At 45.9% G+C, this 72,089-nt stretch overlaps 1 protein-coding gene across 1 annotated transcript; it reads right to left on the reverse strand.

Annotated features, from left to right (window-relative positions):
- Positions 1 to 7,648: 7,648 nt before the first annotated feature.
- LOC146183765 (uncharacterized) lies at positions 7,649 to 58,327 on the reverse strand. The gene is made up of 5 exons (XM_084609190.1): positions 57,762 to 58,327; positions 44,594 to 45,769; positions 43,520 to 43,862; positions 23,489 to 23,638; positions 7,649 to 8,231 (listed from the first exon to the last, which is right to left on the reverse strand). Exons 1-5 carry the CDS (start codon positions 58,085 to 58,087, stop codon positions 8,088 to 8,090), a joined length of 2,139 nt encoding a protein of 712 aa, XP_084465316.1. The 5' UTR covers positions 58,088 to 58,327; the 3' UTR covers positions 7,649 to 8,087.
- Between the last annotated feature and the right edge of the window lie 13,762 nt (positions 58,328 to 72,089).

Below are 72,089 nucleotides of genomic sequence, written 5' to 3' on the forward strand. Positions count from 1 at the left end.
ATTGCGTACAATTGCCACATACCATCCGGCCCGGACGTCTTTCAGTTCCTAGGTCATCCGTCATTTGTCTTTTTGTGCAGACAGTTGTTCACCGGCATTTTTAGAATTCAAACCTTTTAATTATTAATACTCCTAAACGGAAGTTCAGGAAAACAATTCATTATTATGTATCACGGAGATTAACTAGATATGGGAAAGCTAGGTGCTGTGCTTATGTACCTGAAACCTTTAATGAGTTACAGGATTAAATTTTTGCTGTAACTTCTATGCGTGACCTGAAGACGCATCTGAAAGCCCTCTATTAATCTTTGTATTTTTGGTTAGAGTGAAGTTATGCTTAAATATATATGGGCAATTTATTTTTATTTTGACGTTTACTCTTGGTTTAGAGTAGAATTTCTCACTACTCATGCTGTTAACCTGAGTTGTCCACTTATTTTTCTTTCGCTCTCGCGTGTGTGTAACGAAAAGCGTTGCTATATCTATTGCATTTTTGGAGTCTTGGCCGTAAGTGCCGGGCCCAATCCCTCCAGCCTCTTGTTGGCGTTGACGGGCCTGAACCATATTGTATCATCTAAAAAGTGGCAATAAAGATTATTATCAATACTATTATTAGTAGTATCAATAACATTATCATTATTATGCGGCTTTATCAGACATTGAAGGACGATTCGGCCCCTCTTCGGAAGCCGTTATGTCATGCATAGCAAGTACTGGAACTCATGCTTTACGAAAAGGAGCCATCGAAAGCCGACAAACGCGTGATCGACCTCTACGGCGAAGTCTATCTTTGCAAAGTAATTGCTCTAGTGCACTCACTACACGAAGACCACCGCAGTCTGTGAAAGACTTATAGGGGAAGAAATTGGAGAGATGCTTAAGCTCCGCCTCCAAAGGTATGATGCGATAGCTTTAATGGCTCCTTTTGCAAGATCCCATTGCGGATTCTGTTTCGCGTACATTCACTTTGCTATAAATGCTTTTAATGCAATGGAGTTACAAGCACCGTTCTGCAGAACTCGGTAGCTAGCACTGTGAGTGAAAAACCGCGGGCACAGCTCTGGCATATGACATGGCCGGGCACTGATGCACCAGCGGATGACCTGCTGATCCTATGCTTGAGCCTGACGGTGGTGGCGGCGAGGGTCTCGTTGGAGGGTGCTGCAGACCCCCTACCACACTCTGCACAGGGGAGGGCTCCGTGCTCCTGTGTTGAGCAGAGTGCTTAAAGCATACCTTTCAGTTTTTCTCGACGTGCCCGTGACTGCAGTCACTCTTGCCTACAGAGCCAAGTCCGCATGGGCAGCATGCATACTGCTACGAAATGAGTGGTTATTTTTCATATTCTTCTGTGATATGATACATTTTTGCCTTTTCTGCGACGGTTGTCACACGAGTCCGGTATAGGCGGGCAGCAGTTTTTTTTATATATTTTTCTCCATCCTTTCTCTTACCCGTGCATTTTGCGGTTAATATAACCTGGTTTAGTGACGGTTGTCTTTTCGCATCAGACTAGATTTAATAGCTTCTTTTCTCCTAATATTTTGTATACGTTTTACAATTCTTTCTCATCCCCTCCCTCTAGTCTGGTTTGATTCTTCTGCTCCTTAATTTAGTATTTTTTCTCTCTGTGAATTCGTGGACCAACGATTACAATGCCGGAGGAGACTGCAATTCCCTATTGTCCACCCGATTTTTATTTCTTTGTTTGGGACTGTCCTGTTTACTATTCTACCTCAGTCTCTCTTTTTTTTCTTATGTTTTCGGTTTCGTACGTCTGCCTCTCTCCGTACGTTACCTGTCATTTTGTATGACTTGTTTTGCTGCTGTCCTCTTCTTTTCTGGTTCTGGTTCCTGTTTTTGTTTCATTTGCAGGTCTAGATGCTACCTTCTGGTTTTTTTAATTTTTATTCTTCTTAAGCCAGTGTGGACCACCTTGCGACATGGACCTCGTTTTTTTTAATACATTCTTTCGCTTTTTAAATTTTTTTTAACTCGAGCTACTGCTCCCTTTTATTTATTTTTAAGCTTTTGCTGGTCCGCGCTCCCTCTTTTTTTTTCTCAGTTCCAGAGGACGAATAAAATGGTAAAAATGGACCTTTTGGAGGGAACGCGGCACCGCTTCGACGGCCGCGCTCGAGCCGGGCCGAGAGGGAGACCCCTCCGCGGCATCGCAAGGTACGCACGCTACTTGTCTGCCGACCTTTGTCCGCGCAAACCGGGGTGTACTCGAGTCGGCCCGCTACAGGTCATACCTGAGAGCGCAGCTCGAGCCTGTCGCTCGTGATCCAGCAATCCGCAGCAGGCGTACCTTGCGATTATTAATCACTATTACTCAAGGAACCCCTTGATCACCGCGAGAGGAATCCCAGCACACCCCAGCATGCTTGCGGCGGGCATTCCTCGTCACTTCGTTCGCGCAGCGGAGCCTTGCACTCGCGCGCGCCCGGGACGCGGCGGCTGAGTGTTTGCGTGTATCACTGGAGGATGGCGTTCAATAAACGTCTCCTTTGTGAGCTTGGAACCTTGTGTCATTGCAGCTGAGCGCTCTCCTTCCTTCGGAGGTTGGATACGCGCTGCGGTGCTTCAGTGTGCGCGTCGTGATAGCTGATTGCGACTTAGGTTCACTCGAAGCTCGAACCCGCGCTGGTTGGTGGCCGATGCCCACTTCGTAGCCAAATGCTTTATATTTCTGTCGGGTGGTCGCTTACGACCGGCACCCGGATTACTATTCTAAAAAGAACTGTAAGATATTAGAGCCAAAATTAAGGGATTGGTATTTAATCGAGCAGATATGAACTACATTGACGCGAAAGAGGAACTGCAAATAAGCCTCAGACGGGTGCCATTAACGCTATCGCGTTATTCCCTTCGAGACGCGGCTTAAGGGTCCCAAAAATTACTGTGTGATGTTGCAACTTCGCACGACCCCAGAACACGTCAGTGCTCCGCCATGTCACCTGGCAACTGCCACCTGCCTGAGCTATGGCAAAGATTTTCTGCCTCAAAACGGTGAGGAGACCGTCGCCAGATTTACTGGAAAGAGGGGCATTTATTGGTATTAGGTTGATGCTCTAAAAACGCATCGATATGCGTTTGTTATAAGGAAATTGAGACCATCATTCGGGTTATAATAATGATGCCTTCTTTCCTCGTATGAAGCAGAATGATCGTTCAGTACACTGTGAAAACTGGCCTCAGAATACGGTAGAAAGGTAATTCACGTGTAGTAGCCGTATTGAAAAATAACCTATTTGCGATTTTGATAGGTCCTGTATGGAATAATATGGGAGTATGAAGGAGCCGAAACGGGGAATAAAGGACCCATAAAGAAGCATGCAGGTCTGGTAGGACAACGCTCAGAATATGCTCACAAGTACTGTTTCTCGTTTACAGGCTCCATTAACTCCTGTATATCGCATGTGGATATATATTAGGAGTTATCGGAGTTACGAATAGGTCCTGTGTACCATGATACAGGAGTTGGATGTGCTCCTTAATCAGGATTTGTTTATGTAAGGTTGCAAAGGTAAAGTTTCTTATACGCATGTGGTGTCCCGCTAAATTGTATCAAGATTTAAAAACAACCAAGCCTTTTTTCAGATTTTAATGAAATGAACATTATTGAAAGTTTATTTTGCATTATCAATCTGCATATCTCTAGCTGTGAGCGCATGCGGTAAATACAATCTACAATTGCTGCACATCTTCTGATCTTATGTCGCACGTTCATATCTGCAACTGATGAAGAGTCTGCACTGCGAATGTGCAGGGAATAAATTCGTCTTTCCACATCAACATAAGTTTTCTCGAGCATAACTCAAAACACGTCGCACCGCCCACCGAATTATTCACTGATAGCTGCATACCAACAGCGATGCTTATTTAAGGATTTGCATATGCAAAAGACGTAATGAGAAGTGAAATACTGCTGCCGCTTGTCCATCGTAATCATTGAAGCTAAGAAGTGATCTATGACAAGCCGCAATGCAGGAGATATCACTAGTAGAAAGAGAAATCTAACACGAAAAACTACCCAGAACATAACATATTCGCATATTCAGGTCGTGTACGTGCAAATAACTGATACTTTTGAATGATTAATGACATTGGCTATCCCTGGTTATATAAAAAAAGTTCAGCGCGTTTACAGGGCAATCGTCGAAGGACGATCGCACTTAAGAAAAAAATGCAAAGTTCGAAACTGCAAAGTAGCGCAACAAAAGGACAAATATAAGCACAGCCAGCATCGGTCACCGTAGTGTAGTGTAATATTTCTTCATCAGTACTCCGGAATTACGCTCAGTGGAAGGCTATAGACCAATCACACTTACAAATGTGGATTACAAGATTTTTGCCAAAATTTTATCAAATCGCCTACAGTTGGCAATGTCGGTTCTCATTGGCCCTCATCAAACGTGCGGCTTAAGGGGCCGTGCCATTCAAAGTAACGCAGATTGCGCGCACAATCCTCGAATCGTGTTCCTGCTCTCATGATCCGGTTGTTTTACTTCAGGTCGACCTCGCAAAAGCATTTGATAGAGTTCGTCATACCTGTTTTCTCTTCTGGAGCGAGCGAATGTTGGTTCTGTAGTACTGAACGGGGTGCAACTTTGCTATAGGAATTGTTCGACTCACCTGATTGTAAATGGCCACCTATCAAGCCCCGTATCAATCAACTCGTCTGGGAAGCGAGGCTGTCTGATGTCTCGGCTGCTTTTTGCTCTTTACTTGGAGTCACTTTGTCTCAGCGCTTTACATAATAGTAGTATCTATGGAGTCTCTCTCCTTGGAAATGAGGTAAAAGTGCTTGCATATGCGAGTGATCTCGTGTTTTTCTGCATTGACAAACCAAGCATAGAAAAAGTTATATCAAGCAGAGAACAATTTGGCATTGCTTCTGGTGCTCAGATCAATCACTCTAAGAGTAATGGCTTTTGGTTTGGTTCGTGGGGCTCAACACCGGTCTATATGCAGAGTGTAATGGTCATGCGTGCCCCCTAAATATCTAGGCGTTCCATTGCATGCAATTAGGTCAAGTGCAAATTACTAGAAAAAGCAGTTTCAATCGTCCAGCGTTATGCTAATACATTTTTTCCCTATCGGCTTTCAATCTTTGGTCGGGCTGAAGCCTGCAACATGTTTCTGGCGACAAAATTTTATTACGTGCTTCAGGTCCTCCACTGTGCTAGACATTACATCTAGCGTTTTCATCGAACATTTGCGACGTTTATTTGGTCACCACATTTTGAACCGATTCGTCGTGATAACAAATTCAGACCTGTTTGGGCAGGGGGGCGCGGTGAGGCAGTTAATTGCCTGTTTCTTCTTTTTCGTGATTGTTCGCATCCGACTATTAGATCACTCCTGCAAGTTAATTTCATAATTTTATTCCCAACGTAGTGATTTCTTCAGATTTTACTGACTGCCCACAGTTACTAAGATTCATAAAGGAAGTTTAGGCTTCAGTGCGGTTTTTGACAGTATGGTTTTCGAATGAGTACTTATATTCATTCTGTTTTGCGCAAGAGTCTATACAAGGAATTGATAGCAATGCTTTTTCCACCACCACTGTATCGTTCTTTAAATTTTGGTCTTAAGGGTCATGATGTGCTAAAGAGGATGCGTAAAATGTAGATTTTTCCTCGCACGAAAACATTATTCTTTAATTTACACACTGAAGCTCTACCTGTTAACACATGGCTCCATAGGAAAAATATTTTTGTATCTTCTGTAAACAGCAGTCTGATGTGCCTGAAACAATTGAGCACTGTTTCATTAGTTGCAAAGACTCAATTCTCTTTTGGGACGTGCTGCAAAAACCTCTAAAGAAACACTTTGTTCTAAATTCGTAGTGTGCGGTATATTGCTGTTACACAATCTAATTACGAACCATATGACATGTTTTTCCTTACAGGACTTATAGCTTGTGGAAGACACGCATGTTCGATCGCAACACTGATCCTGTTATTACACCTATTTCAACAGACTGATACTACAACTGAAGGACATTTATGAAGGAAATGCCTTTCAACCTAACTGATTTCCGCTGTTGACACGGTGTACATCTTTGCCTGCCTTTTAGGTGTTTACTGTTGTGCAGCTAAGCAACGGCTGAGTGCCTGTGGAAGAGCCACATAACCGATCGCCACGCACAGCCACCACGTTTATCGAAGTCTCTGTTCAGAGAACAATGTGCTCTGGTGCGGGGGGGGGGGGGGGGTATATGCTGCGCAGGATCGACCTCCTGCCTGGTTACATTTACTTGACGCATGTATATGTCTCCCGGAATTTTGATGTGTGATCAAAGTGAGAGAGCTCGATGCTGGTGTAACGGTGTATTGGCAGGTTGTGGAATGCGACCTGGTTAAAGTGCTCGAAGTACTTCTATCATCATCATCATCATCATCATCATCAGCCTGACTATATCCACTGCAGGGTGAAGGCCTCTCCCATATTTCTCCACTTAACCCGGTTCTATGCTAGCTGTATCCACTTGACCCCTGCGAACTTCTTAACCTCATCCGCCCACCTAACTCCAGATTGTTACCCTAAGCGACCATCGGTTACCCTCTCTTCGCACTACATGTCCTGCCCATGCCCATTTCTTCTTATTTCCACTAGAATGTCGGTAACTTGAGTTATTTCTCTGACCCACTCATCACGCTTCCTATCTCTTAATGTTACCCCTACCATTTTTCGTTCCATAGCCCTCAGGGTTGTCCTTAAATTAAGTAGAACTTCTAAGCAATAACGAATTTTTTGTTTTACCTACATCATTTTGTTTATCTGAACGTCCTTTCATCCTCGATCCGCATTTTCCCCAGAACGAGGACCACTGAACACATTCTACAACCCCTATAACCCGCCACTCCCATATCCAATAACCCGGTATGAATAAGTCCCATATATATTTTTCAATAGAGATGGTAGTGGCACAGGTTCACCAAGAAGTTAGAGGCACTATTCACCTGGCTGAATTCATTAAAATGTTTGTCCTTGCATTAGTGATGATTTGGTTTTTGGGCATCGTGAAAAGTTAATTACCGAGCAGTTACGCAAAGCCTCACGCAATGTGTGTGTAAGCGTTGGAAAGCCTGCTGGGTCAGGAGTTTATTTAGTCACTTTGTTTGAACGAGAGAGCCACCTTACAAAGTCATCAGCCTGACTATACCCACTGCAGGGCGAAGGCCTCTCCCATATTTCTCCACTTAACCCGGTTCTGTGCTAGCTGCATCACTTGACCCTTGCGAACTTCTTAACATATCCGCCCACCTAACTTTCTGTCGCCCTCTGTTGCGTTTTACTTCCCTTGGAATCTGGTTTGTTAACCTAAGCGACCATCGGCTAGCCATACGGCATTCAACGAAAACTACTCGGTAAGGTTAACCTTACCTTACTGAGTACTTTTCGTTAAATGCTTGAGCGACACTTTCTTGAATTTTATAAATGACAGGCTAGCAAAACTTCGTTAAAACCATCGCAATCCTAAAAATCATTATCTCGTAACTTAACGTATCTCATCTGCAACACTATATCATAAAATGATATATCCAAATTGACGCCACGGCAAGCAACGTGTACCCCTCCCCCTCACCCCTGAAATTAAATCTACATGGATTTACGCCGCTGGTAGTTGGGTGTTGACGGCCTGCAGTAGATTTCACAGCAGACAAAACTTCATGACTAGGGATTTATTATTTGCACTACACACAGCTTCCGCGTCTACAACCTGTTCGAGCCTCTGAGCGTACACAATAGCCATTTATGTACTACATGTTAAGAGAGGCTCTCATGTTCTTTCACCTGGGACGGTTATTTTGCAAGTCGCCGTGGACGTTTTTCGTTATACATTCTTGTGCTGTTGTGTAATTTGACGCACACATAAGTACAATATATTCCTCCTCTCAAGGAATCTGACTAAACGCATCCACGAGGAAATTATATTTGAGGGTGTTTAACAGAGTCAGGCAGTGAACGACGCTTCGCTGCAGTTCAAGCGGTAAAATGCCTAAAAGCGATAAAAATTATTTGGTTTGAATTCGATGTGCTTAATAACCATCGCAATATTACATTAAAATGTGCCGTTACAGCGAACGCACAGTGACTGTGGTGGGCGCAGATATTATGGCTCGCCGGGAGGAGGACTCCTTGCTGCGGCCTGCTTGAAACCAGGAGGCAAGCCGGTGCCGGAGGGCGAGCCGCGTGAACGCGAAGAACACGAAGGCACCCTGCAAAGATTTCATATCTGGGCTCCCGGTCCGGAACAAGGCGGTGCACGTACATGTACGACCATAAGTAAACAGAACACGCTTTTTCGTTCAAATTAAAATCACATTTCCTGCACTACACCTAAAAAAATATTTTTTTCTATGTGAAAGGGCACAGGCGACTACCACCGGTCTGCACATACCACGACTGCCGGTTTCAATTACGTTATGCGTCAAACATTTTAAAAATAGCATGCTCCATTTACTTTATTCCGCACCGGTACATGGCGCCCTCTGCCGTCAGTCGAGAATGCATGCACTTCTCCCGGTACGAAAGGCAGCTGCTAAAGAAACCACTGCTTGCATTGAGCGAATGATCTCACACGTCCACGACACATTTCAGACCAAAATTGCTTCGAAGCTCCTAAAACGAGCCTCTCGGGGATTTCTTACACCAGTAGCTTGAAAAAGTGATGCGACGGAAAATAAACTTCATACCATGGCGTTAGGCGATAGGGAAGCCATGAAGACTCTCAACGTGGTTCTCTCTGCCAAATAAGGTCTTCGAGATTTGAAATGTTTATTGTTACAGCAAACTGGCGTGAAGAGCAATGCCAACAAGCAATAGTGTTAGTCCTGATGACTTGATGGCTTCCACCACTGTCTGCAGTCGTTTTAGGTGGTCTTCAAAGTTTGACGAGAAGACAACAGCAGGGCACCTCGGTTTGCGCGCACGTTGCATCTAATCCGGGAGAAGTACAGTCGAGCGCGATTTGAAGGTTATCGCGCGAGCGTCGACCGGGAACATGAACAGCGCCATGGCCAAGAATTCTCTGCCGAGGCGAGGGAGGTATTAGACCAGCTTCCCTCACTCTTTTTGCTGTTCCTTCAGCAGCCGTCACTCCCTGCAGGGACGTCACTTTCTTTTTTTCTTCTTTTGGTTCTGCGAACAGGCAGTGACCGTTGTGCGCAAGACGTATTCTTCGGTATTATCTGAAATTGGACTCTTTATCGCAACAATTAGAAAGCTTAAAATAGAGAGAAAGGGCGGTGAGTTTGTCGCGGGGGTGATGGTTGTATGGAACAGCGAACGAGGGAGAGAAGAGTGCGAAATGATAATTTTTCTTGTTCCAAACCCGGCCGTCAGGTGCCTGGAGTGCTAGGCTGGTCGACGCTCGCGCGATAACATTCAAATCACGCTCGACTGTACTACTGGCCGCGACTGCCTGCCGACGTTGTCCATTACGTAAAAACGTGCCGTGAGTGCCAGCGACGCAAGACGCCGCCGATCAGGCCAGCTGGGCTACTGAATCCGATACCGCCCCCAACCCTGCCCTTTCGACAAATTGGGATGGATCTTCTCGACCCCTTTCCACTTTCATCTGCGGGTAATAAGTTGATCATCGTGGCCACCGACTACCTTACCCGATACGCCGAAGCAAAAGCACTGCCTAATGGTACTGAGGCAGAAGTCGCAGTTTTTTGTCGAATAACTTCTCTTGCGACACGGCGCCCCAGAAGTCCTCATCACGGGCAGTGGAACGGCACTTACGGCTGAGCTGACGCAAGCCATCCTAGAATACAGTCCAAGTCATCGACGAACTACTGCGTACCATCCTCAGACAAATGGACTTACGGAGCGTCTCAACAAAACTATTGCGGATATAATCGCAATGTACGTCGACGCTGAGCACAAGACATGGGACGCCATTCTACCCTACGTCATCTTCGCTTATAATACCGCCGTCCAGGAGACGACCAGAGCGACTCCGTTCACGCTTGTGTACGGCAGGGAGCCCACGACGACGCTCGACGCAATGCTGCCGCACGTAACCAACGAGGACAACCTTGACGTCGCCGCCTACCTGCAGCGTGCAGAGGAAGCCCGACGACTCGCACGGCTGCGTATTAAAGACCGACAGCGCACCGACAGCCGACGATACAACTTACGACGACGCCACGCAGAGTACAATCCAGGAGACCAAGTGTGGGTTTGGACACCAATTCGCCGTCGCGGACTAAGCGAAAAGTTGCGTCGATACTTTGGGCCGTACAAAATCATTCGCCGCGTCGGGCCACTGGACTATGAAGTCATTCCCGACGGAACGTCAGCATCACAACGGCAACGCGCACGCTCAGAAATTGTACATGTTGTTCGTCTGAAGCCTTATTACGCGCGTTAATAAATCCGTGGTGTTTAAACTGTGTAATGTTCCTATTTAAGTTACTTTGTTTATTTTGGAGCATGGAGGCGATGTTGTTTTAAGGGGGGAGTAATGCCGCGAAACCTTCAAAACTATTTGCTATTCTGGCGCGCTTATCAATTCTGTATCCCGTGTTTGTTCATGCTCGTTGTCGCGATACAACGCGTTATCATTTTCTTTGTCGCAAAAGATGCGCCGAGATCTGTCTCGAAGATTCCAGTCACTCGCGTATGTTTCTAAAATGTTCCAGGTTGTGCTACTAGCAGTTCGCGACGTTATCTAGATTGTTCTGAGCAGCCTCTAAATTGAGCGTTGACGAGTGCGACGTGCATTCTTTGTTCGATGATCGACGAGCACGTTTGTTACTATCGCCGCCGCCAAGTTGCTTAGTTATTTTGCGGGCGCAAGTCAGCCCAATAGAGTTTTTTTCAGTGCAATCACCGACTCTTCGTTTGTGTCATCGACCTTGTCACCACCACGTGACACTATAAATAACATTAAAAACGGCCTCAAATTTCTTCTACGCAGCGGCGCACAGACAGACAAGGGCATACTTAGGAGACCAGGGTGCCACATGCGCGCACTTTTTGAATTAAAAAGTAAGCGACCTAACAAAGCATCCCAATTGCAAAAATTCGATTCTAACTTGATTTCGCTATTTATAGTGAACATACGATGTCAAGTCTGAAAAGGGGCGTCAAATGTCATTTGATTTGGTGAGACCGGAGATAGATGAAGTCCTAACGAGAAGCGCGGTATCATATGCTGCGACTTTCGACAACGCCACTGGCCACGGCTAAGGGCTTTTGCGGCCCATGTCGCAACAATTAGCTCCCTGGCACTTCAGACAAGTAGTTTTCCTCTTTCGCTTTTGGACTAAGAAATCCACCCATCTGGCAGCGTGACCTCGCGGCTAGCTGATACGAATGCGCAGCAGTGACGATAGCAGGTAAATGTTTAGTGAGTGCGGTGGGCAGCTCTAGATGCCTGTGAGGACTCGTTGGCAGTACGCACACGAACAACTCACACCTACCCGCTGTCTGTGCTCCAGGAACTGACAACAGAACGTGCCAATGTACGGCTCAAATGACAAGAAGGTCGCCTGACGCAGGACGCACTGTCACCAGAAGCGGAATGGCACCGTCTAACCGAAATGGTTGCCCTCGGTATAGCTTATCCTCCCGTAGCCATCCCTAGAGAGTCGGCGACCTGCGTAACAGCCTGGCTTTCTGGGAATCAGACGGTCACCCGCGGTAGATTGCTGGCGCAGCGACGGCTAATGTTTGAGCTCCATCTTTACGTGTGTGACATGACCACGTTAACGACTCCCGGCTTCCTTAGTGGATTCTCGCTCGCGTACATGCACATCGCAGCTGGCTTAAACAGTAATACCGTAATTTCTATCTATACCATTTACCACGTAATTTTTAGCATATAGTCGTGAGCTACTATATTGTGCAAAAGACCACATCTCATATCGAACTCCGCTTAACGAATCCGTTTTTACGCCCCTACGTAGTCAAGGGACAGCATGTCCAACTCTGAACGCAGTGGTTTACAAGGCTCGATTTCCTTCACCTTCCAGCCGTGGTGGTTCAGTAGTTGCGGCGCTCGACTACTGAACCCAAGGATGCGGGAACGAATCCCGGCCGCTGCGGCCGCTTTTCGATGGAGGCGAAAAGAAAGGCGCCCGTGTGCTGTGCGATGTCAGTGTACGTTAAAGAACCCCAGGTGGCGAAGTTTCCGGAGCCCTCCACTGCGACGTCTCTCATAACCTCAGTCGCTTTGTAACGTTAAACCACATAAACCATAAACCATCTCCCCTCACCTTTATATTCAGAAGCCAGAGTTGGCAGCTCCTGCCTATTCGCTCATGTACTGTGGTTGTACACAACTAGACTACCAGTAAATGCCCGGCGACTTCAGCCGCCAGCTACAACCTACCCAAGCCCAAGCCATGACCGTAGTTTTTCGGTCTCAACGCAGACACCTGATATTCTGGAAAACATTGAGGAGATAGTCATGTCACTCCGCAAAGTCATCTTATGTGCGATTGGCGCTCGGCCGGCGGAGCCATTGCCATAGCAACTAGGATGTAAATCTCCTCCCTTGTTACTATAGTAACAGACCCCAGGCGCCTCGCTGATATTTATAGTAACGGAAATTTCAGCCGCTGCCGAGCCATCTTAGCGGCCCCCTTGCGTTCTATTTGCTGCTCGTGAAACATCAGTAGCTGACAGCATCCTGACGTACTAGACAGATGGTACGAGCTCCTTTAACACCAGAAAAACAGGCAGCAAGGCTAAAGGCAGTCATAAAAAGCGTGTTAAACGGAGCGCTGTAACGATTTCGCGCAACACTGGTTCAATCATGCTTAAACCTGCTAACTTTTTCCCCCATATTTCCGAACTGTATACGTGTCTGAGATGTCCTGGGATATTTAAAGAAATGGCAAACTTAGAAACCGGTGTACAGCGTCTCTTCGAAGCACTTACAATGTTTGTTTCTTTTATTTAAGGTGGAAGCCATTGTGCATTTTCTCAGGAGGCCAGGTACCGACTTGTGCATTGCTTCATTCGCCGTCAGGCATAACTCACTGAGTGTGAACTGCGCGATCGACGAATTAGTGCACCGCGCGTCTTTGAATGTGAAGGTCCGGAACTTTCAAAGAGGGCATGTTTGTACGCGCCTGTCCTTGTAAAAAGATTCGTATTTATACAACGAGGTACAAGAAGCGTACGTCGTGCTTGTCAGTTCTTAGTGGGAAAGTTCGTGCACTGTTTTCGGGATTGCCTCATATACTCGCGGCTATGAACCTGTTCGTCAGGCCACAAAAAGTGCCGCATTTTATGAGATTCCGCGGGATAGTAAGAAATTGTGACGTCATCACCTAATGATGCCTTCGGCCAGTCAATCATGAGGATGAGAGAAATAAGCCCCGTCTCCACAGAATCGAACCTCTATCAATTGGATCCCCAGCCGAGCGCTTTAACCAACTGCGACATCGTGAAATGCACATCATAATCTCCTTGTCTACAGTGAGTATAACAGTAGAGATGACAACGACGCTGCAATTAGTGATGATGACATTAGCGAAGATAATGACTGTGCATTTAGTTAATTGGGAGCAAACGTGATGCACAGCGTGCACCAGTAACGCTCAGATTTTCGCATTTCAGCCATGTGGATTCAACAGTGCTCCGAATTTTTTTGTTTTCCTTTTGAGCAGTAAGGAGGAAATCAAAATAATATTCCGAAACCCCTCTGCATCAAAATGGACCTATAGCGTCCTTTCTAGGAAATACTCCGGTTCCCCGGCCAGTGAGAGCAAAAGTACTATGCATGCGTCACGTCAGTACTGCAGGGCAGCTAGCCTGGACCCTGCTGGAAATTATTCTGACGCGGTGGCGGCTGCGATGACGACGGCGGTTGACATATCTCCGGCTAGATCGCATATCGTTGCATGCGTAAATGCTCGCGTGCTCAGAAGCTCAGAGTTCCTTCGCAGTCAGGCGTAACCCACCAGCAGTGCGTCTTACTATCGCTAAATCAGTGTTCTGTGCTCACGTGAACGTCTCAGGAGGTCAAGTACCGACTTCTGCATTGCTTGATTCGCCGTCAAGCATACCTCACTGAGTGTGGACTGTGAGATCAACGAATTAGTTCACCGCGAGTCTTTGAATGTGGTTTTGTTGATTTTAAGAGATGTACACAGCACAGTGAGCATGTGATTTGTTCTTCGCTTGTGTCCAGTCAATTTAACAGCGATAGCACGCGTTAGTGCCTAAAGCCAAGAAAAGGAGTGAAAAACCTACCCTGGTTGCGAAGCCAGCACCTTCAAAGCGGATACAAGAACGTGCAAGTCCAGAATCGCGAAATAAAATTGTAAAAAAATACAGCCTCTCAGCGTCTGCTGCATAACCTCATCTGACAAGTTTTTCATGAGTAATGTGTGAGAGCAAGTCCATCACAATCAAAGATGTCATGTTGAAATGCGCCTGTCCTTGCAAAAAGATTCGTATTTATACAACGAGGTACAAGACGCCTACGTCGGTCTTGTAAGTTCTTAGCCGGGAAGTTAGTGCACTGTTTTCGGAAGTTTCGAACGGTAATACTGCAGCTGCTTGCACAGCGCTTGACGTAATATTCATTGGTGTTTACTATTTTTTATTGTGGTCAGTGTTGCTGAGGTTTAACATTTGTTCCCGTTTTTTTTTTTTTGTCTTTCTCGGTGTGCATGTCCAAGATTTAGAATAGGGAGACTATCTGTTAAAAGGATAGCGGGATGCGAGTACCCATAAGCAAAACGTTACTCTGAAAGGTTGAGGGGTACACCTTTAATTCTGGCCATGCGCACTCACACCCAGTTATTCCCCTATATCCCCCTAACCGATAGGGTATGTTGCTGGGCGAGTTGGTTATTCATTGTCAGAGAAAGAACGCTAGCAGACGACGGACAAGGAAGAGGAGGATACACACATATGCGCTCCTCTTCCTGGTCCGTCGTCTGCTAGCGTTCTTTCTCTGACAATGAATAACCAACTCGCCCAGCAACATACCCTGTTCAAAGAGCATATATGCGTGTGTCCTCTTCCTGGTCAGTCTTCTGCTAGCGTTCTTTTTCTGAAAATGAATAACCGATAGGGCCCAGAGTCTTAAAGCTCGCTGATGACAAAAATTTTCTTTCTAGATATGAACTGCTGCTGTGCCTATAAACATGAATTGCTCGAGAAATGTAGCTGTTCGGGATTTTATGTAGCACCGGTAATAGGTTATTGTAACTCGATCCTCGTCCTGAGCCCATTTTTAGAGGCTGTGATTTTTTTTTTTTTACAAGAAACGTGTGTTAACCGTTGTTAACCGTTAAGTTACAAATTACAGAAGTAGTTGACCGCAACCTCCCATGATTAGTACTTTCAAACTCCGGCCCTCAGTCACCAGCGGCTGCGGAACAACTGACCACGGCGACGGTCAGACCTGTGACTCTGCAGGGGGTGCTAAGAATTCCTGGCTCCGCTGGACAGGCCGCCATTGAAAACTGACCCTGGCAACGTTGAACGCTAGAACCCTAGCTAGTGAAGCTAGTTTTGCAGTGCTGTTAGAGGAACTAGAGAGTATGAAATGGGTGGGATAGCATAGGGTTTCGTGAGGTTAGGAGGCCGAATGAGGCATATACTGTACTGAATGATGGACATGTATTGTGCTATCGAGGTTTACCGGAGAGGCGCGAACTAGGAGTGGGTTTCCTTGTCAATAAGTATATAGCGGGTAATATAGATTAATTCTATAGTAATAATGAGAGGGTGGCAGGCATCGTAGTTAGGCTTAATAAGCGGTATAAACTGAAAGTTGTACAGGCCTATGCACGTACATGTAGTTAAGATGACCAGGCAGTTGAAAGCTTCTACGAAGATGTAGAATCGGCTATGCGAAAAGTAAAGACGCAGTATACTGTACTAATGGGCGACTTCAATGCCAATGTGGGGAAAAAGCAGGCAGGAGACCCGGCAGTAGGTGACTATGACGGTTCTAGAAATTGCAGGGGTGAGCTACTAGTTGAGTTTGCAGAGCGTAATAACTCAAGAAAATTGAATACCTTCTTCAGCAAGCGGAAGAACCGGAAATAGACATGGAAAAGTCCTAACGGGGAGGCTAAAATGAAATTGACTTCATACCGTATTCCTCATTTATAACATTATCCTCATTCATAAGAAAGGAGACGCTAAGGACCCTAAAAAATTACAGACCAATCAGCTTACTGTCTGTTACGCATAAGGTATTTACTAAGGTAATTGCTAAAAGACTCGGGACAACCTTAGACTGCAATCAAGCAATGGATCAAGCAGGATTTCGGAAACGATACTCTACTATCGATCATATCCATACCATCAACCAGGTGATCGAAAATGCTCGGAATATAACCAGCCCTTACACATAGCATTCATTGATTACGAAAAAGCATTTTACTCAGTTGAAACCTCGGCGGTGATGCAGGCATTGCGAAATCAGGGGTTAGACGAGCCGTGCGTGAAAGTACTGGAAGATATATATATATAGTGGCTGCACAGCAACCATAGTTCTGCATAAAGAAAGTAACAAAATTCCCATAAAGAAAGGTGTTAGGCAAGGAGACACAATCTCCCCAGTACTATTCACAGCTTGTTTAGAGGAAGTATTTAGAGACTTGGAATGGGAGCAGTTAGGGATAAGGGTAGGTGGAGAATACCTCAGTAATCTGCAATTTGCTGATGACACTGCCTTGCTAAATAACTCAGGAGATTAACCACAAAGAATAATTGGTGACCTAGACATGAAAAGTAGAAAGGTAGGCATGAAGATCAATATGCAGAAGACTAAGGTAATGTTCAACCGCCTCGGGAAGGAACAGCAGTTTACGTTAGGTAGCGAAGCACTGGAAGTAGTAGGCAAATATGTCTACTTAGGACAGGTAGCAACCGCAGATCCGGGCCATGAAAAGGAAATAACAAGAAGAATACGATTGGAATGGAGCGCATTTGTTAAGCACTCGCAGATTATGACTAACTGCTTACCGGTATTGCTCAAGAGGAAAGTATACAACAGTTGCATCTTACCTGTACTCACCTGTGGGATTGAACCGTGGAGGCTAATCAAGAGGGTTCTACTTAAGTTGAGGGCAACGCAGAGGGCTACGGAACGAAACATAGTAGGGGTAACATTAAGCGATAGGAAGCGTGCTGAGTGGGTCAGAGAATTGACTCAAGTTACTGGCATTCTAGCGGAAATCAAGAAGAAGAAATGGGCATGGGCAGAACATGTAGTGCGAAGAGAGGATAACCGATGGTCGCTTAGGGTAACAAACTGGATTTCAAGGGAAGGAAAGCGTAGCAGGGGGCGGCAGAAAATTTGGTGGGCGGATGAGGTAAAGTTCGCGGGGGTAAAGTGGATGCAGCTAGCACAGAACCGGGTTAATTGGAGAAATATGGGAAATGCCTTCGCCCTGCAGTGGATATAGTCAGGCTGATGATGATGATGAAGTTACAGACTGGGATAAGATGCAACCGGTTCCCCTATGACACTTGCGCATTCCCGACGGAGCAACACTGCAGGAGAAAGCGACCAAAGCCAAGGGCTAATCTTGGCCAGCAACAACAGGAACCCGCAAGAAATAGCGCCTTGAGTATTTCACTTTTTGATACATGAAGTTGGAGCTAAATTTTCTGTCTTATCAACGGTGTATTTTTAGTATCAGGGACAAATTTCCCATCAGCGATGCTAGCCTGTCAATGTAGTTATAGCCTTGCCATTGCACTTCAGTGGCCCTGTAAGGTTTATTATGTTCACGTGTTATTGATGTCGCACGCCGGTTGATCTTTTTTAAACAAGCTTTAAGTCCATCAATCACGCACTGTTTCGTTTTTTTGTGATACGACGCATAATCTCAAGCGTCACAAAGGAAAGGATACGGAGGTTGCGATAAGTTGCTAGCTATATATTAAGGCAAAAGCCCCTAATGGCTCGTACTGTCTGCGTCAGTATAGTCACACTGACACAGTCAATAAAATGACGTCATGATGACGTCATCAGAAAAGTCCTCTCCCTGGAATCGAACCGCCATCCCTCGGATCCTCAACCGAGCGCTTCAACCAACTGCGCCACGCCCGATATTTTTTTCTTTATTGCATGAAAGTACTTCAAGCCCAATTTAACCAGGTCGCATCCCGCAACCTGTCATACTCAGTCGCACAAGCATCGAGCTCTCACTTTGTCCACACGGTAAAATTACAGGAGACATACATACCCCACACACCATAGCACACTGTTCTTTGAGCAGAGGCTTCAATGAACGCGGCGGCTCTGCGTGGCGATCTGTCATGCAGCTCTACCACAGGACACTCCCATGAGCACAAAAAGATCACATGGAACCTCAGAAGCTTCCATTGTAGGCAAAAATGTCCTTTTTTGAGGGAGCATCCTATCATACATCTGCTTGTCTGCCGTGAGCATAATAATAGCGATGACAATGGCGCTACAATTAATGATATTGACAATGATGACAGCGATGATAATGACTTTATATTTAGTAGATGATAATGAGAATGTGATGCACCGTGTGCAGCGTCAACGCTTAAGTTTTCACATTTCCGCCATGTATATTAATCAGTGCTCTCGGATTTTTAGGCCTGTTTAATGGACCCGACCGCGGGGGCCGAAATGAGAGATTGAGTTAAATAGACTCACCCTATCGGGTTTACATAAACGCGACCCACCTAGCGGAGATTACGGCGGCGCCTCGAGTCGAGACGAAGAACTAGCAGACGGTGCGCCCGATGTGTGTTTGTACCCAGCGCTTTGTCCCGAGTTTCACCCCCACTGTTCTCTCCCACTGTGCCCATACTCAACTCAACAGCATTTACATGCTTCCTGCAGCGGAATCGAGCGAGCCAACTCAGTCCTTGCTGCGTAGTTTACACACCTCGACTCCTCAAGCTCGTTTACCCAAACCAAGGCGTTTATATAAAAACTAAACGGTTTTCGACCCGGTAACGACTCAATCCGTTGATGTCGTGTCTAAGTAAACGCTATTGGCGCTTACGGTTCTTTGAACGTTCGCAATTATTGCGAACTTTTTCATCGCAGAGTTCACCGGTACACGCGGCCGCGTTAGTTTATGTGGGTTATATGGCCCACGCGTGCGCCTTGTGCACTCTCGTTTTTAGGTCATGAAGACATTGCACGCCGGAAAGTTGTGCGGCAGGCACATTTCAAAACTCATTCATGCCTCCTAGCCATCGCAGTGTTCTCACGTTGGCATGTTCGAAATACATATTCAGTGAATTCAAAGAAATATTTTCTTTACAAATGGCAAGTTCTCACGATATCATTGGCAGCAAAGTATACCTAATCGTGCTGACAATGTTAATTATCTTGTTTTGTTTGTGTTCTATCGCCAATCCTCAGTTTTCTGGTCCCACTTCAGGCTTTCCTATTAACCAGCCGTGAAAGAAAAAAAAAAGACAAACACACATATGTAGTACACCAAGCATTTCACTGTGTGTTCTCGCTTGTTATTGTATAGGGAAGAGACTGGTGGCCTTAGACCACATTCTGTTTGAACTATCGCTGTCCACACGGCATCTCCTATGCCCCGGCGGACGCGTAATCAATGCTCACGCCAACCAGAGCGCGTAACTGCCGCCGTGGCTGCGGCATCATCCGCTCCATGTTTGTTTCGTTTGCTGGACCGAAAGCTCACCTACCAGGATCTCCGTCAGGGTGGACGCCAGTACGTAATCACTCGGACTAATCCAGCCGTTGGGGCAATTCACAAGGCTTTTCTTTTCACCTGCGCACAACGGCGGCAGCTAAAAGAACGAAGTAACTTTTCAACGGAGGACTGTGTTCTGAAGACATTTTATGCGACATCGCATACGTACGGGGCAAATCGGTCGAAACGGTGTCGCCGTAACCTGGAAATAGAGAGGTTTAGTACTGCGTACGTAAGCATACGCAGAACCCTTGCGTACGTAGGCGGCCTGCGTGCTGCTTACTGCGCATGCGTCATACGTATCACAATTCTTGCGTACTGCGTATACGTTGCTCGCGTACGCAGAAATCCCTACCTCTGCGTGCGTTCGCTGAACAGTCTGTGCGCGTTGCTGACGCGTATGAGAAAGCTCGACAGACACGTTTGGCTATATGGCCGCGCATGATAAGCAGCAAACACGCAGCGCGTGTTCGTTTCTTTTCTATTCATTGCAGGCGATTTGACGTTTCGCAAGAAGTAAGATCTTTTAATTCATTTTTCTGCTCCGCAGTAGAAGGCCTTATGCGACGCACAAATTGTTTTCTATGAATGCGCTGCGCGAACGCTCGAACTTCTAGCTGGTGTATTTCGACGTCAGGATCTCTGAAACTTGAAGCAGTAAGTACCAAGTTTCCCGTGGGCTTTACACCTATAGACAAACGCCGTATTCACAAACAAATGGAGCGCTCGCGACCCCGCCGCAGACTGGGGGTGAAATGTATAGGCTTACCACCTATGAGAATATGTGGAAGCGAAATATTTCAAAGCCATTTTATGTCTTCACGGGGGCACCTATGATTTTGTTTTTGGTATAGAGCAAACATCCTAGAACAGACTGTGAAAATATGAAATGCCATTTCAAAGGCGGAGTATCTATATAACGCTGCGTGACTTATAGGGGTACGAGCTGGTAGGGCCCTTAGAAAACATGTAAACACAACTTACCGCAGTATCTCTCTCGTTTAGCACAGTACCACTGAAGGCTGCTTATCATTAAATGTTGGCGAGTGCTTTGAATAAATGTGTGACAAAGTATCTATTTATAAACGCCGCTAAAATATGGGCTGTGAAGCAGTACATACCGCACACACGCTCGCTATGCGCTGGGTGCTTCTCCCAATCGCGGAAGCTTCTCGTATACAGCTGCCGTATGTACTAAAGTTTCTTAATACCTTTTATTGAAAGTAAGCAGCCCATAGAGAAAACTACATTCAAAAGGCATTTTTAAACTTCGGAAGGGAACGGTCCATTGTAGCAGACGGCGGCGCAGCGGACGCTCTATTTGATCGCAGACGACGCCGGCGACCGCGAATGACATCCGTGTTAGCAGACGGACTGTTCGTCGTCTGCTGTTGTGCACGGTTCGTTTTTCGTGCCGAGCGATGACTACTTTTAGCCTAAAAGCTTGTATCATTTGAGCGGCCGCCTTTAAGAGGGAACGTTGAAACTTTCGGAAGAGCAGACAGCTAAATTTCAGGCGTATGTAGGTTTTTACAACGCAGATTCATCGAGGCGCGTTAAATATTGTTTGGCTCCAAAAAAGCGGTAGCATATTTTGTCACACTTTTTCTTTAAAACATTCGCTAACTTAACCATCTGCCGGGTTCATTGGGGCTGGCCTAAACCGGAAAATTATTTTGGTAAGTTTTCTTTGCTTATGGGCCATGGTGTCGACTTTTACGGCATACGTTTCGTGGCATTTTAAATATACTCCGCCTCTCTAATGAGACTTCGTATAGTTTCGCAGTGTATTTTCCGAGGTTCATAGTTACTTTGCACTGAATGATGACATCATAGGCGTACTGTAAACTCGGAAAACTGCTTTGCCATGACATTGTTTCTTTCAGAAAAACGTTTTGCTTCTTCGGATTTAAAATTTGCACGGGGTTGTATTGTTAATTTTCGTTTTCTACTACGTTTGCTGGGGGTAGTGCTCCGATTCGGTTAAGGTTATTAATTATATCCTCATCCTCAGTAACAACGACGAAGCAAATCAGCACCTTTGCAGCATGGGTTTTATCTCTCGCCTGTCGGGAAAACAAAGAAGCAGGAGTTCCTGCGCTGGAAAATTCAGTTTTTGAATGGCTGCGAGATGGCACTGCACAGGCCACGGCGCTTTCCGCGTTAGCTTTCAGACCCCTGCGTACGTATGTACTTCCGCCCTACTAAAAATCTTTCTGTGGCATGTACGCGATCGTGGCATAGCGTTTCGCAAAGTACGTGGGCTGTGCGTACGTAGCGTTCACTGCGCAGTACTAAAACTCTCTATTGACGGTATGGAAAAAACATGTCGGAATAAACACACTTCGTTTCGTGCCAAAATTCTGAGAACCGTTCATTGTGCAGCGTCCTGGGTTTGTCATACCATTTCGCTTCCCATTAGCATCCCTCTTTTAGTCACGTTAGAGGCTAAAACAGTTTTTGGGCGAGTCGATAAGACACCATCTTCAAAGTACACTGCACACAAATCCAATGACATGAAGGTTAACATGGCAGCCTTCTTTTTTTCAAAAGGTTAGAGGCTACTTTGTGCAGAAGACTCGAACCGACGGCATTCGTGCAGCCGCCCACAGGTTTAGCACGAATGACTGAAAGCGTGGTATGTACTAGCACTAGCACCGCGAAGCAATAGTCATCTGGTGCGAGATCATGCACTCGGTACGTTTACGGCGGCTGGCGATAGCTGTTGAGCAACTTGCTTTGCTATTTCGACTGTGCCCGATCCGAGTGTAGGTAGCTCACTCGTAACGTAGCCACTTCTCGTTTTTATCGCGGATGCGCCCTCGCAAGCCCGGCGATTGTTTTGCCACAACAACGCTGGCAACAACACGCAACGCTTGTCAGCCCTGGTCAAAATATATGATCACTGAAGCAGTATAGAGGCAGAAAGGCGTCGATATATTTTCTGCACAAGGAAACCGACGCACAATATATATCACGAAAAATGGGGGGAACGCTACACAATTCTATGCGACAGTTTTTTGTTATCCACCCTAACCGACTGCACACGTTTTCCTTGCTGCTTGCTCATTCCTTCTTTGAGAAAACGACACAATACCTGCGACTTTTTTTGGAATTGTAAAGGTACCACATTGCCCATAAAAATTTTAAATCCGCAGCCTAGCTTCGATCGAAACTAGGGAAGCGGGCGCGACAGCTGCGGCAGCTTGGTTCCCTCGATATGACCACTGAAACGCGTTTCCTTGACGTGCGAGGCCGAGAAACGAATGAGCACACTCTCTGCACGGCAGTCGGGAGCAGTCGAAAGAGCGGTGAAAGCGAGCGGAGCACCAGGTATCGTCAGCCGCCGTAAAAGTACCGAGAGCATTATCCCGCAACCGAAGACTATCGTTTCGTAGTGCTGGTGGCAATCCAAGCCAATGTTTTCAGTCATTCGTGTTAAGCTTGTGGGTGCCTCCGACTGTATACTGCTCCTTGTATGTGTAGTGTCCGCGAAGAAGTGGTACAAATATACGCCGACTTCATTTTTCCAAAAGCCAAACCAAAGAACTCCAAACTCTGCCAGTCTCTCAGTGCGAACTCGCGCAACAAAAAGGGGGTGTTAAAGCGAAGTTTAAGCTTCTGAATTACAGTGCTGTTTATAAAGAGCAGGGGCAATCTAACTGCTTTGCTGGACAGGTCTCTTTCTTAGCTTTACCAGACAGACGCTCTGACTTCTGCCTCAGTCAGATGTGAGCTCGCCTTTTTGTGCGGAATATTTCAGTTAGCTAAGTTGATTTAGAGTGGCGCCACTCATGAAGTCAAGGCTGCGCCCCATTAACACTCACCTGCAGGCTGTTGAGGATAACGAAGGCGTGCCAGAGAGCCTGTGCCCTTGCGAACGGTGCCACGAAGCCTAGAGTCCACGTAGCGCCCATGACCAGCGCCAGCTTCACGTAGACCATGAGGCGCCATCGGGTGTGCACACCTCGCCGCATCTGGGGGGAAAACGCGCAAGAAAATCCTCTGCAGCAGCGGCTTCCAGAACGAGTATGCTCAGTCAGACTGGTCAGACTGCGATTTTTTTTCGGCCTACCCAATTTATAGTTCCCCACCCTGCCACACAACCATAACTCTGAGAGATGTATTTATTTATTAACAAATTTATACCTCAAAGATTTCCAGAGGCCGCCACAATGGAAAATGTTAGGCTATGGGATTTAAACTCCCAAAGCGATTCAGACTATGAGAGACGCCGTAGTGGAAGACTCCGGAAATGTAGACCACCTGGTGTTCTTTAGCGTGCATCGACATCGCACAGCACAAGGCTGTCTTGCTTTTGCGCTCGCCGGGGTCGAGACGAAAAGCAAAATCAAGGTTCCTACACTCATTACTGTTAATGACTCCAATAGCCAATTATTTTTAAAAGCGCCCACAGCAAGGGCTTGAAGATAGCACTATAAACGCCCCAAACTAGGGGCGGCTTCTATAAAAGCAACTGGGCGAAGCTCACTTTCTTCTATCATGCGTAAAGAGTAATTTTATAGGCTATTTTTGCACTCAGTTCATGTTGGACGAAAGCCAACCTGGCCGGGTCCTCATCCGCTGCATGCGTACTAAAATGGCAATTCATTTCCTTGCAGCCATTAGCCTCATCCATGCAATAAGGATTTCTCCGATCAAGTAGGAACCATATTCACAGTGGTTAATACCATGACCTTAGTTGTACTTTTTTTCTTTGGACTGCACTCAAAACGGTTCACGCCCATGGTGCAGTCAGCACCGACTGTGGAGACCACGTGTAGATGGACATCAATAACTGAGTAATATAACCTACGCAACCATCCACGGCTTTATGCTTTCTAGCTTCGGAATATCTCAGGCCGGCAGACTTTATAGCACAGTGCCGCCTAGTCCGGCATATTGTGTGGTCATTGTAAAACGTCTTAAATAGCTTCCTCTACCTGAAGCTCACAGCAAAGAGATTGTTTTAATAGAAGACCGCTCCATAGCGCATCCTGTACAGAGATTATACTTTGGCAAATTTATTCGTCATTGTTAGTGCGCTCAAAACGGTCACGGCGAGTTTACAATGGCCCCCATGTTACACCGAAGCAACAGGTAACGTGGCTGCGAAATCTAGCCCAGAAAGCTTGGTCATGCGTATCATAACAGTCCCGAAGGAAATACCTCGACAAATAAGTGCACGGCACAACACTTAGCTTTATTAGACCGTCTCTGCAAAGTGAAGATGAATGGGCACTGCGGAGGTCTTATTTCTTCCCATTTTCCTCGTGCTATCGGGCCTGCAACTTAAACAGCTCTCTTCGGATCGTCGGTATCAAAATGCGTGAAGTTACTGCTTTTTTCCCTGAGTTGAAAGAATTCTTGCATATGTTCTGGTGGTGCCTTCCAGAACTGCGTAAGAACTGTAGTACGAATGTGAATCTATCATTTAGGACACTTTAATGGGGTTTTGCACTACAATTGTTAGGAGTATGGGTCCGGAAATACAAGAAGAAAGCGGTTTTCTGAGTTTTAAATGTGGAATGATAATAGCTTTCTTCAATACTTTGTTTACTTTCCCGATAACCAAATGTTTACAAACCTTAAAAGCGTCTTTACAACATGCTCAGAAATGGTGGCATTTAAAAATTTATTTTATCAAGCCAGATTACAGACTGCTTACCGACGGGCACTAGTATTAAATTTCTTTAATTGTAATTAAATTACAATACAGTTCATTTGTGCTGCCACTTCTCGGCAGCATGTATCTAAGGCTATTTTCGTATTTCAGATATTAAGTGCTTGTGATGGCTTTGAGCTATAAACTTCCGAAAAATATTAATCGCAAACGTCTGCCTTTTCTGTGTACCAGCGCCTGTAAAAAGAACTCAATAGGGGATAGCTGTAATTTCGCTTCCGAAAATTACCAGCATTTTTTAATAGAATTGAGTTTTTTCTAAGCGACAAGTAATGCTGTCACGGCGTGTACAGGGCACTGCGACGGGTGCACCGAATTTTCATTGTCTTTAAAGTTGAAGTTCTGCATTGAGTAGGGAAGATTCTCCAGGGATTGTGTGTTTCTGTGCATTTTTGGCGTACCAAAATTTGCGTTTGTTTTATCAGTCCAGAAAACGGAGAAAATAACCCGGCGAGCAGGCTTCAGAATACACTTCGTTAACGCTCCATTAAGTACGTCCACACTGAATACCTGCGATTATCGCGGCAGGCTTTTCTGAGAGCAATGCTCAGCCCACTAAAAACCGCTTCCAACTTCGGGGTTTTCTTATTACTTCCGGCGGAGATGTCACGCGATTAGTAGATGCAAATAAATGACCGCTTGTATGTGGGTTGTCTAAGGTACTGTGAGAAAGCAGGATGCCCTTTTCTCTTGCCAGATCAGCCAAAGCCACAACTATCAACCAGTCACACTTCGTCTTCGGACGAGATGACAGATGATGAATATGTACACATGAAGATGACGTTCACGCACAGTGCTTCCAGCATTTCATTTAAAGAAAAACAAAGCGTGCGACAAAAAGGTTTGGTTTGGTTTGTGCGTTTTAACGTCCCAAAGCGACTCGGGCTATGAGAGACGCCGTAGTAGAAGACTCCAGAAATTTCGACCACCTGGAGTTATTTAACGTGCAGTCACATCGCATAGCACACGGGCGCCTGGCTTTTTGCCTCCATCGAAATGCAGACGCCGAGGCCGGGATTCGAACACGCATCGTTGGGAACAATAGTCGAGCGCCGTAACCACTGCGCCACCCCGGCGAGGCGCGTAAAACAAAAACGTAGCCTATAACGGTCGTTTTTCTCAGCTAAGAGAAAATGTTTATTTCTTTACGTTTAGTAGCGAAACCTTTTACTCAGTATAAGATCCTGAATAACTTTACCTCAAGTATCGGTTTTGTCACCACCCCTCTGAAATGCGCACTGAAACACATTAAATACGGCTACAAAAGCTGGTCTAGAATGCCTTTTAGTTCATCCATGTTTACACTAAAATGTGGCTCTAGATGTACGCAGCACGCTTTAAATATTTTCATCGTATTTAACAGCCACAGCTTCTGATATATTTAAAAGGCAAAGCCGGTTCGAGTGGTTTGCAACGAGGCGAACGAAAGCTCATTCAGGTCTTTAAAAGCGGCATTAGTAGGACAACCGGTGCTGAGAGCCCCTGAGTATCACCGTCCCTTTATCCTTGTATGCGATGCTAGCGACACGGGCATGGGAGCAGTTCGGAGAAGAGCATCCGGTTTTGTTCGTGAGCCGAAAGTTGACCACAAGAGGAGAGCAGGCTCACAGTGCATCCGAAAAAGAGTACACCTGCTTGGTCTGGGCCACTCAAAGACTGAGGTGCTACTTGGCAGGCTCTAGATTCACGAAAGGAACAGGTCACTCCGTTAACGTAACTTAGAAACATGTCACCTAAGAATGGGAAACTTCTGCGCTGGAATCTAGTACTTCGAAGCAAAACTTTGAAATCAGCTATTGAAAGTTGCGCGAGAACGGGAATGCTGATATAGCTTCAGCCGCAGCTTCCCTTTATAATTTTGCGTGAAATTATCACAATGCTTGAAATGTTTTTTCTTTATGTATGTACATTATGTGCCTGATTGCTTTAACGAGGAGCGGTGTCCTCAAAATTCAGAACAGCACATTTTGCTGAAACAAAAAAAAAAAGATCTGCCAGTTCCCGTTCAGCAGATTTCCAGACTTGTGCTATGACAAAGGGCTAAGTCACACCCAAAATTGTACTCATGTTACTCAACAGAAAAGTCTGGCGATTTGCTTTGGTTGGCCGTGTACTGCCTTCCGGAGATGGGAGCTAGGCTCCGACCTGATCGCTCATGCTCCACTGAGGACTCTTGCAAGCTGTGCAGGTCATCGGGGTTTGACTACGAGTCAGACTGCAACTCTGACGCCCATTCGTGGTGCACCGATCAGCTGCGACCTCTTCATGGCGTCTTTTTGGCGGCATTCGAGCTGTTACGACTGGGATCTCAGCCGAAGTTATTGAGCCTCCAACAGATAAAGGCAGAAGAGAAGCGGTTGCCGGCGAGCCGCGGCCATCGAGGACGGTGACGACGACAGACGTTCCATTCCCACGTGCTGCGACGGTAAGTTACCCTTCCATGCCGAAACGGGTGAAGCGACCCTCGTGATGCCTTTATTCTCCCATGGGTAAACGTCTCTAGCCAGGCGCTCATCTCTGCTTGACAAAGAGCGTCAATCAACCTTCTTGACGGAGGGAGCCGAGTGTGGAACCAAGCCAATTCCAGGAACAGAAGATGTACGCGCTGCTTAACCCCCAGCTGCGGAATGCCCGGTCAAGAAAGATGACTTTCCTGAGAGCACGTGGCGTGACACCTCAGCCGAAGGCCTGTTTCCTGCACAACATCGACACCAGCGGTTCTGACCCTCGCCACTGATCGGAAGAGCTGCGAGGAGGTTCCAGTGACGCATCTAGCAGTGGGTCGGGCCTCTGGTGACCACTTGTGGCCGCTGATTGAATTGGACCAATTTAACTTCATATCCCCAGCTAGGAAACTGAGGATTGCGGATGCTATAATAATGCGTGGAACTGTATCCACGAACAGCTCAGCTCTTCTCGTCTGAGTTCCTATACCTAATTCGGCCCATAAAATGTGTGTATAAAACTTTGCGAACTCTCCCTGCTGCTCTCAGTCCGATGTCTTGTCCGCCTGATCATGGTGGTGGTGGTAGTGGTTTATTATTATTTTTTAAATAATCGAAAAGAAGGAAATGAGTATTGCGGGCCGCGGCAACTGCGATCTAAAAAAACCGAAGCACATGAGCGGCGGCCAGCGGGAAAGAAAAAGGGATAGGAAGAGGATAGCGAGGGGAAATATAAAGGGGAGCGATATGAAGAAAGGACAGGGGGAGCTTTGTACATTATTTACGACGTACAAGCGGTCAACGAGTTCGCGTCACTCACGCGCAAGTGTCCGAGCACTGTCCACAATTGCCTGCGCGCGAGCGGCCACTGCAGTTGTTTACAGTGTATATATATATAGTACCATTGATGTATATACATAGTCGCGCGTGCGTAGCGTCCTGTCGCAGAAAGATCCCGCGCGCGACACAATGCACTAGCTGCCGGGGTGGGGCGCCCGGCAGCATAAGTCCAAGGTAGCACACACGGAGCGTTCAGGTCATGCACGCACTACCTGGCGAAGAGCAAGCGAGGCTTCAAGCCCGCCTGCTGGATGAACGCACAGAGGCTCACCATTGTCCTGTCTTCGGTGCGCGCACTGCCTCGCGGCCATAGGAGCATCTCGATGCTGTCCGGGATGATTTGGTGTACCCTATAAGCCGCGAGCATCTCGCGACGTGGCTCTGCGGATGCGGTACAGCGAAGCAGCATGTGCTCCAATGTCTACTGCACCGCAAGCCGCTGCTGCGCGCGATATGCGAGTGCCTCGAGCGCTTCGCAGAGCGTAGGGGCGGCATTCGCGCGCAGTGGGTGCCCGGCCACTACGGCATACACGGCAATGAGCAAGCCGACGAACTCGCCACCGCCGCCCATCAACGTCCTCCCAGCGACGAACCTCTTGTCTTGGAGGACGTGCGTGCAGTTATCTATGACCACCCCCGTCAGCAACACCCTGACGCACGTATCGCCCGAGGAGAGCGCATCCCTGTTAGCGCGCGGTCATTGTCACGCCTACAGCGTGCAATGACCATCCTAGCGCTCGTCGGCAGCGTGTGGCCCGTGGTAAGACGGGTGCGCCACGGACTTTCGTCGAGCGACGCGTGATCATGCTACCCAGAAGTCTTGGCCCCCGAACCCGATCGTATCAGTAAGAATCATGTGCTTCGCAGGAATTTTGTGTAAACTCAGTTATTCTGCACATATTGATCATGTTTAAATTATATAGGACATCCATAGGGTCTTCAGCTACATATTTGAGATCGTCGTCGACTCCGCAGACGGCGGTGAAGGAGTGATGAGCAATAATTGTTCCAGGGATTTCGCCAGAAGAACTCTCATCAGAACGTTTTTCTTCTTGGTGGTTCTAAAGTAATTTCAATTAGGACCGTCGTTTGTCAATTGTTTTCGCTTTGTATACTTCTGTGACTCCTAATGTCCTGGGCGCCCACCACGGAGCACAACATGAGGCAAGAAAGCCCGAAGCGCAGATTGCTGTTATTTATTTATTTATTTATTTATTTATTTATTTATTTATTTATTTATTTATTTATTTATATGATACTGCAGGCGAAAGGCCCAGGCAGGAGGGGCATACAAGACGTAGAGTACGATGAAATACAAGCACAAGATACATAAACTGGAGCAATGGTACGTGATCAGGGCACAAAAAAAAAGAAAAAAAACAAGTTGATGAATTGATGCGGTGCTACAAAAACAAAAGACATAAGGATAACATCAATCATTTGATCGCAGCACACTGACAATGGAGTCAAGCGAGTGAAGGCAATACTCAGGTAAATCATTCCAGTCATGAATAGTCTGGGGAAAGAGCGAAAATTTGTATAAGTTTGTCCTAGCAAAATATGATGCAAGAGAAAGGGGATGGGTATGGCGGGTTATGCGCGTTGCAAGAGGGGATAGATACGGGTTAGGATCAAGAGCAAGTTTGCGGTTTATTAATAAAAATAAAAATTTCAGACGCACAAACTTGCGTCTGGACTGCAGAGTTCTGATACCATCATCATGCATAAGTTTAGAAACAGAGTCAGTGCGACTGTACTTGAGAAGATAAAACGAACAGATCTTCGCTGAATTTTTTCAAGCGCATCTATGTTTAACTTTGTATGTGGGTCCCAGATGACGCATGCGTACTCGAGTTTGGATCTTATTAAGGCTGTATAAGCTAGTTTTTTAATCTGTGAAGGGGCATCTTTAAGCTTATGGCACAGTAAACAAAGCCTGCGAAATGCGGATGAGCAGATGTCGCTAATATGGGAATTCCACTTCCAGTGGTTCGTTAGCGTCACACCCAGATACTTAAATTTAGTGACCTCAGTTAACAGCATGCCCTCTATAGAATAAGAAAATATAAACGGTTTTTTCTTGTTGGTAACGCGAAGTAGGACAGATTTTTCGGTGTTAATTTTCATTCCCCACTCATTACACCAGGTGTCACCCGTTAATAATTATGGGGTATTATTATTAACGATGCGCCCTTAATGGTGCGCACACTCCCAGACACCCTTAGAGTGAGTGAGGGTAGCTGTTCCGGTCGCAAAGGAGATGCCCTCGACCTGCGTGGCAAGCTCAGCCGGAATTCAGCTACCTTGTAGTGACAGAAGGGGGTGGACGTTTGGTGCCCAGCGGTCGCCGGTTCAAACCAGAGAAAGGATCGGAGTCAGAAGTAACAAACAAAAACACAATTTATGCACAGCAAGAGACGATACAAAGGAACACACAAGATCACTTGAAATGCACAGACGAGAGGTTCACAGAATAACAAACGCTAAGCATGCAATTACACAGGTATTCAATAACATAGAGGCTTTACAACAGATGAAACACGAGAGAGTTACATAAACGAACACCAAATTGTTCACCGGGCACTGTTGCAGTCCGACGCCTCAAGAGTCACGATGTGGCCGCCATACGAGACGAGCTCCGCTCCCTTGTAGGTCCGTAGGCTTGCCAGCAGCGGGTGATCCCCGGGAGTCCAGCCGAAGCACAGGCGAACACGTCGAAACACTGACGAACTGTCTGACTGACTGACTGACTCACAAGCGGCGCGGTCTCTTTAAATAGGGCGCGCCGCGTCTGTCTGTTAGCACGCACCAAAACTAGCGCGCACACACACTTAGCTTCGCTGGTTATAGCGCTCCCTCTTCCTCCCGTCGAGCCGCGCGTCGTCATTGGCTAGGTCCCATAGAAGAGTCTGGAATTTTCTGGCGGATTCCAGTCCGATGAACCACCGTCCTCCCCGGGCAATGGGAAAGAGGGTGACGGCAACGCGTACAAAGCTACGCGCTCTCCCGCGCGGGGAAGGGGGCTTTTCTCTACATGCTTTCCACGCGACGCCGCGCGGGCCTCGCGCCGTGCCGGCTTGATGAAAATGTGCGCCGATTTCGTGACACCAGGCTGCAATATTGGTAAGATTAGAGCTTAGGGCATGTTGGTCAGAGATACTCTGTACCTCGTTGAAAAGGATGCAATCGTCTGCAAATAAGCGGAGTTTAGTAGGATCGTTAATGACATTTACAATATCATTACAAAAAATCAGGAAAAGTAAGGGGCCAAGCACACTACCTTGGGGTACACCGGAAGTAACTGGTAAGACGTTAGAAATGTGGCTTTTTACCTCCATATATTGATTACGGCCAGTCAGATATTCAGATACCCAAGCAATTATGAAAATAGGAAGATCAATGATTTGGAATTTATAGATTAATTTGTCATGCGGAACGCGATCAAATGCCTTACTAAAATCTAGAAAAATCATGTCACCTTGAGCACCTTTATCGAGAATCGAAGCAATATGATGAGTTACTGTAGCTAATTGAGGAACGGTAGAATACCCTTTCCGGAAGCCATGCTGGAATGGGGATAAAATGTGGTGTCTTTCCAGAAAGTCATTATTGTAATTCGTCAATATGTGCTCCAGGAGCTTGCAGGGAGATGAAACAATCGAAATTGGCCGATAGTTAAGAACAGAATACTGGTACGACTCTAGCCAATTTCCAGTCTAGGGGCAATGTTGCTGATGTTATTGATGTTTGAAAGATAACGAGGAATCTGGCTATGGGCTCAGCATAACGATGAAGGAAGGCATTCGGAATATTATCAGGCCCTGTCGAAGATTTAACCTTTAGTCGCAGAATCATATTTAGAACGCCCTGATATGAGATATGAAGATCAGAAAAATGTGATGAACTCTCACGTTGAAGATCGGATGAATCAGAAAAGACGCTACTAAAGTGAGTATTAAAGTGATGCGCGATAAGCTCGGGGTCTTCAATTATAGCACGAATGTCTAAAATCCGCTCAACCTGTTTCTTTCGGTCGCTTAAATAGTTCCAAAATTTTTGAGGGTCATTTTAAATAAAACTAGGCAGAGTTTTATTGAAGTAAAAACTTTTCGCTTGGTGAATAGCCTGCGATAAGGTACGTCGAATGTCACTGAGACCGTCACATGATGACCCTTTCTTTCTTAGGCGTTCAGAGTTTCGTATGAGATCTATTATTTCTCTTGTCATCCATGGCGTGTAAAAGCATATATCTTTGAACTTATCCCAAAGAGCATGAACATAGTTTTCGCTATCGAAGTTATCCAACTCGGTATTAAGGTTATCTAATACTGCAATATCATCAGCATACGTGTAATCTTTAACTGCTATCAGCGCAGACATATCCGAAGAATTTTTTTTACATTCAGAGGAAATAGGACCGCGACCATGTGGTGATCAGATATGCCCGGTTCTACAGACACTTCATAATCAGCAATGCAACGAGGAATAAAAACAAGGTCTAAGAGTGACGATGAGGAATCGGTGACACGCGTTGGTTCATGCACAACTTGTACAAGATCATGATAAAACAAAATGTCGAACATAGGACTAGAATTGTTAGTAGAACCGGAACCTGATTGTAAGCGGTCCCAGTCCAGATGGAAGGTTGAAATCGCCAGCTAAAATGATTTTATATTTCTGGTAATCAGCCATATGCGTTTTAGTTCGGATAAGAAGTCAGGCGCCGAATCTGGTGACCTGTATACAGCATGCAGTACAAAAAAAATGGCCAGAAATATTAATTTCAGGCACGAACATTCGCTAGATTGAACCCGTGGTAAGAGGGAGGCCTCAATATCAGATTTAATCACAACAGCAACGCCACCACCTCGGGTTTCCCTGTCCCTACGGAATATTTTATACGATGGTATAATTAAATCCTCGTCGCAGATTCAACTATGAAGCCAGGTTTCGGTAATGACAAGAATGTGAGGGCAGTAAGTTAAAAGAATTTATTCGAGTTGGTCTGTTTTGTTTGCAATACTACAAGCATTTATATTCAGGAGCCTGATATACTTTTCATGACAAAGTCATGAAACCTGCTTAGGGTGCGTCTTTGATATTTTCTGCCGAACATTGTTCACTTCATCCCAAACAAAGGTGTCGTTATCAATCCGCAATTTGTCATGAACTAGTGAAACTTTTTTTCCTTGCAATTTCTCAGATTTTGCACTATCCCACAGAAGTTTACGTTTCTTAAGTGTTTCCTGCGAGAGGTCATTCTGGACAGGAATGCCTGTATTTTTCAGCTTACTGATATTCTTAAAGATGGCTATCTTTTCGTTGAAGTCTTGAAGGAACACTATAATAGGTCTATTTCCCGGCTATCTGCCAAGCCGATGAATACGGCCCACAGATTCACATTTCACTCCCAGTTCGTTGCGGAATGTGTCGTCAATGGCTCTTTTTAAGGTCAGATTCAGTTTCATTATCTGTTTCGGAGATGCCACGGATGACCAAGTTTGATCGTCGGCTTCTATCTTCCAGGTCAGCAAGTTTATGTGCCTGAAAGAGCACAACTTTATCGTACATTTTAATGGCTGCGTCTATATTGTCGAGAACTGGTGTTTTTTGTTTAAGCTCATCTATGTACAGTTCAATCCCTCGAAAACGTAAACCTAAGTCAGCAATCATGTTTTCAGTTTTAGTTTTCAGATTAGCTATTTCAGCGCGTAGTAAGTTCTGGCCATCAATGATTGATTGCAACACTGCTGCATTTGTAGCACATAATGTTAAACCTAGCCGCCTGGAACAGGGAAAAAACCAAAAAGAAAGGAGAAGACAAAAATAATAAGAGGAACGTGAGAGGAGAGCGAAAGATGTGGGAGGTGGGGGAGGTGGATAGGAAAAGGAAGGTGGTCGGGCCAACCTTGAAGTGCCGTCTACAGGAAACGGGAGAAAGCTGCGTGTTGCCTCCCCTTAGGGACTCTATATGGACTTGCTCCGATACAGTACACATTATCATCATCATCAGCCTGACTATACCCACTACAGGGCGAAGGCCTCTCCCATATTTCTCCAATTAACCCGGTTCTGTGCTAGCTGCATCCACTTGAAGCCTGCGAACTTCTTAACCTCATCTGCCCACCTAACTTTCTGCCGCCCCCTTCTACGCTTTCCTTCCCTTGGAATCCAGTTTGTTACCCTAAGCGACCATCGGTTATCCTCTCTTCGCACTACATGTCCTATCCATGCCCATTTCTGCTTGATTTCCACAAGAATGTCAGTTACTTGAGCTATTTCTCTGATCCACTCTGCACGCTTCCTATCTTTTAATGTTACCCCTACCATTTTTCGTTCCATAGCACACTGCGTTGTCCTCACCTTAAGTAGACCCCACTTGGTTAACCTCCACGTCTCTGCCCCATACGTGAGTACAACTAAGATGCAGCTGTTGTATACTTTCCTCTTGAGCGATACCGGTACGCTGCTATGTCACAGTCCGCGAGTGCTTACCAAATGCGCTCCATTCCAATCTTATTCTTATTTCGTTTTCATGGTCCGGATCTGCGGTTACTACCTGTCCTAAGTAGACACATTCCCCCACCACCTCCAGTGCCTCGCCACCTAACGTAAACTGCTGTTCCTTCCCGAGGCTGTTGAACATTACCTTAGTCTTCTGCATTTTGATTTTCAAGCCTACTTTTCAACTTTTCGCTGCCTAGGTCATCAATCATTATTTGCAGGTCATCCTCCGAGTTACTTAGCAAGGCAATGTCATCAGCAAATCGCAGATCTCCATCTACCCTTATTCCTGACGGCTCTCATTCCAAGTCTCTGAGTACTTCCTCTAAGCAAGCTGTGAAGAGTACTGGGGATATCGTGTCTCCTTGCCTAACTCCTTTCTTTATGGGAATTTGGTTACTTTCTTTATGCAGAACTATGATTGCTGTGCAGCCACTATATATATCTTCCAGCACTTTCACGTACGGCTCGTCTACACCCTACACAGCCGAGGTTACTAATGAGTCAAATGCTTTTTCGTAATCAATGAATGCTATGCATAAGGGCTGGTTATATTCCGAGCATTTTTCTATCACCTGGTTGATGGTATGGATATGATCGATAATAGAGTACCGTTTCCGAAAACCTGCTTGATCCTTTGCTTGATTACAGTCTAAGGTTGTCCTGATTCTATTAGCGATTACCTTAGTAAATACCTTATACGTAACAGACAGTAAGCTGATTGGTCTAATTTTTAAGGTCCTTGGAGTCCCCTTTCTTATGAATGAGGATAATGTTTGCATTCTTCCATGGTTCCGGTACCGTCGATGACACCAGGCACTGCGTATACAGGGGGGCGAGTTTTTCTAGCACGATATCCACCCCGTCCTTTAACAAATCTGAAGTTATCTGATCCTCTCCAGCTGATCTCCCTTTTTCATAGTTTCTAATGCTTTCTTGACCTCGTCCTTAGTCACTGGTGGAACATCTTTTTCCCTACCGCCAATCTCATTACGGTCCTGACTACTTTGCCTACTGTAGAGATCTGTATAGAACTCCTCTGCTACTTTACGTTTTATTATTTTAATGTATTCGGCCGCAAAATAATGTCCAATTAATAAAGTAAACTTGGCAATCATGAATTTTGCTTTTTTTAGTTCAGAAAAACGCATACAGTCATTGTCATTATCGCTAGGGTGAACATCATTTTTCTTCAGTATATAGTAAGAACTCGTTTGTTTTATTCCTAATGGGAATCTTATTCATGTGGGTCGGTGAGATGAATTCTTTGTATTGCATTATGGGACCCATGCGTTGTAACGTGGTACCGATGTAGGCCTGAAATGAAACCACCCACAAAAAGGGGCGGGTGAGGAATGAGAGGAGGGCGGCGAGTATTGTTGCGACTTCAGTGTAGACATGAAGTCCCCGCAGTTTTTTACTTTTATCCCGGATATTAACTGCTGTATGAAATTAATAAAATACAACCTTCATACAACAAATATTCTGACGCCTATATATCCGGGATTATCGAGAAATATATATTTGCTTTCCGTTATGGTTTAATTTAATTATTCATTTCTTTGCTCAGGCCCCTGACATCAACATCACATTGAGCTTGAGGTGAGGTTGAGTGAGGGCGTTAATCATCGCCTACGAAGTGAGGTGAGGTCGTTCAACCTCAGTTGCTGAGGTTGAATGAGGACGCCACCTCTGGTACACAAACGCCTGCTTTAACAGAAGCACCCTGGGGGAGAATAGGGAGAAGGGTCCCGCACAGTCGCTCTGACACCTGCGTCGCAGGTTGAACAGGGGCGGCGAATGAGGAAACAATTGGCTGTGGTTTAACTCTGGTTAACATTAAAGAATGAGAAAGCACTTTGTCTTTTCTTGGTCTCATTACGTCTAGCTTGTGCAGCTTCTCTCGAAGAAGTCGACGCCTGTGTCTTCATCGGAAGGTCGAGGTCGCTTTTCAGCTCGCCTAGCTGCATCGAAAATTCTCCGTGCTTCCAACCTTTCCTTGCGTTGTTCCTAGGCTTCTTCGGCGCGTCGTTATCGCACCTTTTCATTTGAATGGTCTCGCCACGCAGGCCTAGCGCCTTCACAATTGGAACTAGAGCAGCTAGCTTCAAAGTCACACTGTGAGGTCGAAGCACTTTGAGAAGCAGCAGGCTTAGCTGCCAGTCTCATAAGCCGTTGCTGGCATCGTGCGGCACGCTCTTTGTTTCTTCAGCACGTTGCTTCTTCCTCGCCTCAGTCTATCTTCTTGCTGTCTCCTTAAGGTGTATTCACACGACGGACCACGGACTCGGCCGCGGATCGCTCACGTGGTGTCGATCGCTCACGGTCCAGCTATGTCCGTCCCGCGACAGCATCCACACGGCGGACCAAATTAGCAGCCGACAAGCCGGACCACGGGGCCGGCCGAAGGTATACACTATTTACTTCGCCGTTTCGCGATGGGCTCGTTGGACACTGCCTCCGATTTTTTTTTACATTATTTCACAATGCCGAAGTTAGCGTGCATTTGGGCAATATTCAGGTACGGCCTTTGTCTATAGTGGCTTCATATAAACATGGACGCACCTGTGCAGCCCTAAAAACGTACCTGAGTTGACAGCGTTCCACTTAATCCGTTTAATTCCAGATGCAAAGATGAAGGTGATAAGGACCACATCAACATACGCGGACGCCTTAACTGTGGACCGAACTTAGCCGCAGTTAACGCGAATAGCAGCTCAATACTGCTGCACAGCGCGCAACCATTACCATTTAGGCGATCAGCATAACGAAGCTGCGGTTACAAATATATTTATAACACCGTACGTGGAGCTGCTTCCGACTCGGGCGGCAATAGCGCGCTCATGCATTGCCCTACCGCCGCATCGAGGCGTGCTACGGCAGCGGGAGATATCTCTTGCGTCAGCATGCGTTGTGAAATAGTCTTTCCTAGAAGAACAAGCCTGACATAAAGGCGTATCCGAACCAACCACTTCGTGAGGATCACTGTGATAACAAGCAAGTTTGTGCATAACAGCTGCCGCATGTGCAGCGCCGGCTCTCCCGGCCTTCTTGTACGCTATCTCCGCTGCTAAGGGCTCGCCCATATATGGCTATATCTTTTTTTTTTTTTACAACACAGTCGGAAGACCTTTTTTTTTTTCACTGGGCAGGCCATTTACAACAGGGCTGGTCAAATCGAAAGCACCATTCGCGGTGGCTTCGATGCGAAACAATCTAGGCCTAGTGACGACTAGGGAGTATAGGTGCGGTCAGTGCGCCGTCGTCCGGGACGTGACTGGGCAGCAGTACGTAGTGCTGCACGTACCGTGGTATGCAGTACTCGAAGACTGCATAAAAACATCGTCATACTCCACTCTAGACACTGCCTATGTAACTTGGTGCTCTTCACAACGTGCTCAAAGTGCACTTTGTTGATGTGGGCTCGCTCATGCGCTTTAATCGAGCGCAAACGCGCCTCCTCCGTTCACAACGCCGTCAGATCCGTGGTCCGCGGTCCGAGAAAAATACCCAGCCATTTTCACCCGTTCCGGTGCGCGGACCTGGCGCGGACCTCCTAAACCGGTAGTGGAAAGTCAGGTGACGCTTGGTCCGCGGACCAAAACAGGTACGTGGTCTCGTGTGGATACACCTTTAGCTTTATCGCCTGTTCAGCCGATAAAAAATGGACATATAGAAAGACACGTTTCTATCTGTCCGTGTTTCTAGCGCTGTTTTAACATAATGTCAAACCAACCCAACAAGCCACTTTTCCGGTCCTCCGCCTGAGCGAGCGCAAGGGCGAGGGGGGGAGCGAACGAGCGCTGTCGCGTTGTAACGCAACGCTCACCATCTACTAAGCGCGGTTATACGCGGCGGCGGCTCAACCATAGAGTTAATACAAAGACTCTAGAGGGAAAGCTGCCCGTTCAGCCAATGCATTCGAGTGGTGACCGCGTGATTGCCGCCATCATCACACTGTTTAATGGTTGCCAGATGATTTTTACCTGCTAAATCGGGCACATGAAGATGGTTTGAAGCTGGCAACGTGGATCGTGGGAAGATGGCGGCGTGCAGTTAATTGGCGGCTACTGTGCTACTGTCGAGTAGGTGCTGTAAACAATGGCAGAATCGTCGCGTCTGGAGCATTTCTGGTGGTATGTTGCGTCGCGTACCTACTGTAACATCACATAGGTGTCCTGCCTCTTCCGAGTTGTTATCGTAAGGCGGGCTATCCCTGCGATTGTTGCGCGCTTCGCATGCATTTCGTCTGTCGAGAACACATGCATCTCCTATGCCCGATCACCTGAAAACACGTCAGAAATTTGCTTTGGCGCAAGACGGCGACCACAGTATATTAAAAAAAAAAACAGTGACGAATTCCACAGGTCTATCCGGGATGGCTAGTGCTGCATACAGTAAATGTCAAAGGGTGCTCGTGTGTGTTTACTGCTGATTTGCCTTGTGTGCGTATTTTTTATTTTGTTTCCTTTTATAAATTTCAAAGGCTTCTTAACTCATGCGGATCTTGTGCATTTTTTTACCTTGCGTCTCGCATAGATGAAGTTGACGTATCTTTTTGGCGCGGGACGATGTCGCAATGGGATTATCTCACCACAGCATCATCTCCAGCCATTTTAACAGCTGTTTGTTCTTCAGTATATGAAGTAGCAGTTGTGAGAAATCAGAAATGCGCTGAATAATATAGTCTTTATTACCGCATGTATCAGCAATGCAAAACATTGCTCTAAAAAAATTTAGATGCCACTGAAAACACTCGATCATTCACCTTTTAAAATTAGCATAACGTGTCCCCTAGTAGGCTGGGGAAATGGCGATAAGGAAGCTGAATATACTTAAAAATAAACAGCATCATAATGGTTTTTGTGCATCTCCTGGCAAGACATGCACATAGCAGTAAGGCATATCACTGAAGACCTTTTATTCGAGTTGCAGCCCGAAGTTAGGGACTGAGCATTTTAGTCATCTCATAGTGTGCTATTTCACAGCCATGTAGCATTAAACGAGATGGTGTAAGTATATCCTGTCCAGCTGTTCCTTATTCCTGTGAGGAATGCTGCAAATAAAATGTTCAGCTCGCCTGGTGTCGTTTATTTGCCTTTAAGAAACAGTTCAAAGTCAGGAAGGTTTTTGTTCACGTACACGCCTTGCAGTCCATAGTTTCGACTTTCACGCATACCTCTCCTTGTAGAAGGTATTATTATGAACACCTATTATGAAATTTGCAAATATAAAATGTGGCACGTCTACTCACACGTGAAGCGATATGCCGGATCCTTTTATAGCTGTTGCCTTGCATACAGCGCAGGAAGGCGCCATCGCGATGCATGAAAGAGCAAGCACCTGTTCGCTATAAACTTCTCGTTGTTTCAAGTGTCTGACCTCGAGGCGCTCGAAAACTGAAATTTGAAACCGAAACTCAAAGGGAGTCTGCTACGTCTGCTCGCAAAGACGGCTTTTCAATCGTTCTACATCATTCCTTTACGACTAAGAAGATGCCTGAAAGATCATATAATATGCTTGAAACTTGAAAACAGTGTATAGAAATTTCCTACAGTTGTGTTATCTGCAGCGGTTTTTAAGTCTTTTGTTCAAACCTTTATTCATTTTTGACGCAGTGAGCAGAAACTGTGCTGGCCACAATGACGAATTTGATGATGGCGACGAACCAGTGGAAAGCTCGTTTCCCTGCCCAGCTTTCCCTCTAGAGTCTTTGTATTAACTCTATGGGCTCAAGGTCGCCGTAACTCCTCTTCACGGCGCAGCTGCGGGCACCCGAGGTCTCGCTTTGGCTGTCTCAGAATCACTGGAAAAATTTCAGAGTACCACATTCGTTTTCCCCGCGCCGCCGCTCGCCTACTGGCTGATCCGCGTCACGTGACTTCGCGTCGCCATATCCCTTCCAAGCGCGTGCGCGGAATACGTGTCTTGCGCGGGAGTTCCTCTTTTTTCCGATCGTTTCTCGCAGTGTACACGTGAGAAATTCTGCTATGTCTCTGGTGCAACACCAGGCCCGAGTCTAGATATACGTTTTCTCTTTGTCTGGACGAAAACAGTGATCTGCTCCAGTGGTAGGTGTGGCTTCACAGAACCGACCAAGAAAAATCCGTGCCATCAAGGAACACCTTCCGCGAAATACGCTGGTTCATTGGTTTGAAATTTTGTTCGTTTAGCTGCGAAAGAAGCGCACCAAGTATTTAACGTGAACGTGGTTCGCCTAATGGCAACATGTGTTTATACCTTCCAACGCCGTGTGCCACACGTGCGCAGCAATATGCAGCGTCCATTTTACTTGCGGAAGTTTGCAAAAGCTACCCTCAAATTAAGGTAAATATCTAGCCAGCCGGCATCAGATGCATCTATATTCAGTTCTGCGAAATTACACACACTGCATGTTCGTGTGCGGATCGGATCGATGACCGCCGCTGCTCTTCCTTTTTTATTTTTATTATTATTGCAAATAAAGCTCCAAGCACAGATTTATTAGTTATTTATTTCTAGTTGTGCGTTAAAGAAACCCAGGTGTTGGAAATTCCCGGAGCTCTCCACTACGGTGTCTCATTGTATGAACCGCTTCGGGATGTTAAACCCCATAACTAAACCAATCAACCATAGTTGTGTGTTCGCAGCTGGAAACTTGGCAAATATGTGTCAGAGATGCCATCAATGTGCGATGTCATTTTAATTTTTAACGGCAGTTAATGAGCGATATTCTAGCAAATTGGCGGCACGAGGCGTATGCTGATGAAACAACATAAAGAGATACCATTACACAATGAAAAGTACAATATTCACAACCGCGCGGCGATAGCAATGACATAGTAGGCCATGTTTTTTTTTCAGGGTGAAACTGGGTGCGACCAGCGCGTTACTTTTCCTTCACGTAATGACGACGCCGCAAAAGAATTAAGTTCACGCAAAACAAAGCCTGCTTGGCGTCCTTGGAGCAGCGACGGCGATACTAAATTGTATCTTAGTCTGTTTACGCTGTCTACGCGAGCCTGCTGCTTCACTTTGTGTTCCTTATACAAAGCGATTCATCGTGTCAGAGCGCAATAAACTCTGCACCTTGGCCCCCGTGTCTTTACCGCGTCTGGCACAGCGGCGCCTGCGGACGGCATTCTTAACAATACATGCGCACGTTCCTGCGATCTTCGCAGACATGGTATTTCACAGTTCGTCACTTTATAATGTTGTAACACATGTAACACCACTGCACTGCCCGTAAAACGCGAGTTGATCCAATTATCCGGCGATTTACAAGAGCAGGCACTCTGAAGTGCTCGCCGGTTCACCCACACACTTCATCTTTTCCCATCGATTGCGGACTAAAGTAATAAAGTTAGTCACCATGTAATCACTGGTGGTACTGTTCTGAATAAACATGGCAAAATTTTTCAGTTTTGGTTCTTTAAAAGCATGTTAGGAGACTTAGAATGCTGTCACTCGCCGTTCAGATGGCGGCTGGGTCCGGTGGTCTGGAAGGAAAATGGCGCCCGTGGGCACCTTTGCGGTACTCTGAAAATTTTCCAGTGACTAGACTCAGTGTTTGCAAACCAGCCGCCGCGAACGTGCTCGAGACGCCGTGAAAGGAGGCGCAGGTCGTCCTCGTGGAGACTTGCGCAGAGTAATGGCTGCGCAAGTCTCCACGGAGTTGGTGCGAGATTGCTACAATGCTTTTCTGCGCTCATAACATTAACATAAAATCTGGTCTGCTACTCTGAATTCAGGAAGGGGAGAAGAAAGATGACCATGATGGGCTTGGCAACATAAAGCGCGGTTAAATTCATGTGAGGAAGATCATGATGAGATTGGCAAAATAAAGCCGGTTAAGTTCATGTGAAGAGCGTTACCGCGCCTACCTCGACTAACGTCCCAGAACTTCTTTTTCTGCAGCATTTCCCTGACAGCTGCCATTGTGAACGACGCATTCACGGAGAGGTAAACGTGCGACAAAAGCTACAAACGAATTGGGGAGCCTCGATGCCACGAAATCGTTAACTGTCGCATCTGTGGCTTCTCTTTGAGCCCACAATGATTGTGGAAGACCAGTTTTGGCAATGATATTTAAAAACGCTGCTGGGACGCATGTAAGTTTTATGTCACGTTGAAACTTATAATCGTGGCACCGCACTAAAAGTGTGCATTGCTAATTTGTGTCTCTTAATTCAGTAATAACAGGTGTATCTACCCTAAACAGCAAAGCCGGCAGTGAGCTACCTGAAGACTGTCGGAAACACCCAAGTAACAAAAAAGGGCCATGATTCTCACATCTCGCGTCGTTTCGACTGCACGTCATGAAATCATTGCATGTTTTCTCTTATTAAAGCCAACCACTTTCGTCGATCATCTCTGAAAATGTGAGTAAATGCTGCGATGGCACGCACCTTGTTAGCGTTGGTGAGGGTGCCAGAGATGCGGACGACGCAGAGGGCGAAAAGGCCCATGTTCACTGCGACAATGGCCGCAATTGGAGCTGCGAAAAAGGCAAGTAGCGCCAGGCGGTTGTAGATCCAGCAGACACCGCGACCGTAGCCTGGGGAGAGCGGATGGGATACGGGGAGGATCCACAGGTCCATCACCGCAGAGATGGCAACCACCGAACAGGGCAGAGACCAGCAGTAGGCGCTAAAGAGCCAGAAAGAGTGGCCTGCTCGCCTCCCGGTTCGGTCTGCAATGGACGCCACGCACCAGTAGAGGTCCAAAGCCAGCGCGTTCGTCCAGAAGAAGCTGTAATTCACGCAAAAAGAGACGCGCGTGACGCATGCTCTTCTCTTGCTTTTAGGCACTCAGGCTACGGGTCCCGGAAAGAAATAATCTCAGAACTTCCCTTACGTTCGAACGTTTGAACGACAGGTTCCCATTCGTCATGATGGCAACTTTCAGGAAAGTTCAACACAACACACGTACTGGTCACACGTACCCGTAACTGAGAATAGGACCATGCGTTTTTGCGCTAGATGTGAAAAATATTTTCACCTCATTTGCTTCCTACGCGATCAATTTGATCTAGCGCGGGCTGCATTAATTTTGCATTCTGATTGGGGGGAAGCGGCGAGGAAATACTGTGTGGCCTCACGACAGCAGAGCAAAGACAGAGTCTCAACTGCCTGTATATCATGTATCGTTCATAGAAAACTGCCAGTGGATGGAATACAGAACAAAAAACCTAGCTGTTCTAGCCAAATACTTTTAAAAAAGGACATTTAAACCCCTAGGCAAGTAATTGCTCAGACATCTAGGCGCCGGATTATTCAGGGCCGGAAACGCAAGAAATCAGGTGGATGTTGCTTTAGAAAAATGCAGTGTTTTTTTTTTTTGTCATTCCGAGACCTAAATTCTTAGGCCCGGTAAATTTACCGAAAGCAGTGGCGGAGCCTTCTACAAAACTATGACAGAAAATCACGTACGGGAGGAAGAGTGCTAAACCGTTACTCCAATAGCGCATGCAAAGTACTCACCTGGCCAGAAAGAAGTAGTGCACGAGCATAGCAATCAGCGTGCACAGTATCCGATACCGGGCAGCCACCATTACGAAGAGGAAGAGTAGCTGTGCCGCAAAGATGGACAGGGAGAGCATGCTGATTAGCAGGTCCGGAAGCTTCCAGGGCCCCGGCGCACGGATCTGCAGCGCCAACTTGACCAATAGGCACGCTAGGGAAACTATGCTGCCAGCAAGCGTAATGTAGCCTTCGGTGTCGCGAAACTTATACACAGCCATCCTCCGCGCGGGAAGGAGGCCGGACTCAGCGCACACGAGTATGGAGCCGTCAGCGCGCAGTTCGTACTCGCCTGGCACAAGCAGCTCACCGGTGCCGGCGTCGGCCCGGAGCGTGGCCGTATGGTTCTCCCAGAGTGTGAACTCGTCCACGTCCAGAGCCACCTTGCTGCAGTTGGATGCCAAGAGAGCGCGAGGCACAGCGGAAGACCCGTACGCGGCCCGCAGAGCGCTGGCCACGCAGAGGCCGTCCCGCAGCTCGAAGAGCTTTCCGCACACTAGGTTACGGCAGGTCTGCTTCCAAGGGTCGTAAGCCTGGTTGGGCGCACAGCGGTCCTGGAGCCCCACTTTGGCTCCTCCCCTGGCGAAGTCGACGTCTATGAGGAGCGAGTACGAAGGGAGTACATCTTTGTGGGGTATTTCCTCACTCTGGTCCCCCTCAATCCAGGGGTACTCGACCATACTGCCTTCTTCGACGCAGGCTACATCAGTCATTGAGACACCATAGCAAAGAGCGCAGTAGAAGTTCTTGTAGTTGACGCCTGTCAGTAGGTCCTGCACAGGTGCGAAATACGCGTGGCATCCGTCGCGCAGCCGTGAGTTGCGGTCATGAAAATCGACCGGGCAGTCTGACACCAGGTCCGAACGACAGACGCGGAAGTACTGTTGAGGCTTCTTGCCATGCATGAAATCAGGACATCCCAGAAACACGGGACACTGTGACGGGTCCCCGAAATGTGGGCAGGTCTGCGAGGCACTGTCACTGAGGGAGCGCAGGAAGGCCGTCCACATCTTCACGTTGAAGTCCCGATTGCACACTGCGCAGCGCACATTTTTGTACGTTACATTGGTGCTCCTGCTGGTCACGGGAATGGTCAGGAATGGATCAGACTCCACCGCCAGCTCTTCTTCGCACTCGCTGCGAGTTGGGGAACCACATGGGTTGCATTATGATATGGGCTTAAACAACGCGTTTGATCTGACAGCGCCAACTAGTCAACCAGGAAATGAGAAGCAGCTACACACTCGAGTTTTGCAAGTGCCAGAAGGGCAGGTGGACTGAATCGACGCGCCATTCGATACGGTCTCTCATATGTGACTGTCTATAAACCCTCTTTCTTTATACCGAGTGCCCCGGCTAAATGCAAAACCTTTTAAGAAGAAATGTCCTAGCCCGAAGGCCAACGGCTGCCGACAGTTTAGAAGCCAGCCAGCAGTAATTTTCTAGTTCTCCAAAGTTGAATAATTAGTTACGACCAACTGGTTAACTATTAATTTTTCAGGAACGAAGTATAGATTTAAGAGTTTTAGGTAGAAATCCAAATCAGCTGAGTGAAAAGCTTGTACCAAGCTAACGTATGCGCCAAGGGGCTTTTTTTTAACGGCAGATGGTACTTCTGTGCAAATATACTAGTCATTTGTATGCTTAGACGATATATTTCTGAAAAATACGTTGATTATGAAGGTAATGGTATTGTTTCGCGGTGTGTTTATCAAGATCGCAGCGGCCATGATCGAATTGGCCCCTTCGGGATGAGCAGTCGAGTGCCCCAATCCATTAGCCATCGCAGCGAGATCCAAAAGCTAATGAATAAAAAGTTAGCGAGAAGGAAAATAGCCGCGAACCGGAGCGCGCAGAGTCATTCTTCTTCTCTGTTATGGTGACTAGCCACCATACCTCTGTTGTGCGCAGACGCGGAGAGAGCAGCGGGGCGCCGTAACATGGTACGCACAAACCACTCGCGCTGCGCAGTATTTTGCGCAAAAAGAGTCTTAAATAGCCGAAAAGCGTCTAAGCTGCTCAGCGGATATTAGCGGTGCGCTATCTTTATTGTCTTTTATATTATTTATGGTTTTAGATACCCTACCCCTCTCCTTTTCACGCCTTTCTTTCCTTCCCCTCCTCGTTCGTTTCATTTTCACCGGCCGCAGCTTTGTTACTAACATGGTCCGCGGATACCAAAATAATTTGCTGTGCCGTTCGAATTATGAAGAGATTCACAGCCGGAAGCAGATTATTAACAGAAGATAAAAAAATTAACAGCGGCGGTATGGATGTTCGTCGCTGTACGCTCTCACTCCTTCAATCGGGCGAAAATGATCGACCATTGAATTTCAAGCACCAACCGAAAATGTTTCGCCTTGGCAGCCTTTCGCGTGAGTTCCGAACGCTGTGTTTGTAAAGAAGGGACAGGAAAAATTAAAGGGGATGATTTTCTTTGCGGCAAAAATTAAGAAAATATGCCATCTAACGACAAAAGTATTTCGGCGCAGTCCCTTCGGATTTATGAATGTATACAAAAATATGCCTATATATCCCGCGAGACAACGTTGCCTAATAAAATTGTTATCAGCGTAATATTCAGTGAAATAGCGCTACAATACATTTCTAAAAGAATGCATCTCGTAAGCTTTTGCTGTCGATAATGAATATGAATGTGACCATGGGAATGACAGCTATTCCTTAAAGTAAGCAAACTTTGCGACGACAAATGAGCTATTAATAATTGTTCATCAAATAAGCTTTCGCTGAGGTAATTACGGGACATTATTCAATAGGGCCATCTAGATCAATTGTCCTTTTTCTGTTTTGTGTGGCTATACATCAGCATGACGGCAGCATCAGACGAACGCATCCAGCAGCCTATCACAGAAATTAGAGGACAGCAGCTCCCGCAATCGACAACAGTCACCGCTGCTCGCACCGGCAAACCGGTAGGTGAGTCATGCAAGCTATGCTTAAAACATCGCCAGACATGCTAGGACGCTTAAACAACGCTTGAACGATTTGTCACCCAACAACGGTGGTCTAGGGCAGAGTAAATTGATCCGAAATGCACAACAGATCCTCATGAAAAGAACATCAGTGGAGGTGTGAGAAGTCCATGCGGTAGCCGCTGAAGCACTTAACACTACTTGCATGATCGGTTGGGCATTTAAACGTAGAGTTTTTAGCATTGCTCCAAAAAATGTAATGAAACGACTACATTCGCTTGTTCTCACTGTTTAAACTGTTACGGTACCCCGTAAACCATTAGAGGATAAAAAGCAGATCAAAAACTTCCTTTCATTACGTGCTTCACCGCCCTCTATCGCGGCCAGGGGTGCATCACTTCCTCTGTGTGCCCCATAGCAGTTACTTTACAATTTAATCAGGCTTGTGGTCTTCGGCCGAGCTGACCAGGTGCATAAATCCCGGTCATTAATGACAGAGGGCCTTCGCTGCTGCTAAAAACGTTTTTTTCTTTCCGTCAGGTACTCTCAAAACACGCACAAAAAAGAAAAACTGAATACGAAATCTCCGCAATATTGATGCGCTTCTTGTCTCCTGTTCCGCGGACGCGACCGCGCATGCCAGCATGGCGGTTTTTCTCAACTTAAACACTAGATGGCACCACCTACATAAAATGGCATAAGGACATGGCTAGGGGTAGTTTATTTAGGAACAGGACACCAATGCAGGCAAGGAAACAAGGATCTCGTTGAATGTCTCAGTGACTATATGAGCCAGTTGGAGACGGAGCCGATATTCTACTGGGGGACAAACGACCACATCGACGGTATGGATGGATACACGGATTGCAACGGGAAGCTAATGCTGGATTTCTGTGAGCGACACGATCTAGTTTTTATAAATATAGAAACAAAATGCGAGGGACAAACCACGTAGAAATTCCGCAATAGGCAGATGACCATTTACTGCTGTCTAATGTCGCAGGGAATTTATAGCCCCCAAGGTCACAAAAATGAAAATAGACGAAGGGGAGTGCAGTCTGGGAAGTGATCATAAACGTATTAGTCTGCAGATGGGGCCCTTGATGAAAAGAGAAATGGAACTTAGACAAAAAGTAAACGCAAAATTAAACGACGAATAAATGTCGCGGATAGCGGCAGACAGAGGAAGCAATAGAGAAAATCCCCATGGAAGACTGGAATTATGAACAGGTAGAACTATTCATAAGGAGAAATATTAATGAGGCTTAAGTAGCAAACGACTGGAATGGATAGAGGAAGCCACGGAGCTTGTGGAATAAAGAAATCAGGAAGCCATGGAGCAACGACGGGCAGATTCAAGGGAACACCGAGAGGCAAAGAAAGCACAGGTATCTCGGGAGGAAATAGACCAAAAATGGGAATCATATCGACAAAAGAAACTTGATGTATAGGCCTTCATCCAAAGTAAAATAAAGTAGTCCACCGATCGCTGCATAGCTGACATATACGATGCCACTAGAGGCGGACCAAGAAAATTCTGGAACCATATAAGCTGGCTAGGCAAAAAGAATCAAAGAAAGCAGGACCAGATTCAAGATAACGAGGGATATTGTTTAAAGGGGGACAACGCAGTGAACTACATTACATCAGTTACAGCAGAGTCATTTAAGAACGACGATAGGGTAATCTACACAAATCAGGAAGCAACACGAGATATAAGAATACAAAGTAGCTTACAACTGACTAATCTAAACTGGAAAAAGGCAGAAAAAAATATTCCTAAAAACACATCTAGAGGAATAGATGAAACTTGGTCCAAGAATTAAGGAAACGTTAAAAGCTTTGTAAACAGTCATAACAAATAAGCAAATTCCTGACAGCTGGCGGCAGAGTAAAATAACTTGATTTATAAAGGGAAAAGAGAAAGGATGCACATAAAATCCTACAGGCCGATTACCATAACATCTGTTATATACAGGTTTGTCATGCAGGCCGTGAAATTAAAGATGCAAGCATGGGTAGAAAGTAACAAGATACTCTGAGAACTTCAGAACGGCTTTAGAAATGGTAGGCGCTTAGATGATAGCCTGTTCGTGCTTACCCAATGCATCGCAATATCTAGAGTGGAAAATAGACCTTTGTATTTGGCCTTCCTGGACATAAACGGGGCGTAGGATAACGTAAATAGAGAACTCTTGTGGAACATTAAAAGAAGAAGGTATCGGTTATGAGGTAACAGAGTTCCTACAGAAAAAATGGGAAGGGATAAGAAGTACGGAAGCTGCCAAGGTATGCAAAGGATTAAGACAAGGTTGTCCTCTATGGGGACCCAGCAGAATGTTATGTTTTTGGGACGCTATCTGTACTATCGTGTGTGTTATGTTGCCAATAAGTGGCTCAACTTTATTTTTAGAGTTTAATGCAGTGAGGACACTTAGAGTCAGTAAAAATGACGATATTTTTAATGCTTTCATTCCTTTTTTTTTTTTTACAGCCGTACAAACAGCATAGCACTCTGCAGTGAAAACTGATGTATAAGGAGGTAGCCTTATTATTGCGCCTGCTTCATCTTGTACTACTGCTATTCCAACAGTTACTTTTGTTTCGAACCATCTGTGTAAAATGCAATGTAATTCGTATATTTTTCTTTTAGTGCCAGGAATCCCTGCAATATGTGTTCATGTGGAGTGTGCGTTTTTTGAAACTGTGTTAGCGTGAGGTCAGCAACTGCAGGGAGAGTGTACCACGGAGGGAGTGGTTCGTGTCTTGGTACAATACATTCATCTTCATTTAATACGTCTAGCTCTCGGCATTTTTCTTCGAAGCGCAAGAACAAAGGCCTAATTGCTTGAGGCTTGTTGTTGAAGAGTATTCGGAAAGAGCATTTCGTGACAATAGAGTAACATAGATGGTTAGGCATGGAACGGATTTTGAGGACGTATGTACAAGATAGTGCAGTTTTTCGATCTTATAAAGCAGGTTAATTAGTTTCCGCATAGAGGCTAGCTATTGGAGAAGTTCTATAAGCACCGGATGATAAATGTAAACCAAGATTCTGAACTGGATCTAGCCGTTTTAAATAGGATGGCCTGGCCTGGCCGAGCCGTATACTATTGAGCCATTGTCTAACTTAGAGCGTATTAGAGAACGGTAAATATGTAAACAACATGCCCTATCGGATCCCCAGCGTTTTCTTGAGAGTACTTTCATCACATTGAGGGCTTGGGATGTTTTTTTCTTTAAGTTGTTTATGTGTGGAAGAAAGGTTAGTTTTTGTCAAAGGGGACACCTAAAAATTTATGTTCTTGTTTAACGGGCAATGTATTCTCGTTGAGGTGAAGTGTGGGTTGCTTTGCAATCCTCGTCATAGCGAAAATAAAACAGCTACCGTTTTTTGTGGAGAAATTAAATCTGTTGTCTGCCCACGCGGACAGTTTGTTTATAGTGATTTGTATTTGTCTCTCGCAGACTGACCAGTTGGAGGACGTGCATGCTATTTGGACATCGTCTACATAATGAGAATACATTATGGACCTTGGGATCGCTTTTGCTAAGGAATTTATCCTAATTATGAAGAGAGTGGTGCTTAAGACACAGCCCTGGGGAACGCCGTTTTCCTGCACAAAGTTAATTGAAAACGTTGAGCCTAAGCGGACTTTGAATGTACGGTTGGTTAGGAAGTCACTCAAGTAGCTTAGCATCCTGCCACGGATACCTAGCTCGGCTAGGTCACGCAGGATGCCAAACCTCCACGTTGTATAGGCAGGTTCAACCATGGTTAACTCGCGTCTTTGCTTTTCCCCTGTATTCCCTAATCACCAGCGATTGGCCCTTTTGCGCCAAGTTTACGCATGTTAAATCACGTAGTTCTGACAGCATTCCAGCAGGCAGGAATAGTGTTGGTCAAATATTTAGGGGAAACCCCCAAGGTGGAGTAGATTCGTAGTAAGGGAGTAATTACTCACTGACATCCACCAAAGCGCAGCCATACGGCTACCTCAGAAACTTCGCAGTTAAAGAAAAATTCATCCTGATCCGGAAATCGAACCCTTATTAGAAATCTACTCCACCTTGGGGGATTCCCCTAAATATTTGGCCAACGCTATTCTCACTTCGAGTTATAGATCAATTCGCTCTCGCCCTACCATCTGATCTGCTGACCGTCCTGGTTAGCTCAGTCGGTAGAGCGACTGCCCCGGAAAGGCGGTGGTGCCGGGTTCGATCCCCGGATCAGGACGAAATCTTCTTGAACTACGAAGTTTCCGAGAAAGGTGTATAACTTTCCTTCGTAGCCGTACGGCTGCGCTTGGGTGGATGCCAAGGAGTAAATTACTCCCTTATCAAGCAGGAATATAGTGAAATTGTTCTGAAATGAAAGTGAAATACGTGAAATGAAAGACGCGGATGCTAAACCGGGCGTGTTGGAGTACAAAAAGGTTGGTTTTTGTGCGGTTCAACCTCCCAAAGAGACTCAGGCTATGAGGGACGCCGTAGTGGAGGACTCCGGATGTTTCGACCATCTGGGGTTCTTTAACGTGCATTGACATCGCACAGCATATACGGGCGCCTTGCTTTTCACCTCTACAGCCGCCGCGGCCGGGATTAGATCTCGCAACCGCCAAACCACTGCTCCACCACGGCGGGGTGAGAAGTACAAAAAGGAAAATGCACGCAAGCGCTTGTGATGATACGGTGGTCTTATGCACGCGCACATTGAAAGAACTCGGCGGGGTGATGGCGTCAAGCACGCTTGGCACTCGATCAGAACTACCGCCGCTGTCATCGGCGCTCAGTTGGAAGGCGGAGGAGAACATTCGGCAATAAACGGAGAAAGCAGCCACGACAACCTAGAACTTCGAGCAAGCAGATTGACGTGTCGACAGTCTTGCCAAATGAATCTGATTGCCTCTGCGGCATGACGAAGGGATAATTTGATGTGTCGGCGGCTACAAGAAATGAACATTATAAAGCTTCACAGATATACTTGTTGATACATTGCGCGTGACGTCTCCTACCAATGCTAGTTGAAGGCGCTAAAAGATTGGGCTCATGGGACACTTCGGGGAGTGTGTGTTCATAACGGCAGCGCTGGGAACAAGGAATCTCTGAAAAATGACTATGGAATGATCTCAAATGATCTAGCCGCCTAAATGACACTGAGTTAAATTAGTAATGTCCAAGAACACAGCACACGTCATATACAATTAATCCTAGATGCGGCCATAAATTGCTAACATTTTATGAGCTTTCACAAAGCCGCCTTAATTGTCACACTAGTAGAGAGATTGACATCACAATGCTCTTGTCAGCCAGCTATGGCAGCTTTAGATCAGGCGAAGTGCACTGTTGCACAGCTTTAACATGAAACCTCCTCCTGTTGAACGCAGAATTCGCTGCACTAGCGCCGAATACGACCGAGGATGAAGCTTGGCATTTTCACGCCGAAACGAAAAATAAATGTTTCACGGCTGCGAACCTTTGGCGTCAAGCGGCATCAAGTATAGCGAACGTGTTGGTCAGGCAGTCAGTCATATGATGACTCCTCTCTCACGATCAGCCTACACAATGTAGTGCAGCAGTTGTGTATTAGTTCGAGCATTCACTCGTATGCAGCCCGTATGGAATTCGATTCACTCCGCCGCGCGGGTAGTAGCGCTTTCCCGTGGGTACCAGTATAGGTTTCTCCTGGCCTGGTGAAATGCTTGGAAATGGTTCATAGAGGGCACGTTGCGCAAAGAAAATTCCTTGTATCATGGCGCACTTCAGCGAAAACTGCTCTTGCGCCTATAAAATTAATCATAATTAAATGTACAATGACAGCATCCCCCCCCCAAAAAAAAAAAAAAAAACAAGAGTTCGGGCGTTCAGGGCACGGCTGCAGTGCGCAGTTGGCAGATAAATGGGGTTGTTACATTGCAAGCATAAACAGCTACCAGTTTTATAAGCACCGAAAGTAGCACATTTTGCCAGTATTTTGAATGTTTTAGTTTTATGCTGACTGAATAACTTCTGATTCTACGATAGTCATGTACTCATTTTGAAGTGAAAAGCGAGAAAGTAACATCCGGAAGCCACTCTGGCTTTGAGGGACACCGTAACAGATGACTCTGGATTATTTCTGACCACCTGTATTTCTCTGACGTGCACCGACATCGCACAGTGCACGCGTGCCGCCGCCCAAGGCTCAGCAGGTGAGCGCCACAACCACTGGGTCACCCCGTCGGGACATTCACTTCACCGTGTTACATAAAAAAGTAATTAACAGCCACTGACACTAAGGAAATAATAAGAGGTTTTTTTCTAATGTTAAGAAATGTGCAATAATGTAACAGTGAATCGGGAGGTTGTCGGCCGCCGTTGACTCGCTTTGCATGCGTCTCGACGCGAGCCCCTCATTTCCATATTTTTGTTTATATTTGACTAGCTTAACGAGGAACTGGAACATGGTAGCCTTGAAGTCATAGGTAGCTAACAGAGAGCTCTTTGATCATAAAAGTTGGAAAAGTGCCTTATCACTAACCGTATATGCATTTTTCAGATGCTTCCGGATTGCAGCGCCATATAACAGCGGTAAATAAACTGCCATTGTCATTCCCTTCTGAAAAGCGCCTCTTTTTCTTCACCTCTTAGTTAATTACGTCTACAAGTGTCACGTCTACAAGTGTCACGTCTACAAGTGTCACGTCTACAAGTGTCACGTCTACAAGTGTCACGTCTACAAGTGTCACGTCTACAAGTGTCACGTCTACAAGTGTCACGTCTACAAGTGTCACGTCTACAAGTGTCACGTCTACAAGTGTCACGTCTACAAGTGTCACGTCTACAAGTGTTCGTTAGAGCCTTTTTTTCAACTGATTTTGATGGCCGGGCTAGTACATTTATCAAAATTTTCAGATTGCAATTTGGACAGTTTTAGTAATTACCGCGGGCGTCGACACTAACGGTCAACACCCGAATTTCCACGCTTCAACCGCCGAATAATGATATGTAAGGAATAAGGAAAGTTTCGCAAATAGTAATATGGGCTCTGGCTTAAGAGGGTTACCCCAGCTTCCACCTTTCCCGTGAAATCTCATTCTGCGTGGCACTCGCGGTAATACAGGATGTTCCACGTCCACCGTTATGGATGACGGTGGCGCTGGTGAACACTCTCGTGGATTGGTTAAACGCAGTACAAATAAAAGACCGAACAGCCGGTGCTGTAGCTCAACTGTTAGAGCCCCGAACGCGGAATCGGGAGGTCGTGGGTTGAGATTTCACCGGTGGCCTGTGGTTCTTTTTTAACCTACTTTCCAACCGTTTATCTCCATGATTATACTATTATTTCACCCCAATGAGCACGAAAACAAATCCCCTACGCTTTCCTTGGGGCCAGTGGCTGTTTGCCCCCTATGTATGCGCCTGAGTTTTCTTACGTTCGTTTGCTACATGCTGTGCGAGAAAGTGTGACAGGTATTACTGTAGACTTTACCGTTCCATCCCATACCTAGTATGAGCAGAGTGCTGCGTCATGCATGCGAATTGTTGAAGCACATTCTGTGCGCAAATGTGAACGTCTATTATCTATACCTATACTCGGCCGATTCTTCAACGGCATGACAACGGTGTCAAACAAACAGTCGTGTGGTCGCCTCTGACGAAGCCTTCGCGCACTGACCCCGTCGTGTGCCTCCCGCTCCACTTTGTCGCAGAGCAATTGTATAGCTGTGTGGTCGACAATGTTGGGATATCTGATAAAAAATGGTCCGGTGTATCTGCATGGTACCCTTCGCCAAGCTGCCTACGGTGATCTAAGCAAACGCAATTGCACGAACCAGAGCTGCGATAAATTTAGCATATAGTACTAAGCTAATCATTACGATTTCTCATATTAACAGCAAACAAGTCTAGACACGAATAGCAAATTTCGCTTCCTTGCAGTGTTTTTATTCTACCTTAGCCAATATGCTGTATGCAAGTTGTAAAAAACGATGTCAACAAATTAGATTTTTTTTCACATGGACTTAACTGGAAACCATAAAAAAGTTCAATAAGATATGGTTTTAATTCAACCTAAGTTATGTGATGTTAGGAAGATAGTGAGAGACCGGAAAGCGTGGCGTAATATGGTCCATAGGGTCACGAAGTGTCGGACAAGACTGAACGACTGAACTGAACTGAATATTCATCATTTCAGTACATAAGAATACGTGATCTCTTGTGCTTCACGCTGCCCGAAAAAAAAAAATGCGCCAGGCACCCCATTTATCTTCGGAGTTCCGGTAAAAATGTCCCCGAAAAAAAAAATGGCCTCGGAAGAAAAGTCCTCATTTGTGAAGTAGAAAAAAAATTCACCATAAAGGGCGCAATCAAACGTACTCTAACATCAACCTTCACCTCGCCTGGTGCCCTGCTTATCAGGGCACCGGCTTATACTAATTTTAATTTACATCTCCATTTACGGTTTCAGCTGGAACCTTATATTTTGTTTCCGCCTTTTTTATTTCCACACGCGCCCCCGCACGCGCGTCGCACGCGAGAATAGGATGCTGACTTCTCGTGTGAGGCAGCGCAAGAAGCTGAGAAAGACCTACTTTCCAACAGCGTCAGCGCGTTAGAACGAACGTTTTTACGGCCACTTTTGTGTCTTTCACAGTATACGCACACACACACACACACACATCAGCGTGTGTTGAAAAAAAAGTTGAAAACAAACCAAAGAAAGCCACTAACCGTACTCGACTGGGAGCACGTTTCGTCCTCTGAAGCCCGAAACATGGGGGCCCGCCCGACCCTCAATGCGCGAGCGCTTCAGTGACTCTGTACACGAACACACACTTTGAATGGAAGAGTAAACAAAACAAAGCGCGAAAACGTGCGCTCGGCTTTGATTCTACTGGTAATGCACCGACTGCAGCTAGCAAGACTTCCCCAACCCCATCACCCTAATGCTGGGTTACTGTAAGCAGGAATGCGTCTGAAAAAAAAAAAAAAAAAACATTACAAGAGTTCAATGCTGCTGAACCAAATATTGAGCGAAAGCTTTAGCTGCGGTGAAAGAGCGTTATTCTCAGTTTGTTCTTCCTCAGCCCACATATAAAGCCCCGCTTTAACCAAGCCGTATGAACGTACCTTAGTTGCCTATAGGGGTAACGTGAATGCCAGGGTCCTAAAAGGCTGATTCTGACAACCGTCCCATGTGACACCACGCTTTCACCCGTCGGGTTTTAAGGGGCCAAATATCACATTAATGTGGGGCGTCAATAACTAATAATTATCGTAGTCGAAAGTATTTGTTGAGGGCAAGTGCCTCTCTGCATTGACATCACTGATCGAAGTGTAGTGCGATGCTGTATGACATGATCTGCACTTCACTGCCGTCGTGTGAACTTATACTCCAACCGCGGCCCTATCGGCGGCGACCTCGTCTTTGCAGTTTTTGTTTTCTTTGCGAGATAAAGGTTGCGTTGAGCAAAGCCTTCTGTAGGCCGGTCGCTGCGAACAGTGCTTCAGGTGGCCGTTCTCAGCGACTGGTTAAGGTTGGTTTTGCAGTCCTTAATGTACTGCATATTCATCACCACCGGAACAATGCAAGCATTTTACACTATAGCAACTGAAAGTTTACATGCCCGTCACTAGCACATCTGCGAGGGTTTCCAGTGACCCCTTCTGCCGTGGGTTGTTCCCGAAAACTAACAGATTGTGCGTTTCTTAATGAGTACTCATAATATTACCTAGGTGATGAGACCTATTTTATCGAGTGCTCAATAGAGCTGGGAAACTGGGGGCCGGCCTTTTTTATTACGAAATTTATTACGAAACGATTCATTCTTATGGTCAGTTTTTGGCTTGAGGGAGTTTTTTCCGAGGGGTCGCTTCCTCAGGAAACTTTTCAGGGGACGTTTTTTACGGGGCGTTATCTTCCGGGGACATTTTTACTTATACACCCTCGATTCGCCATAGCGCAGCTTGTTTCGTGCGCTGTACGGTTCCTCCAGAAAACTTCCTACCTTATGTGCTGCTCACTTTATTCAGAAGGCTGTAACCACGCGAGGTTAACGTGCTCTCGTTTAAGCAATGTGATTCTCGACATGCCTGCAGGTAGCTTAGCAGTATTCGTGTCGGAAGTACTCGCAAAAGTGGTCTTCTTACAAAGACGACCTCGGCTACGCAAGCAAATGACGCAAATAAAAGAGAAAGTGGAGCTGACACCTCACCTGCGCACTTGGTCATCCTTCCAGTCGCGGGCGCACCTGGTGCGCATGTAGACACTTGACGAGACGTCCGTCAGCCGGACGTCCCGGCACGACATGACGGGTGGACCGAGAGGTGACGTCCCCAGACTCGCGTCTAGGCAGCAGGAGCCGTAGTCGACGCACGAAGGCGCGCAGTCGCAGCTGGGCCTCGCGAAACGGGTTTTAGAGACGTGGTGCACAGCGCTCGCAGGACACGCCGTGTCCACGGCACAGCTCAGGTTGTGCGCTCGGCACAGAAAGACGACCTGCGCGAAGAGGAGTGCCAGGCACGACGGCAGAGCGGCCATGTTCGGCGGTGTGCAATGTAAGGATGCTGACGGCGACAAGCAGCTCAGAGGGCAGGCAGTCTGGCTGGCCGTCCACCCGCCCGAAAGCCCTGTAACAAGACAAACCCCAGTTCCACCAGGTAAAGTGCGCAGCAGGCGTCGTGATTAAGGACCAGCTAGTCGAGGCGGCAGCATCGACAAGGGCTTGAGTTCAGTTAGCACGAGTGGCAGAAGCACCGCCCGTCCCTCTCCCCCCTCGCCTCCTTGCCCTCACCTGCACTTAAGCATTGTGCAAATACCTGTGCAGACTGCTGCATAATGTTTCCAGTTCACACGCAACGCGATTTTATCGATCCCGTGCCAACACATGGTGATAAAAATATGCACCTTCAGGAGCAGCATCCTGATGAAGCAAGTGCTTAAAGTAAGGGGCGGGTACGCAATTTTTCCAGACGGCAGTGCTCGAACGCGGTTATATAATATGCTTTACCGAGGGGCTTAGCGTGAGGCAGACGAGGACAAGAGATGGACACAGGATGCACCTTTGACCCTTCACTTAATTTAGGCTCTCTGATAACAAACATATTCTGTCATCTCTTTAGCCCGGAACCGATTTCTGAAATACCAGGTTGAATCCAAGAGGGTGCTTGAAGGTACAATTTTCCACTGTTTAGAAGCTGCAGACACAGCACGGAAAGTTGCAGAGGTTGTGTGTGTATTTTTTTTAGCTTTGCTCATTATGCGAGTGTGATTTCTGTTGATTGCAATGTTGTTACTCCTTCATTAATGTCTGATGACAATGTTCTGATTAGATCTAAGGATAAGATCGAAAAGTGCATTGTGGATGTTTGCCTGCCAGATGACAAGGTGCAGGCATGGCCATGACACACTATCGTTGTTTGCAAATCAAGTGACACATGGCTATGCGAGCTCAGAAATCCATCGCCCATAAAAAAGATCTACAAAACCGTCCCAGGTGGACGTCATGGCGGACCTAATTGCTGTACTTCTTCAGCGAAAAATGTTAATCAGGACAAGTAATTGGTGAAACGTAAGTACGTTCATACAACGTAGCACTGCAACGCAAAGAGAAATGATTGAGGTCATAGAAAATTCAGTGCAGCTGCGTTTGTCCCAATGTGATAACGTGTTGCACAGTATAAGCTCCGGCAAGGAAGGCATAAAAGGATTTCATAAAAAATAATTTCGGACTTGCGCTATTCAACAAAAGTGCTCACATTCCTCGGTTCAAAACGGTAGTAGATAAACTGGATTTGTATTAAAGGAAAAACCAACAATTTCTAATTAGGATATCTAGATCGCTCAAAATAAAAACACTTCGTCTGGAGGGACCAAGTTTTAAAGAAATTGAGGCTATTCATAAAATAAACAGAGCAAAATGATTTCCTCCCATTTTACAAGATTTGCAAAACGGGAAACAAAGTACAAATGAAAATGAAAGAAAAATACGCTAATAGGCAGAAAAATCCACCCGAGCGATAAACTATAACACCGGCTTGAAAAAGCTGCTCTAGCAGAATTTTAACTGGCTTGGAAATTAAAGTATAGTGAGTGCTGCATGCCACTTCATCTTTCTTACCTGTGTACATGCGGCTTCATCTTTCTCTTTTGCAGATAACCATCCTCGTCGCTTAGGGCTGTACGCTTCAGTGAGTGACTGGAGCTTCATGTCCGAATAAACATAGTCCGTCGAGCCCAGCTTTAAAGTATCATTTGTAAAAAAAAGTGGAAAGGCACGACTGCAATTTCTATGGAACAAGGAGGTCTGAGCAAAACAAAACATGTAACAAGATTTTTGCGGGCTAGTTGGTGTGCCGTTATTGTTGCTGCAGCGTGTGTTTTCGGCGCAGTAATTGCCATAACAAGATCATACATTGAAGTAGGACACAAAGTTACGCTGCAGCAAACATGGTTTGTTTCATGGCCACACTGCCTATGTTCCAGCAAAACGCACTTCAGGCGGCCCCACCGCGTTGGATCAGTGGTTAGTGATCGGAGAGCCTCAGTCAACCGCGGCCACGTTTGATGGAGGCAAAACGCAAGACGGCCATATACTCTGCGATGTCAGTGTAGGTTAATGCAGCTCAGGCGGTCGTAATTATTAAACCAAAAACCTTTCTAGACTCGTGGTGACTCGTCTGCACTCGTCTCGTCTAGACTCGTCTGCAAGATGTGTCCGCGAGATGCATCAGCGAGACGTCGCAGTTTGGTTCGGAGGCAGCATAATTGCCCCGATTAGGAGATCGCAATAGGCACTGCCGACGAAGTCGAAACAAATAATGAAATTATATCATCATCATCATCCTCATTACCATCAGCCGGACTATACCCACTGCAGGGCAAAGGCCTCTCCCACATCCCTCCAATTAGCCCAGTCTTGTGCTAGCTGCATCCACTGGACCCCTGCGAACCTCTTAACCTCATCTGCCCACCTAACTTTCTGCCGCCCCCTACTACGCTTTCCTTCCCTTGGAATCTAGTTTGTTAACCTAAGCGACCATCGGTTATCTCCTCTTCGCGCTATATGTCCTGCCCACGCCCATTTCTTCTTGATTTCTACTCGAATGTCAGTAACTAGAGTTATTTCTCTGACCCACTCTGCACGTTTCCTATCTAGACACAATGGACTAACTGGGCACAATCGATGTCGTTGACAGACATCGACTTGACTCCGCATTGAAAAGTACGACTGGGATCTGTTCCTAACTCAAACGTCTGAAAGCTCTCTCTACGATTCATTCGTTGAAACATTCTCACAGTTGTTAGAGTCCTGTAAAAAAACTATAATCATTAAGGAAAGAAAGACTGGTTGTCCGTGGATTAATAACGATTTTATATCGGCTATTGCAGAAAGGGAAATGGCTTGGGCCCGTTGTAGGCGTTCGCCTACAAACACTCAATTGAGGGCGCTGTACAGGTGTGCCCGCAACAGGGATAACGCATTACTCCTATCAAAAAGACGTCAATATTTCCAGGCAAGGTTTCAGATGTCGAAAGGGAAGCCAACTAGATCCTGGTATGTTGTTAATCGCTTACGTGGCTGATTCTATTTCCCGCAACTTTAGGGCGTTATCTCTGACACTTGCTGATGAGTTCAATGCCTTTTTTTTCGACTGCTGGTCTGGCCGCGCATTCGACAGAACGTGGTCTACCATCTCACAGCATGCAATCGGCGCTTGAATCAGCATTTCTGCCTTCTTGCACTCAGGGCAATCTGCGCTGCATCCTTTCTGGCTTTAGCAGGCGAGAGTTTCCAGGGTGGGATGATATCTCTGTCGATACACTTATCAGAAATTTTGAACGATTAAAACATGTTCTGCTCGCGATTATCAATGGCATAATTCCCACCCTAACAGTACCTGAGGGTTTGAAGAAGGCGAAGGTTATCCTCATCTACAAGAATGGAGGAAACAATTAAGTTGAAAATTATTGAGATATCTCGATTATACCATGCATTGCCCTTCTTATAGAAAAACACATTTCGACGGTGGTCAGTTTTTTTTTTAAGCTCATGACGTGTTCTCTGGTAATCAGTTCGGGTTTATTAAGGGTCGCGGAACGCAGAACACGCTAGATGAACTATGTAATCTTCTAAAGAGCTGCATTGAAGAAAATGAATTTGCTTGTTCCTTATTTTGGATGTGTCGAAGGCGTTTGACTCTGTTAATCAGGATGTATTGTCAGATAAACTCCACAAATATAGGTTTAGAGGTTCTTTTCTGTCTCTTCTTGTTAATTATCTATCCAATCTCTCAGAGCTTATTGCATTACGTAAATATAGAAGTGGCCTGCAGCAGATTAGATCCGGTGTTCCTCAAGGATCTATGCTTGCACCAATTTTGTTTAATTTATATGTCAATAATTTCAGCTCTGCAAACTGTGCAGTGTTTTTCAACACGCTGATGATACGCTCTTAGTTTCTAGACACAAGGACTATAAGATAGCATTATATTTTATTCAACATGACAGCGAGTTAGTTATGGAATGGTTCAGCATTAAATTAATAAGTGTTAACAATAAAAAGACACACTAAGTATTTTTTTCACAATTTTTTAAAGTGAAGTCCTAATGGCTTGTTAATTCGTTTGCACAGACCTAATTGTGTTCATTGCAAATGTCCGTAAATCATGACTGTGTCAACAGTCAAATACTTAGAAGTATGCTTCGATTCCGACATGTCGTGGAATACTCATTTATCTTTTGTATGTTCTCAACTCCGGAAATTGCATGTTTGCTGTACTGTATCAAGTTCCTTTGCCCAATGAATGTACGCAAGCAAATAGGATACGCCTTAGCCTACAGTGTGCTACGCTATGGCATTTGCTGCTTTTATTTCTGCTCTGCCTTTTGGCGAAAGAAAGTGAACAGTGTACTGTAATGAGCCCTTAAATCAGTATTACATGGTAGGGCACGAGATGAACATATTAACGTTTTTAAACTTTTAGATACGCCTGACTTTTCTAATCTGTTTTCTGAAACAATACTTTTTAAACGCATCTCGTCAAACGATGTTTGCATACCTTATGTTCCTGTGAAATATTTATGAAGTCAGGATCGTTCTCTCGTGTCTATAGGGCGTACACGCTATGGCGAGCGTCTTCGAACACATTATGTTCCCACTTTTCTTAACCGGTTACTCAAAGAGATATTTTCTGCTTATTCCAAAAAGATAGTGAAAGTTTGTCTTGTGAAATTAAGATGTTAGTTCCAGAAAACCACTTTGATACTTGTGTTTTTATATGTTTCCTCACCTGGTGTGTGTATTTTTGTGTTCGCTTTTTTTAATCCATTTTCTTCTCTCGTTTTTTTTTTTTTCTGTTTTTAGTTGTTGTTTTTTTTCAACATATCGGCTCGGTGCATGGCTTATATGCTGTCTACTGCCGGGCACTCAATTCAAGCTTCAGAGGCTTTGGCAGGCCTGCATTTGTAATGGAAAAAGGAAATACAAGTTTTATCTCCTAATGTTACCCCTACCATTTTTGGTTCCATAGCCCTCTGCGTTCTCCTCAACTTAAATAACTCTCTTGGTTAGCCACCATGTTTCAGCCCCATAGGTGAGTACAGGCAAGATGCAACTGTTGTATACTTTCCTCTTGAGCGATACCGGTAAGCTGCTAGTCATAATCTGCGATTGCTTACAAAATGCGCCCTATCCCAATCTTCTTCTCCTTGCTAATTCCCTTTCATGGTCCAGATCTGCGGTTACTACCTGTCCTAAGTAGACATATCACAGCAATCCCGTAGCCTTCACTGCCTTCAATCAGATATTTTTAGGCTAACTAACCACATCCGAACGGGACCTCGATTTTATACGATGCCTGAAAAGTAGCAAATAACGGGGAATCAGGTGTTTCTATGCATGCCGCCATGTGCACGCTTTGACGCCGTCAGCGTGCCCTTGCGACAACATAGGTTACTGAGGGGAAGATTTAATTATAAACTTAAGAACGCTTCTAGTTCTGCTTGATGTTATGGAGCTTAAAAAATAGTTCCTTGGAAAGAGGACATTTTATTTATTGCGTATTTATTGCGCCGTTTTCCAAAAAGTTAGGAGGCGGCCCCTTGTCGTGCTTGGCTATGGTCATGGCAACGATGCAACAGCAGCCTTGACCTCGGAACGGACACTTCAGGGGCTCAGTATTGCCCCTGACTCTGGTCCATACGACTCCGGTCATACTAAGTTGATTAGGTGGGAGCTGGCTGTCTCGTGTTTACGGCAGGCGCTGATCAAATCCTGCCTGCACTTGATGGGCGACAGTGTCAACATTCAGATTGAGAGGTTGAAACGAAGCGGATATCCGAGTAGCATGCTGATATCTGCGGCTGAAAGCTGTTTGAAGAATATGCCACCCCGAACAAGAGAACGTAAAGAGACTGAAAAGAGAAGACAGGCTGATGTCCTGCCCTACGTACATGGCATATCACACAGTCTTAAGAAGATAGCCAGCCGATTCGAAATTAGGGTCGTGCTGTCTGCACCGAACAAGTTCAAAAGTATGTGCAGGAAGGTGAATGAAACGAGAGAGACTAAGAAAGGGTGCGGAGTACTGCACAAGGAACGCTTTGTCAGATGCCGCACGGGTGTCATGTACAAGATCCTCCTGACATTGTGGGAAGGCCTATGTGGGGCAAACAGGCGGTGCATCAATGAAAGGCTAAGGAAACACAGAAATTCGTGTGCCGCATTGTCTGCTCCAGGAAACCTGGCGACCCATTGCTCTTGTTTTAAAACGGAAGACGATCAACAGAACTTGAGGGGCACCCATCGTGTACCAAGGTTCACCGAAACTGAGGTGCTGGCAGGCGCAAAAGACAGTTTTAAAAGACAGATTATTGAAGCATTCAAGATGATTTCGGGAGAAGAAGGGGAATGCGTGAGTGTTCCGTCGGTGGCGCTCAACAGCAAGGAGGTGACACCTCTCCGTTTCGACAATGTGACAAGAAGTTAGACGTAATTTGTCATTATTTTCGTTTTATTTTCATTTAATTTTTTTCATTCTGAATTTCTTCGCATTTTTTTTATTCTTTTGTAGCAGAATTTCGATTTGACTTCCCTTTCGCCTGTATCTTACCAGGCGGAGAGAAATAACGGTCAGGTAAAGCAGAGCAAACGTGAGCTTGTGGTCTATGTAAAACTTGGATAAAATGTAAATATGCCGGTAACAGAGGTTCGGGTTCTTGATTTGAAATTCTCTGACAGCGCGCATCCGAGGGTTCTCAGAAGCGCTCTCGCTCTGCTTTTCCTAATCTTATTTAAAACGGCAGCTTTGAGGTCAATCTCGATAGGCGCCTTGTCCGGTTGTGGAGATAAGCAATGCGCAACGTGTATTTTCGCCTGCAAGACCGCAGTCGCGAGCAAAATGCGGCGCAAGGGGCCCGTCAAGAGCGCGAAGTCTCCCAATTGGTCGGACACAGGCGAAATACAAGTCAAATCGAACTGAGTTGAAACTGTCATCAGCCCCCGCAAACGCCCGAAGCTTCGTGGCTCTGGCGTTATCCCATGCCATGCTGTTTAGCGTTCTTACTGAGCGTGCTCACGGCGGTATTTAACAAAGACGAGATCGCGATCAGCACGCAAGTAAACCTTGAGTGAGGTTCGAATTCCTGAGCGTCAATGAAAAAAAAGCACATTCTAGGCGAGCATTTTTCAGGAGCAGAAATTTTGACGACCTCAGTTTTTTTTTTTATTAACTGGTTAATCGCCACAAGTAGGTTCACTATCTGAGGGCATCGGGCAGGCGTCAGCGAAGGCGGCTACCGTTTTCACTGCAAACTACATTTTCTAGTAAGCGCACAGTTTTCACCTTCTGCCATGTGCTGTGAGTGAAGGTCGGGAAGGGTTGGGTTTGCGGGGGAGTCGAAGGTTTAGCTGATACATAGAACATAACGAAGGCAGATGAAGCAGTCTTCGTTGTTTTTCCGTATTTTCCGCCCGTGTTGTTCGTTTATTCTGGAAGAATACAGCGTGTCTGCTGCGTGCAAGGGGTGTCACCCGCATGCAGGGAATAAAGAAAAAGTGTCGATGTCCTGCCTACCTATTGACCGCAACTGGCGGTAAATGTGAAAAAGTGCTATATCACGAAGAAGAAGATTGTGGCTTTACGTTTGACTCCCCGCAAGTGTGTGTCGGCGAAAAGCGCTTCCACGCGAGTGGTATATTGTTCGCATGAACCAATGGATAGTTGATGGTGGGGTTGTCACGTCGCAGCGTGGTGTTTGAATACCTTTGCTGCACGCCATGCCGAGGATTTTCGTCTGCCGCCCGGAGTATTTGTCCAATTCAAAAAAGTCCCCGCCCGCATGCATGCCATAAGCGTAGCAAGTGCCCCCGGAAACCATCAGAGCTTCGAGGTTGCATGTACTACTGTGCATGCTTGCCCCTCTGACAAAGCTGTTGCTGAGAAGTGGCCGTACGGGGTGCCTTTTTGCAGACTTGTTCAATGCGTTCCCACGAATAAGTTTGCAACGATAGCATGCTCCAGTTGCACCTGAACCTAAAAGGAATCCATGTAAGACGCCGACTGATTTGACTCTCCTAAGAACGAAATGTTGTGAGCAAGTGCCTTCGACCACCTGTTTGGCCTTTTAAATATAGTATAAGAGAATATGGAGTTCATTATTGACAAGGTTCTATTCCCCACTGTATGCACGAACAGTGCAGAAAGCATAATGCTTGGCAATTAATTTTTGGTACTAACATGTGTTGCCAGTCATATTTTGTGGCAACCTTATGAGTCTCATAGCCACGTTGGATTTTAAGCACCACAGGAAAGCATAGTAACTCAATGGCATGAGTGCGCCAGTAAGAAAGTTAAGCTGAGGAGTCAACCGGCTAGAGGTCAAGCTATGAGGTCAAACATGTGAAATAAGGCTTCTGTGATGTGTTTATGTTCCTTTTATAAAGTATATTTGAGCTGTCAAGAATAAATAAAATCACACCAAGACCACCTCTTTCAGCTTTGATGTTTAAAGTTGTCGGCCTTTGATTTTTCTTATTCGCATTTGGCCTCAAACATCCGGGAGAATGAACTGTGTAATACATGCAGTGTACACATTAATGAATAAGCACATATTTATTACCACGAATATTCTCAACTTAATCGAAATTTTGTTTCTGACTGCAAGGGACCGAAATTTTTTATCATCATCCATCGCCTCCCCACAGGCCAGAATATGCGCACTGCAAGGAAAAGACCTCTCCCATATTTTCCCAATTATTGTGGTGCAGTGGTAGCTGCGTCCGCTTTACACACGGAAAACTTCGTAACCTCATCCACCCACCTAATTTCCTGCACCCCCTGCTATATTCACATTTCCTTGAGATCCGGCATGAGAATATGCCTGCTTAAAAGAAATTTTTGCATATATTGCGAGCTGTTTACTGTTTTCCTTTGTTACGTAAAAGTTGACATATATTATTATGCATTTTAGCGCTACTAACTTGTTACAAAATAAAATCTCTCCAAAAATAAACATGTTTTACGAGCCTTTGTTAAGAAAAAATAAAGCAAAGGATTTGGGCGCGCCTTTTACTGCCTCATTGACTCTTATCGCAAAACGTCAAGCCTTGGCGGCATCGTGATGTTTGCGTTGTTGTCACCTCAAGCGCATTTTTTTATGTCAATGCCAGATGAACGGACTCAACTTTGAAAGCCGGTAAAGCACTGAACTTCACCCTCAGTGTAAACGTCATCGTAACGATGCAAGCTATGCAGAATTAAAAAAAAAATAAAAACCGAGTAGAAAAAATATATTGTTTGCGTGTCTACCTCGAGGGTAGTGTAAGACATGACCCTTTTGTTGGCATATCACTGATCCTGCCCGGCTGATGTTTCAATTCCTAGTAATGAAAGATGACAGTTCGGCGCAGACTGAGTAAGATGCGGCGAGGCCTGCCTGCCTGCTTTCTACAGGGACGGCATAAAGCAAACAAAGGCTCAAAATAAGAATGACGTATTCGTCTTTAACTATTAGTAGCGTAAACGAACAAAGGTGCCGTCTACCAAACGAGAAGTCCTGCGGTCAGATTTGATTATATGACAAAACTAAGCAAGTCGAAGACGTATCCACATTTACTCGTGGTGACAAAGATTGTCCCGTTAGCGCGTTCAGTCACGGCGGAAGTGCTATCAGGGTCAATCGAAATCCGGACAAAGAACGCATAAATATTAGCTTCTGAAGACGTAATCAAGAGGCGTCCTTCAACGCCTCTAAAAAGCGGTCTTTGCTTCGTCAATGTCCAAATCAGGTCCACTTGCATTTAGTCTCTCTGAAACAAAATTTCATTTCGCGGACTTCGATTTCAATATTTTCTTTTTGTTCAGTTTTGTACTGACGGTACTTGAGATCAACACTAAGGAGAACAAAGTGGACGCCGCAACTCCACGGGGGGAATCGGTTAAGTATCTTGGCGTTGCTTGTCGAACATCATTAGAATGGAGCCTTCATATAAAGAGCAATGTGCTTAAAGGAGGACGGGCTCTAGGCAGGCTGACACGAATTGCGAATACAAAGTTTGGGATGCGTAGCGATACGCTATTGTTACTATACAAAGCCTGTGTGGGACCTCCTACCTGATTTTGGTTGCGGGCTGTTCTCTAGTAGTGCAAGCTACAAGATTCAAACCCTAGTCTTACTGGAAAGGCCCGCCCTGCGCCTCGGTTTCCCGAAATCAATTTTGAAACCCACTGGTTTATCTGGTAATTACAATCCCTGATCTATATTCCCGCTCTCAACTACTCACGGTGCGTTCTTTCATCAGGTCGTTTGACCCCGTCATTGATGTCAGTATACTCCTATTTTTGTGTCTAAACCGGCCTTATTGTTTTCTAATCATTGGCCATGGTACCAAATGTCACAAGTTATGGTAGCGGAGAAACTTTTAACCCCATTTGGGTTTGAGCTACAGTTGTCTGTTAGAGATTGACGACTCGCAAGTAATAGTGGAATTTAATTAACATCACATTTTCCACTCTCATGCGAAGTGCAGACCCACAAACATTTTAAACGGTCTTCTTTCCGATCACATAGAGGAATATCCCCGTCAAGTTGGTCTTCAACAGATGATTCCGTCAGCTTCGAAAAAGCGACAGCTGGCATCATTTCGAAGTATTTGACATAGAGCTATTTTTTCGTATCCCGGACTACATTCTTATATTATCGGCGGAATGTTTTGACTTTTGGATTGGCTCTGCACAAAATTTCATATGTGTTTGTTTGTCAGATTTAGTCTCACTTGAACTTTCATAAAAATATTAGAGCCGATTCCTTCGGTTTTTTTTATTTATTCCGTGCACTTTGACAGTGGTCCATTTTGTCTGGGTCCCTGACCATGCAGGCATTCATTGAAATGAGGTGGCTGATTTCTTACCAAGATCGGCTCAACTTAAACCTGTTAGTAATTTCCAGATTTCAACAGTTCAACCACATGTCATCCAGGCTATGGGATCTCTTACTAAATACTACCTAATATCAGAGCTTAGCATATAATCGGAAAGTCGGGCCATTTAAAACCTGGATGTGTGAGGCTTCAATGACGCTACTGCGGTGCAGGATTCCCAGTTTTAATTTATGTATCTTGCCGATTTGGTTGGGAACCGACAAACCTATGTGACTCATGTGCGGATGGATGGATGGGAAAACATTTATCATCGGCTTTAAGTGGTGAGGGTTCAGTCTGATTGTTGGCTGAGTCAGATGGCCGCCAGTTGCGTCCTGTGGGCGATCTCTTCGGCCCACTCAGTGACCCGAGCCTGGATGGCCGGGTACGAGCAGCACAGCACGGCCTCCCACGCCTCCAGAGATAGAGCTGGCAGCAAATCGGCGGGTGGCGGATAGGCCGCGCACCCCCATGTAATATGATCTAAAGTGGCATCGACGCCACACTCTTTAATTAAGGGTCAACCTGCTCTTTTAATATATATGAATATAATTTGTGTTTGTAGCTGAGGCCAGAGTATCTCCTGGGCCTTGCTTACTGAATTATGTGGGAGGAGGGGAGGGGGGGCTGGGGGAAGATGCGCCTTCCCAGGCTAAAATGGCGAGTTGTATCATAGAACGAGAGCAAGCCCTTCCTCGCGCCCGCGGAAAACGATAGAATATTTCCTCCTTTCCTGCCTGAAGTTCGCACATCAGAGAAAGACTTACCTGGAGGTCCCTCTCTCCAGGTTAGACCTCCTTTTCTCTCTACCAGTATTACTATCGTTTGGTGCGGGTTCCAAAGAATTTGCATTGTGTTCAATATGCGGGATTCTTCATGATTGCATAATTGCAACTCGTAGGTCGAACTGCTAACTCTATTAAATAAATTTCTTCGAATTGTTCTTTTTCCACCAAATTACTTTGCTTGGTATTTTACTTTAAATGTTCTTCTGTCGTTTTTCATCAATCGATTTTTCAAAATTCCCGATTGGCGCTATTATTTTTGTCGTAATCGCCTGTGGAAATTTTCATGTGTATGCCACCACACCTTGGCCAGTTCCCCGTTTTGGTATATGCCATGTCTCAAAATGACAACAACAAGAAGAAAACCAAACATGTGTGCAGTAACAATGCTTCTTCGCAGAATTCAAATTTAGCCGGCAGTACAACATGCATTGTATACTGGCTGGGCCATGCTATTATTATGGACGGTTCTTCCTCCCCTTCGTTTATTAGACTGGGTTTTTCGAGCCACTAGTGTTAGCCAGCCAGTTAGCTATGCAACTGGCACGGAAAAGAGAAAGAAGAGCCCGGTTGGGAGGCCTCACAATGGCGCTCGACCGATGGCCTGCAGGTACGCTCCTTTTTTTCACCCGCAACAGCAGCCGGCGGCGCAATTCTACCAGATGGAGCCGCACCTGCACGAGACTCTGATGAGCCCATTCCAACCCGATGTCCCAGTAAAGACTGAAAGATTCCTACTCAGCCGGTCACGGCCGCGTACGGTATCACCTGCCCATATGCCCCAGGACAAACGATCGGCACATTTCGGTAAGAGCACACTAGGAAGGAAAGGCGAGGAAGTCACCTTGTTTTTTTATCGGTACTTTGCATCCTTACATATTATTTTCTTGTTGAATAACGAAGCAAGCTGCAGCTGTTTCTTTCAAGGGACCACGCTTTCACGCTTTGTGTTGAGCTTTAAATAAGGCGCAAACTATTCGTCCAGTGTTTTCACTGCCATAAGCATGGGGCCGCCTCCTGAGGCTTACTGAAGGCTAGTGTAACACGTAACCTTCTATGGCCTACTAAAGTTTTCGCAAGTTGCAAACCTGGTTTAACTTAGAGCGCTTTTTATATTATATTTTTGAGCCGGGACAACTTTCCGCACAAGCGATATCGCCGCAGTTTAGGAGTTTTATTGTTATTATAATTGCGACAACTCATAACTACTCGTCCGGGACTCTGAGACAACCAATCCCGAGAACAATTAGCCACATTTGACCCTGCTATACCTAATAATAAGAGCGAAAGTTTTGCTTAGCATGCATACACGTGGTTAGACGTGGTGATTCTCACAGTTGGCGCATTCGCAGATGCAGCACAACTCAGCCTAGCAAGGCATTCTTAATGATACTTTGGGTTTTTGGCCAAGCGAACATAATTCAGGTGTCTCTTTTCATAGTTTAACAAGTCGCTTTCGCAAAATTTCCACACGGCGAACATCAAGACGCAGCCTGACGTCGGATTTGAACCGAGTGCACGTTTAGGATAAGCGCACGCGTAGTTGGTCCTGGTATTTCGAGGTCATTGCGCGGCTTTGTTGACCTTGAAGGTTGTAGTTCGGAGAAGTGAGGTTTAAGATAGGGGGACCCAGACGGTTAGGGGATAGGGTAATAGTGGGGCGACAATGCACACGCACAGAGTGCTGCCCAGTCAACCACGGATATCCGTGGTACGTCCGACTAGGATCCTATTCCTCATTGCCATGAGAGGACGCTGTAAGGCATCCTTACGGACGTCCAATTTCCGATATCCGTATCGGAGATTCGTTGTATGTCCGAGGAGCATCCGCTATTGGATGGCGAGCGGATGTCCGCACGCGGGCGCCCGAGAGGTATCCGTCAATGATCGTCTATGGCCACGAATTTGTGGCTGACATATATGTTTTGATTTTCCTCATGCAAAATATTTAACAAGTGATTCAGCTGTTGTGCAGATGACGAAATTATCTGACCCCATTCCTATTAGCGCTGATATAAAATAACATCTAAATTAATCATGCGACTTTCTAGCATCTGATCTGATAATTAATGCCGTTTTCTTTCTTCGGCGTTCTTACGTGCCGAGGCATGCACTCTTCGTTCTGTGAAAACGAAACTTCTATCAGGCAGCTACGCATAGGAGCTCACCTTAAATACCTGAAAGTCGATGCGATCCGATTCAATCTAGCATACAAGTTTTTTTGGCGCCATGGTCGCGGGTTTTGTCGTTCCATGGTGCTTCTTTGTAATTTTGTTTTACGAGCTTATTTTGTGCTGTTTGTTTATGGTGTGGTTATTTGGCTGTGCTACAAAAGTGA

Source organism: Amblyomma maculatum, chromosome 7 (assembly GCF_055883805.1).
Source record: "Amblyomma maculatum isolate TAMU_Amacu chromosome 7, ASM5588380v1, whole genome shotgun sequence".
NCBI lineage: Eukaryota > Metazoa > Arthropoda > Arachnida > Ixodida > Ixodidae > Amblyomma > Amblyomma maculatum.

Coding starts and splice junctions, on each gene's coding strand:
- LOC146183765 (XM_084609190.1), bottom strand. CDS start 58,087: ATGGCCGCTCTGCCGTCGTGCCTGGCACTCCTCTTCGCGCAGGTCGTC. Junction 45,770..57,761: donor AAGGATGACCAAGTGCGCAG/GTGAGGTGTCAG, acceptor CCCAACTCGCAG/CGAGTGCGAAGAAGAGCTGG. Junction 23,639..43,519: donor CCCTCACCAACGCTAACAAG/GTGCGTGCCATC, acceptor TTTTCCCCCCAG/ATGCGGCGAGGTGTGCACAC.